This window comes from Gadus chalcogrammus, chromosome 8 (assembly GCF_026213295.1).
Source record: "Gadus chalcogrammus isolate NIFS_2021 chromosome 8, NIFS_Gcha_1.0, whole genome shotgun sequence".
NCBI classification, from domain to species: Eukaryota; Metazoa; Chordata; class Actinopteri; order Gadiformes; family Gadidae; genus Gadus; species Gadus chalcogrammus.
Window position 1 is genome coordinate 20,272,427 of NC_079419.1, and position 69,429 is coordinate 20,341,855.

General features: G+C 45.1%; 6 protein-coding genes across 9 annotated transcripts in view; 1 reads left to right on the forward strand and 5 right to left on the reverse strand.

Moving 5' to 3' along the window:
• pgap6 (post-glycosylphosphatidylinositol attachment to proteins 6) overlaps positions 1 to 2,102 on the reverse strand; it is a 9,715-nt gene extending 7,613 nt beyond the window's left edge. For both annotated transcript variants that reach the window (XM_056596924.1, XM_056596923.1), the window contains exons 1-4: positions 1,957 to 2,102; positions 1,438 to 1,627; positions 785 to 986; positions 250 to 377 (exon numbers count right to left, since the gene is read on the reverse strand). In XM_056596924.1, the coding sequence (XP_056452899.1) occupies positions 250 to 377; positions 785 to 986; positions 1,438 to 1,627; positions 1,957 to 2,020 (584 nt within the window). In that variant the 5' untranslated portion in view covers positions 2,021 to 2,102. The remainder of the gene's footprint in view (positions 1 to 249; positions 378 to 784; positions 987 to 1,437; positions 1,628 to 1,956) is intronic.
• A 3,527-nt stretch (positions 2,103 to 5,629) lies between these two features.
• LOC130387849 (uncharacterized) lies at positions 5,630 to 8,883 on the reverse strand. Of its 2 annotated transcripts, none has more exons than XM_056597144.1 (3): positions 8,252 to 8,883; positions 7,447 to 7,637; positions 5,630 to 7,180 (listed from the first exon to the last, which is right to left on the reverse strand). In XM_056597144.1, the coding sequence occupies exons 1-3, from the start codon at positions 8,447 to 8,449 to the stop codon at positions 6,613 to 6,615; spliced, it is 957 nt and encodes a 318-aa protein (XP_056453119.1). In that variant the 5' UTR covers positions 8,450 to 8,883; the 3' UTR covers positions 5,630 to 6,612. The 2 variants fall into 2 exon arrangements, with proteins under 2 accessions (XP_056453119.1, XP_056453118.1); XM_056597143.1 differs by having other exon boundaries at positions 5,630 to 7,186.
• Positions 8,884 to 21,459: 12,576 nt separating this feature from the next.
• Positions 21,460 to 33,673, reverse strand: LOC130388005 (phospholipid phosphatase 3-like). 2 transcript variants are annotated; one of them, XM_056597302.1, is made up of 6 exons: positions 33,248 to 33,673; positions 27,733 to 27,890; positions 23,720 to 24,000; positions 23,279 to 23,336; positions 22,971 to 23,147; positions 21,460 to 22,123 (listed from the first exon to the last, which is right to left on the reverse strand). In XM_056597302.1, exons 1-6 carry the CDS (start codon positions 33,381 to 33,383, stop codon positions 21,998 to 22,000), a joined length of 936 nt encoding a protein of 311 aa, XP_056453277.1. In that variant the 5' UTR covers positions 33,384 to 33,673; the 3' UTR covers positions 21,460 to 21,997. The 2 variants fall into 2 exon arrangements, with proteins under 2 accessions (XP_056453277.1, XP_056453278.1); XM_056597303.1 differs by lacking the exon at positions 27,733 to 27,890 and adding an exon at positions 28,185 to 28,339.
• Positions 33,674 to 34,002: 329 nt separating this feature from the next.
• Positions 34,003 to 45,575, reverse strand: si:ch211-188c16.1 (uncharacterized protein LOC562677 homolog). The gene is made up of 20 exons (XM_056597220.1): positions 45,392 to 45,575; positions 44,064 to 45,061; positions 43,475 to 43,632; positions 42,275 to 42,812; positions 42,002 to 42,126; positions 41,872 to 41,897; positions 41,698 to 41,738; positions 41,553 to 41,603; positions 40,623 to 40,752; positions 40,059 to 40,221; positions 39,685 to 39,808; positions 39,547 to 39,578; positions 38,735 to 38,798; positions 38,450 to 38,484; positions 38,081 to 38,144; positions 35,892 to 35,990; positions 35,374 to 35,387; positions 34,928 to 34,961; positions 34,444 to 34,551; positions 34,003 to 34,355 (listed from the first exon to the last, which is right to left on the reverse strand). Exons 1-19 carry the CDS (start codon positions 45,398 to 45,400, stop codon positions 34,482 to 34,484), a joined length of 2,775 nt encoding a protein of 924 aa, XP_056453195.1. The 5' UTR covers positions 45,401 to 45,575; the 3' UTR covers positions 34,003 to 34,355; positions 34,444 to 34,481.
• Positions 45,576 to 45,869: 294 nt separating this feature from the next.
• c8a (complement component 8, alpha polypeptide) lies at positions 45,870 to 52,169 on the forward strand. Its single transcript, XM_056597056.1, has 11 exons — positions 45,870 to 46,052; positions 46,156 to 46,267; positions 47,324 to 47,477; positions 47,958 to 48,105; positions 48,690 to 48,879; positions 48,970 to 49,152; positions 49,509 to 49,749; positions 50,396 to 50,527; positions 50,758 to 50,915; positions 51,048 to 51,273; positions 51,706 to 52,169. Exons 1-11 carry the CDS (start codon positions 45,973 to 45,975, stop codon positions 51,855 to 51,857), a joined length of 1,776 nt encoding a protein of 591 aa, XP_056453031.1. The 5' UTR covers positions 45,870 to 45,972; the 3' UTR covers positions 51,858 to 52,169.
• On the reverse strand, positions 52,164 to 59,408 carry c8b (complement component 8, beta polypeptide). Its single transcript, XM_056597057.1, has 12 exons — positions 59,293 to 59,408; positions 58,485 to 58,629; positions 58,019 to 58,166; positions 56,864 to 57,005; positions 56,496 to 56,628; positions 55,802 to 55,999; positions 55,282 to 55,522; positions 54,995 to 55,123; positions 54,370 to 54,533; positions 53,193 to 53,346; positions 52,615 to 52,686; positions 52,164 to 52,479 (listed from the first exon to the last, which is right to left on the reverse strand). The coding sequence occupies exons 1-12, from the start codon at positions 59,361 to 59,363 to the stop codon at positions 52,328 to 52,330; spliced, it is 1,749 nt and encodes a 582-aa protein (XP_056453032.1). The 5' UTR covers positions 59,364 to 59,408; the 3' UTR covers positions 52,164 to 52,327.
• Positions 59,409 to 69,429: the final 10,021 nt, after the last annotated feature.

A 69,429-nucleotide genomic window follows, 5' to 3' on the forward strand; every position in this document is an offset into this window, starting at 1 on the left:
CAATCAAGTCGTCCCCTAAATAAATAACCTAAGGGACTGCAGACTACCATCTCCTACTAAGTTCTTTGACAGATTTATTCATTCATAAAGATAAACACAGTCTTCATATCATCAGACCATCATATACAACTGAATAAGTGACTCTTTGTATCTTTGGCCCTGTAGCATGATTGACCCCTCAGTATGGTTTGGCCACAGCCCGCTATACATCACGACTACAAGAACAGAGCATACAGACAGCAGCCTCACTTTAGCCGAGCAGGTCGGTCCGGGGCGGCGGCCTGAGGAAGACCGGAGGTCGGCTGGAGGATGGGCGTGTCCACGGCCCTCCTGATTGACAGCTGGGGCTGGAAGTAGTAGGAGCAGGACGGAAAGCCCTAAGTGGGTGAGAGACGAGGGGGAGGGAGGGAGGAGAGACAGAGTCAGAAAGAGTCAGACAACATTTAGATGACAAGAAATATGTTAAACATTTTGTTTATGCTTACTAGGGTGGCAAAAAAACTTTTTGCATAAACCTTTGCACTGATCCACAAACCACGACAACCTTATCCTGGATCTGATCTATACACATATTTTTATCCTCGTTAGACCTCAAGACGTTGAAATAGTTTGTCTTAACAAAGCCTGTTCTTAATTAAGCATAAGAGCTAAACACAACAAAGAACATGAGGAGGTTGAAACTTTGCATGCACTATGTTGTATTCTGCTCTTATGCTCAATTAAGAACAGGCTAATGCTGAACTTGCGTAACCTACTTCACTTATTCTATTGGTTCACTACCCACCTTCTGTTCGATGCGCCCGTCGTCTCTGGGCAGGTGTGCGGCCACATACCAATCCCCAGGGCTGGGGTCCGAGAGGTTAAAGGTCGCCGTGGCCTGAGAGGTCACCGGCAGGTGCAGAGAGTGGGCGAGGCTCCACGCTGTGTCGTTGGGAAACATCTGGCCCACAGGGTTAACGACCGGGGGCGCGCCCCACCGGATATGACTGAGGAAGAGGAAGAGGAAGAGGAGGAGACTGCATGAGGGACACGCAGAACACACAGGAGAGCTGCGCTCTCTGTTTCTTCTGGTTTTACCGGCCTACTCTGTACAATACATCGTTTTATGAGTAGAATTAGTGATAATAAATAGCTAATATAGCTATAATAATAATTACTATCATTATAGTAATAATAATAATAGTTTAATAATATCTCAATACTCAAACTGAAGTCTTGAATATTGAACAATTAGGTCTTAAGCATTAATGCGTGTAGTATAGAATAAATACATCAACAAAAGGAAGCATTATGTTGCGAAGAGAGAGGAGTGAGGCTGAGGGGAAACATGCAGTTATTCTAAAAATATAGAGTAGTCAAAACAGGAAAGGGAAAAGGAAAGAGGGGGTAGCTGCCAGGGGAATAAATAGGGGGGTCCATGGTCATTAAAGTGCTCACATGGTCACATTGTGCTCTCCACAGAAGCCGGGGAATCTGTGGCCCTTGGTGACCGTGAAGCGCCACCGCGCGACGGCCGCGTCCTCCGGTATCACAAACCTCTGCAGCCGGGCGCTGCCGAACCAGCCGTACCGGGACAGCTTCTGGGCCGGCTTGGACGACAGCTCCTTGACGAAGACCACCTGTCCATCTGAACCCACAGGACAAACGCACTCACACTCAGCTTCTAGCATACTGGTTGGCGAAGCCAAATGGCTGATAGGTCCTGGAACATGTCCATCAAGGACCATTGGAACTGGACTAACAGCCGGGTTAAAACAGATTAATCAGACAATATAGCACTTATACATTTAACATACAGTATGTTTAACAGGGATAAAGATTCAGGAGGTACCTATAATTGGTACACATCCCCCACAGCAGGACATTAATATTGATCATCCGCGGATATCTACCTTCTAGCGAGGTCACTGATAGCAGCCGTCGGTCTAAAGGACATTAAACACATGAAATACTCACCGTCTTCGGAGGACACAGCGGTCAGTGCAACGAAGAGAAAACATAGAATAATATGAAATTCCATTTTCCCCGTGTCAACTTTCTGAGCCTTTACATGTTAGCTCTCACGTCCAACAACACGAGCCAATCGAAGCAGAGTTCGACCCGCCGCCACTTCCGGGTTGGAGGGTAAACACTGTGACGTCAGCGGTGGTTGGTGGATTGTTATTGATGTTATTTTAATAATAATAATAATAATACATTTAATTTAGAGGCGCCTTTCAAAACACCCAAGGTCACCTTACAGAGCATATAGTCATCATACATTTTTTTAAAAAAAAGACAATGTGGAAAAAAATAAAAAAATAAATAAATAAAAAATAAATAAATAAACATAAGCAATAAGAAATAATTAAAACAAAAACAAGACAAACAAAACAAAAAAAACAACAATCAAAACAGTGATCAGTTAGACGTTGTGTGCGAGTTTGAACAGGTGAGTTTGAGTTGTGACTTGAAGGTTGTAATGGTGTCTGACTGTTTATGTGTGGGGGGAGGGAGTTCCAGAGCCTGGGTGCTGAACAGCTGAATGACCGGGCACCCATTGAAGTGAGTCGTGATGTGGGGATACATAGTAGTCCAGCAGAGGTTGAGCGGAGGGAGCGGGAGGGAGTGTATTCTTGTTCAGTTCTGTACTTTACAGCAGTGGTAAAGACACAAATACAACATATACAAAGACATGAGACAAAAAAAGCTGACCCTAGACAAACAACAAAATAAAATACGACTGTTCGTTAATAAAAGTATATTCCATTTGAAAAAGAAAGCACTTTAGTGCTTATTGAAATTGCCGTCCAGTTTTAACACTTGTTAAGTGCATTTATTGCACTAGGAATATAGGAAATGTTATACCTATTGCACCTTACCCTTGGCAGCCTGTACCTTCAACCCGATGGTTCCTCCCAGAGGGGACGGTCAGAGCTGGCTGAAATGCACCGGGCCTTCCTCACAACCTGCCCAGATGGAGAGCTGCTGTGGGCCAATTATTTTGCTGGCAGTTTTCACTATTCTGGATAATATACAGTAGTAGCAAAGTGAAGGAAAGATGTTCCACTTAATGCAATACTGTGCCTCGGCTTTCAGGTGAGCTGCAAAGCAATGGCCGAATGTCATGTTCAGCATGCTTTAATCAGGATTCGAACTCTCAACCTAAGGATCACCTGCACAAGGCATTATCCCATTGAGCCACTGATCAATCTAAACTGCAGCATCATTCACATGGAAATTGTCTATTGTCAATTGTCTATTGATAAACATCCAGAAACCTCCAAGCACACATTTCTCAAGTGAATTAAGGGCTTTCTTAAAAGCATATACCTGAAAAATCTTTGAAATTCTGGGGAAATTAAACCCTTGTAGTCAAGAACACTAACGGAAAAAATATAAATATGACGAGAGAGTTAATTATGAAGGGAAAATGCTTAACAAAGAAGTACCCCTAATATGAATAAAACACATTACATTTATAATTACAGCAGGCCTAAGCGAAAGGGGAAAAAGAAAAACAATTGCACAAACATATTGCACACATTTGGAGCAAGAACAAGCACAGATGATGGCATAGACGTCAAAGCAGTTCAAGTAACAAAACAATACACAGGGGACAAGGGAAAAGAGGCCACAGAGGTCACATTGAAGGCACATACAAGACAGAACATGGCAGGTAACAGAGATGGAGCCGCGGCAACAATGACTGTCACATCAAGCAGACACATCATCTCTGACAGATATTATTGTGTGCAGAACAGTTGTCGGACACATATTTTAAGGTGTGATGCAAAAGTAGAGAATGTATGTATATCTCTGATAGTTGTAGGCAGTGAAATCCAATCTTGTATTGCTCTAACAGAAAATTATTGTTTACCAAATGTGCTTTTCCTAAATGGAATTAGAAGGTCACCCCGTGTGGTGCCTCTTGTGATCTGATTGCTGCTTTTGGGTTGGATTATGAATGAGTTTTTTATATTTGATTACATCTTCCCAGCTCAGCAGTTTATAGTTATTTGATATAATACAATGATGTGACCTGTTAGGCTTCTGGTCCAAAACTTTGAGTGTTTTCTTGTAAAGAGTTGCTATTGGCTTCAATGACAAACTGTTAGTTTGTCCCCAGCTTGTCGTACAGTATGTCAGATGTGACATAATCATGGCATCCATGTATAGTTTGGCAGCATTAAAAGTAAGTGCGTTTCTAATATATTTAAAATTGGCTAGGCTAAACTTGACCCTGTTGTACACTTTCTTAATTTGTGCTTTGAAAGAAAGATAAGAATCAATAATAATGCCCAGATACTTAAATTGTGGCACAATACTAATGTTTTGAGTTTGTTATATTCAACACAATGTTACATTTTGTTTTGGTGAAAATCATTCCTACAATTTTATTTCTATTAAGTTGGAGGCAGGAACGGTTTAGCCAATTGGTGATCAGGGGCCGTATTCACAAAGCATTTTATCTTACCGCTAGGAGTGCTCCTAACTCGCGCTAAAACATTTTACGTAGGAGTTTTTTCTTAAAAGTTATTCACAAAGCCGCTGAGACCTACTCTTACTAAGGATAAATCACAAAGAGTGAACTAAGAGTGACGCGCCGTTGCTATGGATTACGTCAATTCTCGTGCACGAGTTTAGAAGCGGTCAGTTCGGTGATTGGTTGTTCAGACGAGCCCACTGAATCACCGAAAAACAAGGAAATAGCCTAGGCTAGAAATTAATTCCTATTAAGTAGTTATAGTGCAGTTAGCAGAATACACGCATGATGACAATTTTGTGCAGACTACGATAATGACGTTGTAGCCTGCACATTCAAGAGAGAGAGAAAGCAAACAATAAAAATACGTAAAATCTAAAAGAAAATAAATGTTACGAACTACCCAAGTGTTGACTGATTTGTGCCAAGGTGTTTACCTAAAATGTGTTTTCAAAGTGATCCCTAAATGCCTGTCCACTCGGTTCCACACGGCCAAATTCCTTGTAATGTTGATCGCCATCATCATCATCATCATCATCATCATCATCATCATCATCATCATCGTCTGGCTGTGGAATGTTCCTCCGCTTGCAAAGGTTGTGTAGAATGGCACATACAGTGATTACTGTGCTTGCCCGTGAGGCGTATTTCGCCGTGGAGGACATGAAACCGACGTTTCATCTGCCCAATTCCTCTCTCCACAACATTTCGTGTATGTTTGTGTGCTCGCAAAGAGCCAATACGATGTGTTTTACGCATAGGACTAAGCGTAATCTGCGTAATCACTTACATGTTACACTTTAACTGTGCTCCCGGTTGTGGATTAAGGTAGGGTGTCTAGAGCCACGTCTTGCATGGATAGTCACTGTCACCCAGCAAGTGACACCCAACTGGTACATCTCAAAAAGCTGCCTCAGACCGCTCACCATTAAAATGCGCGAATCATGGGTAGCTGAAGATCCAGGCCACTTTGCAACAACATCCAGTAGGCTATGTTAAAAGTAAAAGTTGCATCAAAAACACCTGCGTGTTGATGGAATGCACTTTCTTCCAATTGACGAACACGTCCTCGTCTTTTGATGGCGCAATTATTTTAATTTTTTATAAGTTATATATATTTTTTTATAACTTATAATTTTTATAACATTTTATTTCGTGACTAATCGGATTATTCCTGTTAGTCGGGGATGTTATTGCATCGCGCATTAACTCCACAATAAGTTGAATACCCTAACATTTCGTCTCGCAGGCATTTTAAGATTCTTTGTGAATAGGTCTTACTGAGTTAGGAGTCCTCTTGAGGACTTTTAAGATCTCCTAGACTTAGGTGCTACTTTTAGTCCTAAAATACTTTGTGAATTGCTCTTAGTGAAAAAAGTTAGGAGTCCTAAATTTAAGAGTGACACGCCCATTATTTTTAGGAGTTACTCCTAAATTCGCCAGTTAGGACCTACTTTTAGCCCTAAGATCCTTTGTGAATACGGCCCCTGATCCATAGCTGTGGATATACACTTAACATTTTTATTTGTAGGATCCTTTAGAATAAGGTTGGCTTAGAGGACAACATAAAGTTGATTCGCTCTCCAGCAGAATAAATATCGTAGCGATGTGAATCTTATCATGAAGCGTACGCTATTTCAAATGAAACACAGATGTTACAGATGTTTATTGAATCACAATTTGTCCACAACATTAGCCCCATGAGTGTGGTTTTTAAACATATTATCCATCATTATATTAAAGTGAAACACAATATCATTAGACAAAGGCCGAGAGCAACACCGACACTATTGTGACCATATTGTTGTTTGCCAGATCAATCAACACCTCAATTGGTGATGCAACATTAGGTAATATAGGGATATATAAAACATACAAACTCATACTTTATAGTTGATGAATCCTTTGCAAAAAAATACTATCTTTATATCGATATAATTAATATCTTATACATCTATATTATTTGTACTTTTTGGAGAGTCTTTTGAGAATGAAAAACATTAATCGTATTCCAAATCTGTCAAACAGCATTTATCGCTCAGGCATTGTTATCTCAGGCACTTATTATCATTATAAAATGTAATAGTAAGATCCTAAATGTGTCCTCCAAAAATTAGCATTCAAAAATAATCTGAATTTCAAAAGGATCATAAAAATGTCACATCATCCTGTGACTCCACCCAGCGCCACTGAGCATCGTACCCAAACAGCGCCGCCTCCACACTGAGCTCCTCCTCGCCCCCCCGCCTCCCGGCGGCCCTCTGGACACGCCCCTCAGGGACATCGCCCCGCGTCTTCGTCTCTCCTTTGTGATTGGTTGGGGCCGAACCCCCACCACTCCCCCTCTTCGGCCTCTTGCTGTCCAGGGCCGTCCTGACGGCCTGCGTGCTGTTCTGGTAGTCCCGCGGCGCGGTCGGCAGCAAGCCCGATCCCTGTGAACACGTCCTGGGCGGCGTTCCCGTGTCCGACCCCCCGGGGACAGGGCTGGTGCTACATGATGGTGTTCGTTTGTTGCGGCCGATGCTCCACCTGAGGTCCCTGACACCCCGCTCGGGGCCCGCTGGGCCCGAGGTAGAGCCCGCCTCCTCTGACCAGAGGGCGGGCTTTGGGAGGCTCTGTCCCTTCTGGTTGGCAGCCTGGGGGGTTTCCTGGTGAGGCGACAGAGGGACTCCCGCGGGCTCCGTCCTGGGAGGAGAGCACTCCCCGTGTACAGGACTGCTCCTCAAGGAGAGACGACACAGAGACATTCACCACAGAGACTCGCAGTAAAAACCAGTCATGATAAGAAGGAAGTTCTGAAAGCAGAGTGGTTTGGCCGTCTGAGCAGTGCACAGAATAAAGCATTTGTACAGCCGTTGCCAAATTCTCACACACAGTTCTTGTGCAGCGGGGGATTGACATGCAGTGCTGCAGTTCTCTAGCGGTGTTGGTCATTGTTGTTCTGCAATGAATGAAGGGCTGAAAGTCTGAATGGGGCTGACCTGCTGGGGGTGAGGGAGGGCCAGCAGGCTCCCTCGGCGGTGCCCAGGCTGCTCTGGCTGCCCGTTAGACTGCTGGCTCCGCTGGCCAGAGCCCCCCCCGGCTCCTCCTCCAGCCAGCGCAGCGCCTCCAGGCCCTCGTGCACTGCCACCAGCTGCCACAGGATCTGCACGTCAGCCCGCCGGAGACCCCGCTGTACCACACACACACGCACACGCGCACACACACACACACACACACACACACACACACACACACACACACACACACACACACACACACACACACACACACACACACACACAGGCTATAACTAACTTTAATTAAACACCCAATAGCTAACCAATTACAAGCTTCAAGGAGAGGTTATTAGTGGCGATGAAATGCTTGGATTTTAAGCATTCTGAACCCTGCAAAGAAGTAACAAATAACGAATAACAATATGTAACAAAAAATATATAGACAGAGAATATGGAGATACAATACACGGGCGTGCATCGTGTGCAAGCATGCGTGTGTTGTCAATTGTCAGATATGGTGGAAGCAGGTGAAGAGGAGAGCAGGAGGAGAGGAGATGAGAGGCGCGGCTTAGAAAGTCATGGCAGTCTATAATTTATAAGCACTAGCAGGTGGACTGGTTCAATGTAGGCCTGCATGGTACAACTCGGTGGATAACACATGTTCCAAGATGTGGTCGCTGAGAAAAGGACCACCTCTCGTATGCACGAGATTATTTTCATTCAATGAAAATATACAATCTAACAATATAAAAGCTACAACCTTAAGTTGAACTGATTAAGTCCTTACCATCTCTCGTTTCAGGTGTTGAATCTTTTCAGAAAAGCTTTCGTTGTCCTTATCGATGTCATTTTGGTCCCCTTTCTCGTCGCAATCCATCGCATGATCTCTTATCGAAGCAACAAGACTTTCCGGTGTTTTTCGCCCAATCTTTTTCTCCAGTTCTTTCAGATCTGGTAACGAGTCGCTTGAAGTCCATGATGCCATTGAGCCACAAGTTCCACCGACTCTCCGGGGAAGAGTGGTTTCGTTCCTGTGCGTAAAAGCGCTGCGCCCTTTGATGCGCCACCGGGAGATGCTCGATACCCAACAAACTCGACAGACTTGAAAATCGCCGTTGCCAAAATCTCGATTTCAATCGGCTACAATACTCCCTTTGTGAAATGTGTATTCCTGAATTATCCACTATAAACCTATTGCCCAAATGAATGACACACCTTCCAAAGAATACCCCATGTGAGACAACGATGTAAATTTGGATCATGTGTCACCCCAGTTTCAGTTTGTAGAGCTTCTGTTACACAGGCTGTGAATAATGCTAGAACTACCGTCCATAGTCCTGGGACACAATAGCCGGAAAGCCGCTCCAAACAGGAGGTCACATGAACTCCCCAGTGCGTCCTTCACATTTCCAGGTGAGCTTGAAAACAGACCATCCTTTGTAGAGGAGGTTCATTGTTTAAAATGATCAGAAACAGTTTTGAGTTTGATGATTGATCGTCATTTTTGTATTATCAAATATATATTTAGAAGTAGAATGTGATATCCAAAATAATTATACCTCATGTGACAATGTTACAACAACAAACTATTACGTTTATGCATTAACCAATTGTTCCTTAATGTGTGAAATAATAATCACACATTAGGCCTTCCCCTCAGCCAGTGGTCTGCCTGAGACCACAGGGAGGCAGCCAACATGCTAACACGCAGGCAAAAGGTTCACATGGTTTGCCCTGTGAATCTGCCCCACATTCAATGAAACATATTCTCTAAAAAGTGTTACTGTTCCCGGTACCCAGCAGAGGCTTTGCTTTGTCTCCCCCTCTTGGGCAAGGCGATCCCTCGATTTCCCCGGTGTGTTATTTATTTATTTTTTCCACAATGTCTTGTTTTTTAAAAAATGTATGATGACTATATGCTCTGTAAGGTGACCTTGGGTGTTTTGAAAGGCGCCTCTAAATTAAATGTATTATTATTATTATTATTATTACCTGTTAGACATGCACACCTGCCATCCATCTCCGGTCATCATCTCTGCCATACTTAAAGCCCGGTTCTTCAGAGAACCAGTTTCTGCATAAGTGAATTTTGTATTTCTAAGTTCATTTCGTGCTCCAGGATTCCTCCTGTATATCATCTCGTGTTCTCCTTGCCGCAGGATCACCAACCCCTACGTGCCTGCCATCATCCCAGTGTGCTCATCAACCTGCCTACCTGTCAGAAGCGTGGCCTGCCTGTCATCCATCCTTCCCTGTCCACCTCCTGTTTATTCCCTTCTGCTCTCTTTTCGGTCCTCCCTACAATAAATGCGTCTCTACTGCATCATCTGACGTTGATGTTTTGGTTTTCATTAGGCTTTATCCACAGCATTGTATCCCATCGGAATAAATGCTGGCCTGGCCCATATGAATTTAAGAATATCCGAAAATCTATTTGCGGGTTTTTGCGCATTTAGCAGTCGAGCTTCAGACATTAGGGTTATACACACACATTTCAAACTGCGTGTTATATCTCCAACGGCCGCTAGATGATAGTAAATGTCTAAGGAAGTGCCATAGGGACGAGGTCACGTGGGTCCTAGAGTCCTGGGCTGCATCCGAATACTCGTACTTGCATACTATATAGTATGCATTTTGTAGTATGCGAAAAATCTAGCGCGTCCGAATACTCAGTATGCATTCTGTAGTACGGAAGTCGTCTCCGAATGCATACTACCCATGATACTACCGCCAAAGTGAACCACGGACCACACTACGCTATCCCACAATGCAACCGGAGTCTAGTAACAAACCAAGAAGAGATGGCTGACCCGACACCACCAACAGCGGCTTTTTATTTGTGTGTGTGTGTGTGTGTGTGTGTGTGTGTGTGTGGTGTGTGTGTGTGTGTGTGTGTGTGTGTGTGTGTGTGTGTGTGTGTGTGTGTGTGTGTGTGTGTGTGTGTGTGTGTGTGTGTGTGTGTTCAATAAAAAAGGAAAAATTTACTTCAATCTTCTTTTTCACGGAGTAACAAATAACTGTAAATGTATTATTATTATTCCAAAAAAATGGCTTACCAAATGTCCACATATATACAACATAACCTGCCGGTAAGTCGCTCTACGAGATGACCGACGACGACGCCTTCTAGCAGAGATATCCATTTCAAGAGCCATTTGCGTAGAAAGAGACATTTTTTTTTAATAGCAACGATAACAAGACGGAAAACAGGTAAATTTTGCCGCCATCTGGGGGGAGATACGTCATCTCCAAACATCCGGTGGAGTTTCGGCGGCGTTCGGAGGCGTTCTACGCATGTCTGTAGACCGTACTACACAGTCAAGTGTAGTATGGTCAAGTAGTAGACACTAGACAGAAATAGTATGTACTAGGTATTCGGATGCAGCCCATGGTCTAGAGATGACAATGATCCAGGTGGGGAACTTGTACTTGCTCACATCTGGGGTTATATTCAATACATAATAATATATATTCAACGCAATCGCCATGCACGAGAGGTTATAATGATGCGATAATGATGGAAGCAAACTTTTAAAAATACCTGGAGGGCCACTTAATTCTGAGCTTTATGGCCTCACATTTGGAAGTCATTGAAATGAATATGGTTCTTGCTGTTATGTTTTTTCAATCAGATTTGTGATAAAAATATATAGATTTCTGTTTATAAATTCCGGTGACCTCATCGTACGAACCACGTTATACAAAAAGTCATTTTTTTTTATGCAATGGGAAGCTGCAGGAATGGGGGAGGTATAAATATAAATACTTACTAGTCCCAAGGGAGTGTCGTAAAATACTACCTAACTAAACTACCTGTGCCACAGGGCCGTTGCTCATGACCCAACCCCCCTTCCCTCAACCCAAGGTTAGCGTTACCCCAGGTAGAGCTGGCTTGCGTTTCTTTTTTTTAAATTATTATTAGTTAGGGTCTCTTTCACTTCCTCTTTCATGCAGCGTAACCATTAAGTTAGATAAACATAAAAAAAGAGTCCAACATGATGAAGTCATCGAAAGTCCGTCATTGTGAGCCGATAAGGTTTTACTGCATCTGTCAGTGCAAGTTGGCACTGTGCTTTAATGTGAATCATAAAAATGATATGTGGGTTGCTTGGGGAGTTAACAAGATTATGTTCTGCCATGTTTGTGTGTGTGTGTGTGTGTGTGTGTATGTGTGTGTGTGTGTGTGTGTGTGTGTGTGTGTGTGTGTGTGTGTGTGTGTGTGTGTGTGTGTGTGTGTGTGTGTGTGTGTGTGTGTGTGTGTGTGTGTGTGTGTGTGTGTGTGTTTGTGTGTGCATGTGTGTGGAGGGCTTAACTTAGGTCCACATTCGTCCACAAATCAGATATGAAACCATATTCAACACTAAGACAAACACCATTCATCTTGTAGTCATGGTTACTCATGAACATTTTACTGGAAAAGAGGCACTTGCCGAGTTTCCCAGTAATGGACCCCCTGAGCCTGGTGTGTATGTGTGTGTGTGTTTGTGTGTGTGTGTTTATGTGTTTGAGTGTGTGTCTGTGTGTGTGTGTGTATGTGTTTGTTTGTGTGTGTGTGTGTGCGTGATTTTGTGTGTGTGTCTGATTGTGTGACGTTTATGTGTGTGTGGCTGTGTGTGTGTGCATACAGTATGTATATGTGTGTGTGTGTGTGGCTGTGTGTGTGTGCATGTACGTGTGGGTGTGTGTATAAGTGTGTGTTTATTTGTGTTATTGTATTTCAGTGTGTGTACATGTTTTAACATGCGTTATTGCATTGCGTTGTTTTTGTGTGTTCATTTGTCTGTGTGTGTGTGTTTGTGTGTACGTGTGTGTGTGTGTGTGTGTGTGTGTGTGTGTGTGTGTGTGTGTGTGTGTGTGTTGTGTGTGTGTGTGTGTGTGTGTGTGTGTGTGTGTGTTATTGGGTCAGTGGTGGAATGAGGCCACTGGGGCAGGAAGCCCCTCCGGTCCACATGATTGGTGGGGGCACCTGACTGCTGCACAAAGCCAATTAGTGCGGATTGTGTAGCATTATACTACGGGCTGATACTTTATAGCGCATAACGTAAACGTTATAGCTCAATTATACTGCCGTGGAACACTTTGCCAAAGCTGGCCAGGTTTTGTTACGCAAAAAAGACTCCAATACGTCCAAGTCCGAGGACTGGAAGGTTGAACACTCAGTGTGAACACAGAGTGTGATGGAAGTTGGCTTTGGTTTGATATACCAAACAGGGGTCTGACAAGCGGGCTGTTTCTTGACTCCTCTTCTCAGACCACGTTCCATTAAAGATCCCTAAAGAGTTCCCTCTCCCACTGCGTTGGACTCATGTTGTTGAGTCGGATCCCGCAGCACGGTGCATCTGTTTCCCTTTAGAATGGCGCGGGGGGGGGGGGGGGGCGTAGAGATCCAGTGAGTGCACTGACTAATGGCTCTCGTATGTACTGGGAACGGAACCATTTACAACCGCCTAATTGCGCTGTTTTCCTTCATTCCGCGTGATGCAGAGCAGACAACGGGAAAAAAGACACTTCTAGGAACTGAGAAATGTTTACAGCTCGGAACAAATGCCTTGAACACGTCCACCAATATCAGCTCTGGCCTAGAGGCTGATAGTCTACCCACTTCAACATCAGATTGATGAGACAGATAAGGCCTACTGCTATCTATTTAACAGACACAGATAAAGGTCATGAAGGAGCAGGGGTTAGGCCAGGGCAGCTCTCTGTCTATAGTAGACTGGGCGATTGAACCAAGTTAATTTGGGATGGGGGTAAACAACAGATCTTGCCACATATTCCATCGCAACATCGCAACGCATCATGGGTCATATACTAGGTACTATATACGATACACTGGCCAGGCCCTCTGCACAGCCCGCTAAACGTTGTGCACAGAGCAACCGACACCACACATAACGGGCCCCCCAAGGTCCCTGTGCTTCAAACCAACACATTCCCCCCGTCCATCAGTGTGTTGCTGTTTAAACAGATGGCAGTAAGAGGGTCCTGTGACCGGGTTTGATCGAAGCCCTGATAGGAAACCCCAGAAGAGTGTCAGGGGCCGTGGGGGCCAGCAGGGGCCAGCAGATTTCCAAGCACATTAACATTCTCGAATAAACAGCCCCAGGGAATGTTTCCGTGGTGATGGAACTTAAACAGGATTTTCCTCAGCAGAGCTCAGGGGACGGGCCAGGATTCATGCTGGTGTGTTTGTGGCCCCCGGGGGATTTGGAGCTGGGGAGCCAGCCACTGCTACTCTCTGGAGCATACCAACACATCGTATAGGCTGTGTCCTTTTACTTAACGCTCATTTCTAGGAGGGAGGAATGATTCCGTTTTTATTTTGGCAGCCACTCGTATCCAGAGAAACAAAGAGTTTATTTAAGATTCATGTTATAAAAAAAAAATATGAAATGTGTCTCAATTCATTCAAATAAATTTGAACATACAAATTGCAAATTAAGATTTGCTGAGTTCTGTTTGTTCTGTATTTCAATAGGAAAATATTTTTATGTTAAAAATGAAAATGTCTGTAGTGTTTTATGCTTCATTATATGCACTATTTAACTATTTGACCTTCGATAACCACAAGTGTTTTCTTTTCTGTACAAATGTTTGGTCAGTGCGGGTCGAGGAGCAGGAACAGATGATCTCATCTATGTACTGGTTCAGTTCGTTAGAGTCTAGTACAATTAGGATGCAGACAAGCGTGGAGCAAAACAGAGTCTAGCATTACATCATTAAGACCAGGTTTCCAAGGACAACAGATGGAATTACAGATGAATAAATAAAATAATACTGATTTGCTTAATGTAATGTAAGAGCAACAAAAGAAACGTGTTGAATGCACTTCATGTCTTATACCGCTCTGTTAGTTCTTCATGTAGAGGAAGTGGGCCATGTGAAATAAATAACTAACCCTGCTCTGATTCCCCTGTTTTGAGGATAAGCACGTACATGCACAATTTATTTCTGGAGACATCCAAATGGAGATGACCTTGTTGAGCTGATCTGAACCTGCAAGCCGATCTCTAATGAGAGAGGAAACTAAAACAAAAAGGGGCTGTTATTGCCAAAACATATGCAAAACAACCTTCCCTCCATCTTCCATCGAATAACACCAGCACCAACCCCTTCCTCCTCCATAAGCACCTCCAACACAACCTGACCCTCCTATCTAACTCCCACGGTACGCTGTTGTTCACGTAAACAGTGGATCTGTCCATCCTCCATGTTGGATCTGGATTCTGGCTCTGGTTGCAGATTATGCAGAACCTCTGTGCTCTTTCAGATAGGAGCCCAGTGCAACACTGACTCCCCAGCTCCTCCGAGGAACGTAGAGACAAACATTCCTGACTTCAGTGTAAGAGGACGCAAGTGCCTAACTGATGACAAGTTTAGGACTGGATGAAATACGGACGCCTTGGGGGGAAATGAGTATTTTTTTTTTCTTCATTCTCCCTGAGTCTGAGTTCCTGTAAATTCTCTGTTTTCTCTTAACAGGCCCTTGGGGGCCGCGGCGGGGGTCACAGCAGCATGCCTGAGGAATGACATTAAGAAAGGAAAGCCCGGAGGTCAGAGGTCACCTGGCAGGCGCCCAGACAAAACAAAGGATTCAGGAAGAGTGCGAGGTAAAGCTGAAGCTTCAGACTAAATCAGGCAAGGTGCTCCCGCTGTCTCCTGTTCTCTTCCCATCTTACTTTCCATCTCTCACCTCCCCTCCCTCTCTCTGGGCCGGGGCCCCATAACACGAGCGGCCCCTGGACTACACACACACTCACACACACACACACACACACACACACACACACACACACACACACACACACACACACACACCCACACACACACACACACACACACACACACACCACACACACACACACACACACACACACACACCACACACACACACCACACACACACACACACACACACACACACACACACACACCACCAGCACCATTTCCCCGGCAGTGACAGTACTTGGCACCCATCGGTACCCACCCCTCTCACCCTCCTCTTCATCCCACACATCAGCCCCACCCACCCCCACCCCCACCCCCATCCCCACCACAGCCATACCCACCACCGCCACCCCCACCCTCGAAACCCCACCACCACCACCACCCCCACCAAGACCCCCAACACCACGACAGCCATCCCTACCATCACCACCACCCCCACGACCGTGACCAACAGCACCACCACAGCCATCAACCATCTCCACCACCACCCCACTCCCACTACCCCGACCAACAGCACCACCACAGCCATCAACCATCTCCACCACCAGCACCATACAAGAAGATATAAGACGATCCTCACCAGCACCACCTCTCCCTCCTCCACCACTATCATCAGCACCGTCCCCACCTCCACCTCCACCTCCACAACAATCACCACCTGCACCGCGTCCACCCCTCCACAAAGACCATCCCTCCAGCCGCGCTGACAGAACACATCAGGCTCAGCCGCTGGGCCGACGTGTCCGACCAGGGCAGGAGAAAACCTTTGATGGAGCCAGAGCTTGAGCCCCGTCAGGCCCGTCAGCGATGTAAACCCCCCTCCGGCCTCCTTACCATGGGGTGCCGTCGTACACACATATGGATGTGGTTTGTACTGGAATTCCCTCAGCAGAGAAAGCGAGGGGCTGGGTTGGTTGGTGGGGTGGGAGGTGGGGGCAGCATCACATTCCCCCTATGGAGGTGGAATTGCTCGGGCTTGGGGGGCTTTGGAAGGTGGTGGTGGGGTGGTGTTGCGGAGAGGGCCTGATTTGGAGGTTTTTCTTTCTTGTTTTTAGGGCTGCAGGCGAGGAGGGCCGTGCCGGGGTGAGGGGAAGCCGGTGTGAAATGAGCCGTGTTTTTGTGTGTTTCCAGAAAAGTGAGTCCAGCTTTCCCATGGCCTGCTTCATAAATCCACGTTCATGACCTCCGCAGACGGGCGAGGATTCCCTGCTGACCCGTGGAGGGGGGGAAAGGGTTCAGGTGCAGACGAGAACTATAATATTACAGGTTATATTATAGCCTATAATATAATATAACATGATGTTATATTATAGCCTATAATATAATACAACCTGTTGTTATCACAACACACCGCGGTGGCTAGCTGCCCACCATGCTTCCAGTCTGTGTTGTTAGCCTCCAGTGGGCGTAGGGCTAAGAGAGGGGCACCGTGAGGAGCGGCCCGACCCTGAGGAGACCTCTCCGGCCCAGAATAAACACTGTGTCCTAGCATTACAATCAGGCTAATCATATGTTGTTACCAATATACGCGTGTTTCTATGAAGGTGGAAGTGTGTGTGCTGGTATGTGCTATGTGTTTGTGCAGAAATGTGTGTGTGTGTGTGTGGTGTGTGTGTGTGTGTGTGTGCGTGTGTGTGTGGGTATGTGCTTCAAAAGCTGGAAGACCCATCCAGACAGGCAGAGACCAACACACACACACACACACACACACACACACACACACACACACACACACACACACACACACACACACACAACACACCACACACACACACACACACACACACACACACACACACACACACACATACACTTGCAAGAATGATGGCAGAGCACGTCCCCCAACCCCCCTGCCCCGGCTCCCCCCTGTGTGTTTACATTCTCCACTGACTCTGAGAGAGAAGCCAGATGGAATTACTTGCAATCATCCCGCCCCCCCACCCCCCCCACCCCCCCGCCAAGAAATCCCAGAATCCTCCTTGATTGAGGAGGCTCAGGGTGAGGGTTTAAGCTACTCAAGATGGCATAAACTACTTTATGGCATCGCTGGACTTAGCACGCAATTCAAGTACATGTACACTCCCCCACTCCCTTCGGTCAGATAGTAGTATAAGGTTTTACGTTATTTGTGTTTTGAGAGACTTTGTTATGTTCTGGATTAAACATGCCTTTTTTGGCTTTTCCCCTCAAAGTTGTGTCCTGTTTGGGAGGAGGTGGTTCGCTCACCGTGCCGGGTTGCCACAGCATGTAAACACACACGCATGTAAACACACACGCATGTAAACACACATGCATGTAAACACACATGCATGCAAACACATATTCTTACTATACACTATAACGTTAGCTAGCTATTTGCATGAAGGTATTTTTATATGTGTGTGATGGCCCCTGAAGCCTCACCTCTCGGGGACATTGTGGACGTTAGGGCCCGGGGCCCAGAGAGAGCCACAAACCCAGCATTGAAACCAGAACCGCCTCCGGGGTCTCGTCGTCATGGAGCTCCTGGAATGAATAAAACACATCCAGAGTCTGGGTTTTAATGAGGTCACTTATCAGCCAGGCTGTTGCCTCCTACCTCAGCCTCCCTCCCTCCCCCTCCCTCTCTCCTCGACCTCTCCATTCGTCAGCCCATGGCAGGGTGACCTTAACAACAACGACCACGTAATGCCAACTGGCGTCAACACCATTGAAGCGGGGGGGGGGGCGGGGGGAGTGGTGAGAGGAGACTAAGGGTGCTGGCACAGAAAATGTTCTGTTTTAGATTTTATATTTGAGATAAAACGATAAGCAGAGTCTTTGTTTTGTCTTGGTGTCTGACTCCCCGTCGTGCCCTCCCTGTTCTTATTCACGTCGTCTCCATCGCCCCCTGTTCCTTTCCTCATCGTTCAGTCTCAAGTGGCGCTATTGTGGCTCACAATGGGAGAATTCCTCCTTCTATAGGCCTCAGAATAGACCTTGTTAATAACAGCCCCGTCTTCAATGGTATTCTATTGTTTCAAAATAAAGTTATATATACCCCCAGAGGGTTAGGGCAATTGTATTTGTTGACAACGTGTGATGAGAAAATGTATTGTTTATTTACCTGTCCCTCTACCATGTATGTGTTTGTGCATGTGTGTGTGTGTGTGTGTGTGTGTGTGTTTGTGTGTGTGTGTGTGTGTGTGTGTGTGTGTGTGTGTGTGTGTGTGTGTGTGTCTGGGGGGGGGGGGCACATTTCTATTGGGAAAAAAATAAATAAATTGACCACATGAAAGAGACTGGGCTGTTAGCAGGTCAAGCACCAGTGATCGAGAAAGTGTGTTTCTTATCGCAGCTAGACAAAATAGAGAGATTGTGCGTTTCAGCTCAAAGCAAAATAAATACATAATTCAGTTGGATCCCCAAGTTATCACGGAAGGTCTGCTTGTTAGCCCTAATGGCGGTCATCCACATCCGGAGATAGCTGAAAAATGGTTTGTGTGTGTGTGCCACTGGAACGAGGAACACGTATGTTCATCAAAACCTGTGTTTGTCCACCAAGAATAGGACTTCAAACACCAGGGTTTCATTCATCCAAAGAAAAGTCTGATCCGGGAATCCATGGGTTATTTGAGATATAATTGGTTTAGGAGAGGTTAATGGTGGGAAAGAGAAAGTAAACGGGAGGGAGAGTGATAGAGATAGAAAGAGAGTGAAAGAAAGAGACAGAGTTATAGATAGAAAGGGAAAGGGAAATCAGAAATGACTATACCGAAAAGATACCTAGGTGAGCAGGGATAGAAAACAACCCTGCAGAAGACCTACTCTCTCAAACGAGGAAGGTTGTCGCCAATTAGCCGCAGAATTAGACGCAGCCTCGTGTCATGTGACCTTCAATTAAAAACAGACAATCTACTCTAAACCGCAACGGCCCGCTCACAGAAGGCTCAGAGGGCGCCAGGGGCCCGCTCACAGCCGGCTCAGAGGGCGCCAGGGGCCCGCCCTGAAACCCGGCCCTGGCTTCAGATGAATGATTTTAACGTCATGCAACCACGCTCTTACCAAAGGCGGACAGAATTTAAACCCAGCCTCATCCAGCCTTGGACCAACTCTCTCAAGAGAAAGACGCCGTGTAGTTGTATCGTAGCAACCCTGGACGATAACCGCGGGCACGGGATCGTAACAAAGGGTGGACGGTGTGAGAGTGGAAAAGAGGTGTACTCTTGAATATGGACGTATGTTCTAAGGCCATGTGTATGTTTTTGTCGGCCGGAGTGGAGCCCACTGGTCCCGACTCCATGTTATTCCAGCAGGCCGCCAGGCGGAAGGGTTAAAGACCTTGGAATGTGCACCATTTCCCTCCAGGAAGTGTAGAACTGAACTCCACTATGGACCCACGCCCCACGTCTCCACCATCAACGGGGGTGCGAGGAACAAGTTGCACAAGCCAACACACACCACCACAACACCACACACACACACCACACACAACACACACACACACACACACACACACACACACACACACACAGCTCCAGAATTATGGCGGAAATTCCTCTCCGTCATGTATGACCAGAGTCAAAGTCAGCACACACTTAAAAAATAGGTTTGAAAGCAAAGGCAGATGCACAGCTTGGTTGATCTTCTGTATTTTTTTATTAGACATGACGATGTTCGATGAAACATTTGGCCTTGGCAAACAAAAACTCATACGAGACATTAGAAAAATATCAGAACTTTAATTATTTTTAACAAATGCACCGGAGCAATCTGCTTTGGGAATGCTTTTTTGTATTTTCCTTAAATGCTAACGTATGTGTAGCCCACTTCATTACATCAGTCAATGAACGCCTCGGAAAGCAGCATGGTGGACATCATACACAGGTCTCAATGCTTTTCAGGAATTAGTAGGCATTGGTTTAACAAATGTAAAGGAAACACAAGCATTCAGTATTGAGTACATTTAGCCTAAATACTTTCATATGGTAATGTAACAAAGATTTCTAGGGCAGAAAAGAAAGAGATATGCTCCTTATTAACGTTAACAAAGTAAGAGCATCATTTGTGCCAATAAATTCAACTGAACTCAGGTCAGTTTGAAGTGGTCTTTAATCTGAACCTCTGTGAAGAGACTCACCGGTCTAACTACATATTGCTGAACTTTGAAGAACAGCAATGTCTTGCAAAAAACACATTACACAAAAAACATGTAATTAACAATAACAATGATGCAGTGCCTTAATGACAGCAATATTGACTCATTAAAAAATATGATTATGTAATACAAATTTCCTTTGTCACAATCGGCTTATACTTTCTTTCGGCACCTCGTGGTTTCACAAAAAATTACAAAACAACTATTGTTTGTGCAGGTCCCGGTTCATTGTGCAGGTCCTGGTGTACTTGGTGGAGTAGTATTATCATGCAGGTTCTCATGAACTGAGTATGCCAAGTTTAAAAATGAGTTCCACAGTGTTTGTGAGTTTTTTTTGTCCATTTTTTCCCCCCTGTCCAGTCTCAGCTGTGTTGAAGTATTCTCTACTCAACTGATACCTGTCTTAAGACATTGTTCTACTGGGTTTTTGACTGGCTAAACTAAACTGTTGAACCCATTGGCTTTGCTGAGGTACAGAAGTACTCATTGAACACAATGAGTGCTGTGTGGCACTCGAGCTAATGCAGAACAATGTTTTAAGAGGCTTTCAGTGGAGCAAAACAAAAACAGCAATTCAGTATTTCCAAAAAGAAGCATTATCATGAACACATATGCACATGCAGCCGTAGACTGATAGACAGACAGACACAGACAGACACAGACTAAGAGACAGAGACAGAGAAAAACTTCCAGACAAATACACAGGTAAAAACATACGCGCCCTCATTCAGAATCATCACTCTTGTGAGCAGTGAGCTCTGGTGCACAGACAGTCATTTCATTAACAGGCTCAGTTGGGGCCCTTCCATGCCAGCAGAAAAAGCCCCCGTCTTCCCATCCATCACACAACAGTTCACTGTACATTCCAGTTACCGTCGGCCCGCTAACAATTATAATGATTGACATCATTATTATTATCTAATATTAAAAAATAACGCACTTACAAAGCTTTTCCAGAATGGCTTCACTTTAGTTTGTTAAAGTGGTGACAATTAATAATGACTTTGGATAAAATTGTGCTATGTATCAAACTTATAGGTAACTCTTCTTTGATTAAACACACATACATATACACACACACACAAGCACACACACACACACACAACACAAACACACACACACACATATCTAGCTATATATATATATTATATATATATATATAGGTATATATATATAACTAATACCATTCAAACATCCTTCCTGTAATAAGGAATTTGTTCCGTTGTCAATAGTTTGTGTCCCAGCCGGTTTGCGGTGAGTGAACAGACAGAGTTTTCCACTCTGGGACACAGCAAAGCACGGTAGCAGTTAACATCTCACGGCGTCCGTCGCGCCACCACTCCTCTCAATTCCCCACCTCTGTTTCACAGTTTCTTTGTTTAGTTCGTGGAGAGTCGTTGGCAAGTGGGGTAGGAAGCGAGGAAGAGCCCTGGATGCTTGCTTTCGTCTCGCTATTGAAGCTGTCCAGGCATCTTTCTTACTTAGCAATAAGCTAGCTAGCCTTTAGCATTTAGTTTCACATTTAGATAGTGTTGCGTTTTGGCTAAATACATAAGGCAGAAGCTCCACTAACTCGTCTTCTTCTCGGATGTGAGACGTTGATGATGAATCCTGATTGTTCCGATTTGGTTCAGTGGATGCAGTAGTGATTGTTGTTGAGAGTCAGAGGTCCGGTTAGGGTCCCCCGACCCTATGCCATGATGAGGTGATTACTGCGCTCCCTGATGTCCGCTGGAGGGAGATCTTTCTTTATGGGCGCCGGGCAGATGGTAGAACGCCTGCCCTTGGGCTTGAACAGGTCTGACACATAGAAGGCCTGGGAGGGAGGGAGGGAGGGGGGGGGGGAGAGGGAGAGGGAGAGGGAGAGGGAGAGAGATTACAATCTACAAAATAGTGGAGTTTCCCCTGCAAGACATATTGATAAGATTTATATATTATTTGATCTAATAAAAAAAACTAAGAAATAAGTTTAGCTGTCCCTTTTTGAGGATTTATTTTTGCATTACTTATGCTATATTATAGAGAGAGATACGCATGGGAGATCGAGGGGAGGACATGCAGCAAATGCAGGGTTCGAACCTGGGTCGCTGTGTTCAGGACTGAGCCTATGTGTAACCGGCTCAGTCCTGAACTGTGTATGCTGTAACCCGGTGCGCCACCAGGGCTCCCCGCACTCATTTACTTTTTGAAAGATTTTGTAAAATCATCTATGTACGTCTAAGTAGCCCAGTGAACATTCAAAGCTTAACTTCCTTCTTGTTTTTGTCAGGCCTCCGTTGGTACTTGAAGAGGCGCTATAGACAACCAATGTCTTATTGTTGGTATTATTATGGTTAAGAAAGGGATCACATTCAAACTAGATGTCATCTGATCCCAGACCACTTAATGTACACACTTAATGTATGTTGTACATCCTGGTATTCAAATAAAATAAAAATAAAAATACTCAGTTGTGTAGCATCTTATCCTAGCCATCTTTGTTTTACACAGGGAATGTGTTAACCTAGCGATTGTTAGTGCTTGTCCCCTGGTTCTATGAAAATCCTTACTGTACCGACAGCGATATAGTTGAAATGGTCTTTCTGACAAAATGATGCCCCTTGTTGCAAGACCGCTTTGGATACGAGCGTCTGCGGAACGCCCTGAATGTAAATGTAACTCACGATGCAGTAGGCCACCAGGGCGCCCTGCACGAAGCCCGCCAGGACGTCTCCGGGGTGGTGCTTGTGGTCGGACACCCGGGACAGGCCGGTGTAGAAGGACAGCATGACCAGGGTGAACTGGGTCAGGGGGCGCAGGGTGCGGGCACCGTGCCAGGTGAACCGGGCCTGCAGGTAGAACTGACGGGACGAGGGGGAGAGGCAGCGAGGTCAGAGTCCCGTGGGCCATGTGCGAGTGTGTGTGTGTGTGTGTGCATTTGATAATTATTTATGTGCAAGTTAACATGTTAGCATAGTAACACTTTACTTACCACCAGGTACAGCATGGTGTACATGGAGAAGGAGGCGTGTCCCGAGAAGAAGGACTTCCTGAGGAAAAACATATGGGGGCGGAGCATGAGCCAACACATCAGCGCCTCGACCAATCACAGACAAACACATCAATGCCTCGACCAATCACAGACAAACACATCAACGCCTCGACCAATCACAGACACGGTGAATCTAAAACAACAAACACATCAACGCCTCGACCAATCGCAGACATGGTGAATCTAAAGAAACAATCACTCTTTAAAGTGGATGCATTTGATTCATTTTAATTTGAACAACTCTCAGGACTGCTCTAAGCATTTTATAGCTTGTACTTTTGGGGTCAGGAAGCTGGTCTGAATAAAAGAGTGACTAAAGATGACATTTATTTCACTGAACAGTAAAAGCAGCGAGTATTTTGAGGGGGATATGTTGTTCACCTGGCCTCCTGCACGCGGCTCTCAGGGCCTTGGCACTGGTAGTCAGTGATGTACCCCAGCGAGCAGTTGATGGTGGAGAAGTCGGGGTTACACACGGCCAGGAAGTGAGGTCGCAGGCGGCCCACGGACACCTTGGCTATGTCCGTGAAGGACTGGCTGATGGCGCAGCCAAACACGAACACGCCCACCTGCCGGTAGAGCGCGGCGATGTAGGGGTTCCCCACGAAGGACTTGGAGCCCTCGTTCAGGAAGCGCACCCGGTAGCTCTCCCCCACGATGATCTGGGCGGGGCGGAGGTACAAACACCTGCTGGTTAGAACATGGGCGGGGTGTGGGAGAACTCCACCAACAGGAGAGGACAACACTTTTGGTTGATTATTATTAAAATCGGGTTAGAAAATGTTTGAAGGTCTGAAACCAACTGCAGCCCCCATTTAACGAGCGTCTAAACTCTAAAGAATAAAGATCAACCCGCGATGGATCAGATCAGGGGTGATTCGTTCTCCATGTTTGACTACATTTGGACTGTGAAGGTGACATTTTTTTAATTGCCTTACAGAAAGTGACGGAGGAAGAGAAAACATAGTTAGACACGTCAATAAGGTGAGGGCCATCTCTATGGGCCAGTGTGGGCATGAGTTCTAGTCCTAAGTTCACTATCTAGCCTTCTCTTTAAAGCACGACGGAACGAAGCAAGTCAAACGGTGGTCCACTCAAAGAGTTTCTGGAGTGGATAAATAAACTGATGTCTGAGACCGAATGTTGGAGGATTTGGGGGAGGGTTGGGAGTGTGGTGGGGGCTTCAGGGGGGGGTTATAGTCATAACTCACCACAGCTGTTCAAGCTCAAAATCCCCCCCCCCTTCACTCTCTAGATCCCAAAACCTCTGACGAATGGGAAGTAGGGGAAAGGGGAATGGTTGGGTGTGTGTGTGTGTGTGTGTGTGTGTGTGTGTGTGTGTGTGTGTGTGTGTGTGTGTGTGTGTGTGTGTGTGTGTGTGTGTGTGTGTGTGTGTGTGTGTGTGGGGGAGAGGGAGACGGAGGAGGAGGAGGGAGGGATGGAGAGAGGGAGGACGGAGTGAGGGGAGAAGGGAAACAGAGGGAAGGGGATGAAGGAAGAGTGAATGAATTTGCACTGAAAGTCTGGGAAACATTAAGTCTGGGAAAACATTTGAAGTGTAAATGTTTACCACCATGTCCCCGCGATGTAAACTGTGTTCACAGCGATCTCCATCGCTGCGCTCTTTGACCTGATGTCTCATGCTCTCACCAATACGCAAACATTAGGTTGGGCACTACTTTGGAAAATAAATAAAAAAGTTATCTTATAATATTATTAGACTTTATTTTAATGAAATAACATTTCTTGGCACTCTCATTGTGGTTGGGAAGCACTGGATTTTGAAATGAATATGCAAGAAGCATGGGAGTGAGTGTGGGAGAGAAAGAGATCTGAGGAAATAGGAGACAGGAAAGCGTAAAAACAGAGCTTGGATTTCGAAGGGAGGGTCGAGGGTTGAGAAAAGAGGAGTAGAAGGAGAGAGGAGAGAAGAGAACAGAGGGGGAGAAGGGGAGAGGAGAGGAGAGGAGAGAGGAGTAGAAGGAGAGAGGAGAGAAGAGAACAGAGGGGGAGAAGGAGAGAGGAGAGGAGAGGAGAGAGGAGTAGAAGGAGGGAGGAGAGAAGAGAACAGAGGGGGAGAAGGGGAGAGGAGAGGAGAGGAAAGAGGAGTAGAAGGAGAGAGGAGAGAAGAGAACAGAGGGGGAGAACGGGAGAGGAGAGGAGAGAGGAGTAGAAGGAGAGAGGAGAGAAGATAACAGAGGAGGAGAAGGGGAGAGGAGAGGAGAGAAGAGAGGAGTAGAAGGAGAGAGGAGAGGAGAGAACAGAGGGGGAGAAGGGGAGAGGAGAGGAGAGAAGAGGAGAAGGAGAGGAGAGAACAAAGGAGGAAGGAGAGGATAACAGAGGGAGGGAGGAAGAGGAGAAAGGAGGGAGGAAGAGAACGGAGGGAGGAAGAGGAGAACGGAGGGAGGGAGGGAGGAAGAGGAGAACGAAGAGGGAGGGAGGGAGGAAGAGGAGAACGAAGGGAGGAAGAGGAGAACCGAGGGATGAAGAGGAGAATGGAGGGAGGAAGAGGAGAAGGGAGGGAAGAAGAGGAGAAGGGAGGGAGGGAGGAAGAGGAGAAAGAAGGGAGGGAGGAAGAGGATAACGGAGGGAGGGAGGAAGAGGAGAAAGAAGGGAGGGAGGAAGAACAGAACAGGGATATGAGGAGGGGGGGACGAGAGGAGAGCTTCTGGTTCTAATCATGAGAAAGTGCTGAGCTCAGCGTGGTGTGTGATTCTGGTGGCCAGACCCCTGCTCGCTCAGAGCCCGGTGGTGCCTCGTTTATTTTCCGACGGGCAGCTATTTCACTCAAAGAGAAGAAAAGGGGGTTTCTGATTTCACCGGGGAGCCGGGGTGTTTTCATGTTTGTATCTCGGCCTCATCGGACATTCCTGTAAGGGGCGCAGAAAATGGGTCTGAGAAGTTCTGAGCGGCACATTTCCTCAGCGGGGGGGCCAGTCCTCGGAGATTTAACGAGCTGATAGAACGTGTTGTTACCACCATCCAGACCTTTAGAGCCAGCCCTCTTCTCTCTCCCCCGCCCTTCCTCTCTTTCTCCCTCCCTCCCTCTGTAATGCCCACCCACCCCTCCTTCATCTCTCCCTCTCTTGCTCGTTTTTCCGTGAAGAAATAAAACACATGTGGACCTTCCCGGGTCCAGAACGTTGACTACGTGAATGAAAGGGGAGGGTAAAAAATGGCGTCTCACGGGTCGTCTTGTTATTACGCTGTTAAAAAAATCCCCCTGGAAAGAGAGATTCCAGACGAGGAAGAGGTCGTCTCGCGGTTCTTGCCTCAAAATGTTAACATGCTAACCTAAGGAAAACACTCCCAAAAAGGCGTTTCCTTACTTCGAAGAAGGAGACCTATGGTATAACGCATCAATTAGAAAGGTGGAGGCACGCCGCGCCAAGGCTCCTCGGGCTTGGGGACGTTGGAAAAGGAAAGGACCCAAATGACTCAGTGTTTCAGACGGTAAACACTGAGCCCCTGGCAAGAGGCATGGCTGGGGGGGGGGGAGAAAGAGAGAGAGAGAGAGAGGGAGGGAGGGAGAGAGAGAGAGAGAGATGCATTGTGGGGGCTTGTTTTAGCGCGTCAAGACCCTTCTGCTACCTTTGGCAAGTTTTTCCTACTTTTGTTCCCTTACCACAGTTTTGGCCCGCAAATTACAACGTTTGACCAAACAACTGTTGCGTCAACCATAATAACACAGCCCTGCGGAGCTGCTTCGCACCAGCGGAACCCCCAATGGCCCTGAGCCTCGCCTGTCTGGGAGGAGGAACCGATGGTCAGCTGTCAGCATTTCTTACTTCTAGGATTCTAGATGGCCACCTTATGAATCTGTGACCAACCGTTAGTTAGAATGGCAGTTTGGATGTTTGTGAGTAAAACATAACCCCCATAAATGATGCATCAGAGCCTGTTGTACCCCCTTGCTCAAAGTCAGAATCACCTCCATTAATAAAAAAGTCATAGAGTTATACTAAGGAGTGAAACTAGACCGTGAGTTATATCAGAGATGGTAAGAGATAGGTAGTGTGATACCGGAGAGTGATACCAGTGACTCAGAGAATGGAGTAAACTATGATATTGTAAATATCCTAGTGACTTCAGAGAGTGACATCATGTGATAGTTTATGAGTGATGACATTGGAGTGTGACATTAAAGATTGATATAGGAGTGTTCCAGAGAGTGACACAGGAGAGTGACATAAAAGGGTGGCATTAGAGTGAAATACTGGAGAGATTGACAGGAGAGGCTGCCATAATAAGTGTTTGGAGAGTGACAATAGAGAGTAAGACCGGAGAGTGACATGAGAGCATGTGATGAGACAATGACACTGGAGAGTGATTCCAGAGAGTGACATGAGATGCGTCAGAGCGTGAGGTCAGAGCGGGGGGGTGAGGTGACTTACAGACAGGATGGTGATTAGAATGCCGGTGGCGCTAAGCACGCCGTCGCTGATGGTGTCTTTGCTCTTGGCAGGGTACTTGATGGACGCGTCGCTGCAGTAAAAGCCGCGGCGGTACGGCTGCACAGCGCTGGTCTCGATGACCAGGAAAGGAAGGCCAGCTTGTGTAGCGAAGCAGTGAGGTTTGAGAAGAGGAAGGGGTGAGGGGGTGAGGGAGTGAGGGGTCAGCGACAGGGAGATGGAGAGACAGAAAGGTGCTCGGTTAGAAACAGGTCATGAAGAGAAGGTCCGAGGTCCCAGCGAAGGGAGGATGAGGAGACGACTGGTGTTGGAGGACCTTCTAAATCCCTCAAGAGCTGTCAATTCAATAAAAGTGTGAAATAAATAACATTTTGAGAAGGTCCTTCCAACATGTCGCTCCCGTCCTCCCTGCTGCACCTCTAACCAGGACTTACTGAGACAACAGGCACCGCGAAGCCCACGCCAATGAGGACCAGAGTGGGCACTGTGCTGTTCTTATACGGCAGGTCGATGGTGGTGTCTCCGCAGAAAAAGCCCCTCTGGTAGGCCGGGAGGGGGGCTTTGTGTAAGAACGCCGCCACTAGGACCACTGTGTTGTTGACGTCCAGACAGAACCACAGAGCCAAGGTCAGAGGTGAATGGACCCATGTGGCACACATTGTACACAAGCATATATGACAAAAGTCACACAGAGATAAGAACATCTAAAGAGAAAACTAGCTTTCATGGAAAAAGCAAAACACAGGTATAAAGGTATGCTATCATGAAGGAAATGAGTTAACCAACAAATTACATTACAAATAGATGTTTAAAGGATGTTTTAGAGACATCCAAGTTGTCTTTAAAGTCTTCTTTGTATAGATAGAAAGCGTAAGATCGCTAAACAAAAGGACAGGGAGAAGGATCCATTGTTGTTTGTGACCGGAGAGAACAAAAGTGGTTCAGAGAGCAGAAACAGATGTTCAGACAGACATCTAAACTCCACAAACAGCAGGCACACAACTTTAACACTATTCTGTCACTTCCTCTCTTTCAAGTCTTCCAACTGCTCTTAAAAGGCTTTTAAGACACCAGCCGAGCAGTTTGACACCCATTTGAGACAAAGATATCTTCTTTGTCACTAAAACAAACAAACATTACTAAGTTGTTTGTTGTTTTAGGTGAAAAAGATATCATCTTAAGAGTTGGCATCCCCACCCCAGCCAATTTGAGTCGACCTTCTGAATGGCCGAATTTTGAAATCCCATTAAAACCTTGTTTCAGTGATGGCAGCCTTTGAAGTCAATGCGAATAACTCTACGATTACAAAGAAAAACAAACAGGCTTCTCCCTAACTACTAAGGGTCTCTCTGTACCACTTCCTGCTCTCTCTTCCTCCCTCTCTCCCAGCGGTAAACCAACGGTTGGGCGCGCAGAGGTCATGTCTAGGTGCTCCAGCGAGAGCAGGGTGATTTCTTAAAGTTAATGTCAGCACACGCCTCGGATACCGAGCCCCCTCACACACACGCACACATACACACACACTCGCATGCAAACTCACAAAGAGAGAAAAGAGAAATTCCGAGAGGGAGAGAGGGAGTGTGTGCGAGAGAGAGCGGTCTTTGAAGGTCCAGCTGTGGAGGACTCTCGGGTTACACTGCTCATAGTGGGAAAATAGGAAATCTTGCACCTCCACAGACACTGAAATCCATTCACATCATTGTTATTATGAATAATAATATCACCGTCTGTTTTCTCTCCCATTCCTCAAACTAACATCTAGAGCAGAAACCAGCCATAACAAGAGATGCATGAGATGGCTTTTAGATGAGAGGAGATGGAGAAAGAAGAGAAGGAGAGGAGAGAAAGGAGAGAAGGTCAAGGAGTGGAGACAAGAGATGAGAGAAGAGAGGACATAAGAAAATAGGAGGGATAAAAGAAGAGAGGAGAGGAGAGATGAGAGAAGAAGAGATGAGAGAAGAGATGAGAGGAGAAGAAGAGAGCGGAGACAGAGAGAGAGGAGGATGGGAGAGGTATGCGTCAGGACTACAGAGCAGGGTAAATATTCGTCCAAGCCATGTGTAATCCTCACTGTGGGAAGCGGTCGTTCCCCTCTAAGCTCTGATCACAAACATACACGTCGTACAAACACAGCACAGCCGAGGTGGAGAGTCAAACTCACCCACAGCACTGTCAAGGTACAACCTTTATCCTGTTGGAACCGACAGTGTCAAAGCAGAGTCCACTGAAAAAAACTAACATGTTAACCTTTGAAAGCCCTGAACCCCTCCCCCCCCCCCCCCCCCCCCCCGAGTCTGCCCTTTGAACACTTTCACACACACTCTGGAATAATTAAATAAGGAGGGGGTTATTATAATACTGTGAGAGACGGAGCTGAATCAGAGAGAGAGAGAGAGAGAGAGAGAGAGAGAGAGAGAGAGAGAGAGAGAGAGAGAGAGAGAGAGAGAGAGAGAGAGAGAGGGAAAAAGGAGAGAGCGAGAGAATATGGGAAAGAGAGAAGGAAGTTAGTTTGAGAGGACAGATGAGAGAAAGATGAGGAGAAGGACAGAAGACTATGGGAGGTTGAGAGGGAGGAGAATTACAAAAAGAGGGGCAGTCGTCCAAAAGCTTAGGAGAGAAACAGTTACAGTCAGCAGATCCCTACAACAGCTGGAGAAAAGAAAGAGAGAAACAACGTGCTGAAACATTAAACAGCAGAACCGCAGCAGAACACCACTTCTTCTTCAATAAACGCCCGATCTTCCTCCACCCACTCTCTCCGACTTGCCATTACCCTTAAACCACCCACCTCCGTCCCCCCATCCAAAACATCAGCCCTCATCTGAGGCCGTAGCATCATGGGAAACTCCAACTCCCCCTCCAATTTAATCCCTTCCCGCTTCTGTGTGTGTGTGTGTGTGTGTGTGTGTGTGTGTGTGTGTGTGTGTGTGTGTGTGTGTGTGTGTGTGTGTGTGTGTGTGTGTGTGTGTGTGTGTGTGTGTGTGTGTGTGTGTAGGGGGGGGGGCTTTCTGTCAACAACAACCACCCCGCCCCCCCAACAATCAGTCTGTCTCCTCAGCTCAAATCCTCCCTTCTCTGATACGGATGATTGATACGGATGATGACTTCAGATGTTATTCTTTCCGTCTCTTTATTATTAATGTCCTCAGCCCTTACATGTTCCCTTCATAGCCCTACTTGTGTGGTGTGTCACAAAACACATCCTCAACATACCCAGTGTCATTGAATGCAACAGCTTTTTACAGCTCAACATTGTGCGGAGTCGAGGGGCAGTGCATAAGCCTGAATTAAACTCCCCCCGCCCCCCCCCACACACACACACCTTGGGAGGGCATTCTGTCAAAACACCAAGAGGGGGCTATTAAAACAAACAAACACATTTTCCACATGCTGGCACCGCTCTCTCCGGGCCAAAACCCTCCCTGGCACATTAGGGACCAATACGTGTTTGCGGCGCTGCAGACATAGATGCAGTTGTTCTCAGGAGGCCTTTACTGTCATGTGGCTCAGCCACATGAACTCCCATAGCATAGAGCTAGAGCCTCCAGCTCCCACTCCCATAGCATAGAACTAGAGCCTCCAGATCCAACTCCCATAGCATAGAGCTAGAGCCTCCAGATCCCATAGCATAGAGCTAGAGCCTCCAGCTCCCATAGCATAGCATAGAGCTGGTTATTCAAATGCTTCTGAGTATTTATGCTATTTTATGTTAGCTTGGGACCAGAATTAGGAGCATTAAATAGCATCGTGATTAAAGCTCTATCTGATGACTGGCACGCAGGCAGGCAGCACATGAAACCTCTGAGACGATTAACGCCAAGAACAAAAAGAACAGCAACCCATGAAAAGCCAAAGCCACCTGCTAGGACTTAGTGTTAAACCGATCCTTGCACTTTTATCCTGCACTCCAACGACAAGCACAGTCAGCGAGTTGAGATGGAAGTGTGTGTGGACACACACAGTCCATAGTGAGAAGAGGCTGGCCTCAGTTCAATAGCTTGCGGTGGATGGGAGTGTGTAGTGATGAATCACTGTACAGAGAGAGAGAGCTGATAGGAATAAAAGAGTAGAGAGAGAGAATGTGACACAGAGAGAATGTTAAAGACATGAGGAAAGTGTGAACGACATTTAGAGAAATGAGAGAGTGACCGTAAGATAAATAAGAGAAAGAGAGTTGGATGGACAAAGGCAGAGTTGGATTAAAGAGCGAAAGAGTGACGATAACAATGGAGAGTACTGAGAGAAAGAAAGATCATGAAAAATAGATAATGACACAATTTGAATGGTGTGTGGAAGAGGAGTTGAGGGAACAATGACCACAGCGAGCGTGGAACAGAGGTATGAAAGAGTCACACACACACACACACACACACACAAACACACGAGGGAGCATTACACATAGACCCTGTGGTTTTCCTCCTCGTTTTCTTTAGCCCAAGTACACGCTGAGACCAACAGACATGCGTGCCCCTGGTTGGGTCAGCATGGGACAGTCAGGTACAGACACACTGCCAGTGGGGGGACGGGACCATCTTCTCCCCTCCCCACTGGCAGTGTGTCTGAAACCCTCTCCAGACCAGTCTTGGAATCAACATTTGTCTGGGTAGAGGACAGGGGTCGAGTCCCCTCTCTTAGTTTATTACCCTGAATAAACCCTGGAGACCCTTGGCTCTCTGGGAGCATGGTTTTCTATATTCTAGTCCCAATGTGATGCTTTTCACTGAAGCCACCGATTGGGTCTAGCGGCAGCAGGGCATCTCCTCAAGGAACGTGTTAGGCTGTCAGACCTTGGGGATCGAACCCAGAACCTTTTAGTTCGGAGTTGATCACCCCCTGCACTGTCCTGAATTTAAATATTATTTGTAATCAAAGATTGATTACAAAAGTCTTCCTTAAACCAACACAGTGGGTCTCCAATCAACGTCTGGCAGAGATTTAAAAGTAGTTTTATGTTGTTACAATATCCTTTAAGTTACTCACATTGTTGAACAAAATTCAAGCAGACTCCAACTGTATATTAGAAACATAAGATCCCTCACAGAGCACTTTAACAACCCTGCTTTAATTAGGGACTGGACACACACACACGAAGCCAGATGTCAGGTCAAGACAGAGGAATGCGAGACATCCTGGTAAACGAAGTGACTCCAATAGGAGGCAACAGATGGGCAGCTGGAGGTGCCGACAGTAATGTTTATCCCACTCACTTTAAACTTTCCTATTAAAGGTCATTTTCATGCAGGATATTGGCAGTCCTATGCATTATTTAAGGCTATGGTTATTCTCAAGTTCGTTTCCACGTATTTCTTTATATTCCACTGTTTTTTGTTGCCTAAACCATAGACAATCCAAGGTAGCATGCATTAAAATAGAAACATTTAATGGTTAGACTATAGACCTATAACAAATTATACATTACAAAAAAGCTACATGTTCAAAAGTTAATGCAGACTTAGTTTTACTATAATTAATACACTGCATGCAATGCGATCCATACCTAGAAACAAGCAGAACAGATCCACTCCGACCAGAAGCTTTCTCCTGCTGTTGTCCTTGCCGCTGTTGTTCAGTGAAAGCCCTCCGTTCCTGGATTCTGGTGCCATGCTCTTTTCATATATCAAGCAGCGTTGCATTTACACAATTAGTAACGTTTATATAAAAAAAGTTAAAAAACCAAACAAAACTAGCTTGTAGTGGGAACTGTAATAGTGCAGCGATCATACACTAGTCCTCTTACACGAGGAGTAAACTAGACTTGCCTCTCTACAAAGTTATATTTCTGGAAAGAAATGCTCATTTATTATTTTCTTCTCCCTTCTTCTATACTTGAAGTCTTCCCGTGAACTTCTTAGGGATGCGTGTGAAGCCGGTTTAGTAGCCTACCTTACTTTAACATACCGCCTCCCGCACAAACCCATAGCTGATGTCCGCCTCCACTCAATTACAGCGATACTTGGACCCTCCCCTTCCAGTATGAAGCATCCTACCCACCCACCCGAGTCTAAAGACTTCTCATCGAAACTAACAAAGCAATCAAAACGTGAACCTACAAATATAAAGTACTTGAATTGGTCTCAACTGTGTCTTTGATTTGCATTACTTAGTTAGTATATATAAATATATATGAACTCTAATTTTTTTTCTTGTTTATCTATATTTGTGCCCCTATGTAAAGCGCTTTGAGTGTGAGAAATGCACTATATAAATTGAATCTATTGTTATTATTATATCACAAAAGACATGACAGTCTTAAACATTTATTATACATGAAACAGAATAAAATAAATTCTGTAAACTCAAGTAGTACATAAAAAAAACCATACAAACACCCGATATCAACAATAACCGTGTCAATCAATTCAAAGCAACTAGGAGTGAATAATTGAGTGCCTTTTTTATTGCACACATTACTCTTCAGCAGAGGCAAAACAATTCATTTAAGTGCATTTTCAAACCATTCAACAGAAACAAAAACATGATTACCATACATAGAATATAATAACCAGAAAAAAATAAAAATGGTGTAAACTTCCATTATAGGTGAGGGTGAAAACCTATCAGCACAAACACATTGAGGGAGGTGAGCTTCATGCCCTTCTGTGGGGCTGTGGAGGAACGAGACAGAAAACACATTTCATGAATGGTTGTAATGAGGCTGTTCAGTCCGGTAATACAGCTGTAGTCCTGACTCACATTGACAGTTGAAGCGGTGGTGGAGGGGGTGGTTGGGGTCAAAAATTGTCTGCATACAGGGGGGGTGGGGGTAGCAACTCCAGGTGGGTGAAATCCATTTCCTGTTCACTGCCGACCGAAAACATGAAAATACATGGTGATGTATTCAGGGAGGACAGCAACTGTCATCTTAAATTCACCGTCGAGATTATTTAAGGATGATCAGAAATGGGCCAAAGCTCAGAATGTTTTGTTTTTTTACTAAATATTCAATCCAATTTCCTTTGATAAGGTTGGGTTCCTTTTGTACCCAATCCTGACTTCATATTGTGACCTGGCTTCCCAATAACTTCTTCATAAGCTGGACGGGAAAAACATTAGTTACTCATCCAATTCAAACAGACTTCCAGATAATTCAGGGAGTCTGGCGACATTTGGGAAGGGGAAGGAGTCATGATAATGCCCCCTTGCCAGAAGGTTTGTGCGTACGCGTGTCAACACTCACAGATAGGGGGGCTCCTCAACCGCAGACAGGAAGCCTGAGAATACACAACGGATAAATAGACTGCATTTGATACAGCGCTTTTCTAACCAGCGGCCAATCAAAGCGCTTTAAAATATTGCCTAACATTCACCCATTCATGCACACATTCACCACACCGACGGCGGCGTCAACCATGCAGGGCGACAGCCGTCTCGTCAGGAGACGTGAGGGTGAGGCGTCTTGCTCCAAGACCCCTCGCACCTCGTGAGCCACAGGTCGCCCCCAAAAGCACCTTCGGTTAACACAGCAGTTGCTGCTGCGGTCGAGCCGTTAACACGCAATAAGTCAACTACATGTTCATCCCACTCGACACCCAACAGACAGCAACATTACGGTCGAAGTGTGGGGTAAGTGAATCAAAATAAATGACGAGTGATATGGGGAGAGGCCAGTCAGAGCAGACTTACTTGGTTGATCCACACTTGACACGGTCAAAGCAAGAAGCGGGGGAAAGAAAGGGATAAATTAACACACACACACACACACACACACACACACACACACACACACACACACACACACACACACACACACACACACACACACACACACACACACACACACACAGTTAAATAATGCATGGAACAAGATAGTCTAGTGCAGTGCTTCTCAAATTGGGGTATGTGGATCCCTATAGGTACTTTGAAGGATAAATGGTAAACTAGGAACATTTAAAAAAAAAAAGCTTCATATTTGACATTTTAATATTAGTGATAAACAATTGTAAAGGGGTTATACAAGTAAAATAGTTTGAGGGCCACTTGTCTAGAGGAAACTGTGTCCCGACCTTAAAATAAGTGGTTCAAGGTTTGATGCCAATGGTCTCAACACTGCCGGTAGGCTGTTCACTTTGGATAGAAGACGAATAGATGACCATTAATAGTAGTGAATAGGAGGTCAGGATAGGAAGAAGCTCTTGCTGTACTTGGTAGGAGTGTCTCCACCATTCTCTTTGACGATTCCATAGTCTTCCTTGTTTTGCTGGAAGAAGGTGGCCAGTTTCTGGAGAGCTTCGTGTCGGGTCCTGAGGGATGGAATTAAGAGATAAAACAATGTCAACAACCTGCAGTCACTGATCAGCTTTCAACTTCAATTAGTTTACAACACACACACACACTATAGGTGATGACTATGCATTTCCATTATTAACTGTATATTCCAAAAACTGTATTTTGCAATGTTAAAGGATAACTTATAGAGCAGTGGTTGTCAAACTTTTTCTACTAGGGTACCAAGATTTTTTTTTTCCAGCCGATTACTCCCTACACAGAACCTTTTCAGGAGAAAGAAATTAAAAATAATTGAACATTAATAATGTCTGTCTATTTGGCAGTGTAAACATAAATATATATTTTTAAAAGGGTACAGATACTAAATTTTGTAAGGAACATGGGCCTGTGCGATGCAACCGTTAATTTCTCCCCTCAAACAACCCAAATGGAGGGTCAGAGCATGCAGAGGTGGATAACATTAAACTATACATCCATCCATCCATCCATCCATCCATCCATCCATCCATCCATACACTTTCAGAAACTGACAACATTTGGTGTTTCTGGAAGCACTTTTCTCCTGGATTCTCATTTGTCCTTGTTTTTAGATTAACATTTCAAGCCCTTGTGCATTTTCTTTTGTCTAGCTTTCATAATATAAACTTTTAGTTTTTAATTTTCTGAGTACCCCCTGCAGTACTCCAATGTACCCCTAGGGGTACGCATACCCCCATTTGAGGACCACAGGTAGAAAACGGTTGAACCGGGTTCAAGAGTTGGATGGAGGAGTGCAGGCAGGCAGAAAGTGTAGCTTATCAAAGTGTCATCTTAAAGATTTAAGTGAGTTGAAATTGTAAAGAAAAAAAGGGACACATCCTCTAACAACTCAGCCCTTCAGAGTGCCTGATTTCAGAGAGCTCTCCTTGAGCGAGAGTTGGATAAAAACTACCTATTTTATGTTGTTCGTCGCGGCACTTAAAAATAGCACTTAGCATTGTATAACCTTATCCTAGCTATATTTGTCGTGTGGGTTAACTTAGCAATTGTTAGTGCTTGGCACATGTTTCTATCAATATCCTTACTGTACCGACAACGATATATTTCAGTTTCTCTTTCTTCTGACAAATATACTGATTGTCAGTCACTTTGGATAAAAGCGTCTGCTAAATGCTCTGAATGTAAATGTAAACAATAACAGACAGGAACAAGTGATGGGTAGAGAAAAAAGGTTGAATCTCCCCGTAGTGATCTCCTCCATAACAGACACTAATAATGACAATCAGAGCCCGTCACTTGCAAAAACAAGCACTTTTAGAAGACCTACATTGACACGGTGCTAATGCCCCAAGGGTAAAATTGCATTAAACAGGCTGAAGCGCTCCTCCTCAATACTAGATCAATGTAAAGACCCGTTGTTTGCATTAGTCACTTGGACCTGAAATGATGGGAAAATAGGATCCAGGTTGAAAAATCCAGTAGGTCTCCTTTACTTCCGCAACCTCCTTAGTTTCATATCGACCAACCAACGACAGAGGTATCAGCTTGGACTAGAAACCTTGTATGATAGACATCCATTTTTTTAACGGTTAAAAATAACAGTGAAATATAAACATGATGATTCATCTCAACCATTTCTTAGTGATAAAAACCCAAACCTTTTGCAAGAGATGGGTTTATTTTACATCACAATCTATTTGTTGTCCGTTACTAGCCACATTAGAACATCCTCTGGGACCTAGTGGTGTATAAGCATACCCAGAGGGAGTAAATAGAAAACCTAGTCCATAGGACAGAAGTTAAAGCATCAACGCATCAACTTAAGGGTCACCCTGAGCAGACACATGTACTTTCATTCTTGAATTCAAAGCTATGCCGTCGTATTAGTAAAAATGACATTAGACCATCAGTAAATTAATCCTCACTATATTTCGTCGCACACATTTTGTTATATTTTGTCTCCTGTGAAGCTTTCTGTTAAAAGTTTCCTTTAACGGCAATTTGCCCTGGACTTATTTTTAGCAACCGACTGTAAACATGGAACATTCTCACACAAATTGTTTCCTTTATATAGTATTAGAGTGAGTGAGTGAGCGACTGACTGCTAAGGAGACTGGAGACGTACTGTGTGTGCAGGTCTTCAAGGTTGGCATCGCTGAGTGTGTGTAGGGCACTAGGGTGGCTGCACACTGCCAGAGGAAACAAGGAAAAACGTACACATCAGACATTGAAGCCGTCTTAAGGTCAGAGTTTTTGAAGAGAACATCACAGAGAAGATATGCTAATCTGAGGACTACGTCTGGAGTGAAATGAGATCCTAGCATGGGCCCATGGACCCAACAGATGTCACAGTACTTTCGAGGGCTTTGTTAAGGGGTATTGTAGTAAGGACTGATAAACAGTCCTGACGGACCACTGCTAGCAGGTGGTCCTCTCCTGCTGCACCATTAAAACACACGGTTGAATTCCTGAACGGGAGATACAATATACTTACTCATCTCTGGCAGAGTGGTCTGCTGATGGAAGCTACTGTAAAGTATTAAGGGGGAAATTATTTATTTATTCCTGCAATAATACATAAAACAAGAGGGGCAAAAATATCAAATATAAAAGAACAAACAAAGATAAAAAAAACAACTAGAAACATCAGAAAATGGATCAATCATCAATTTGCATTTCTTTCTCATTAATGTAAAACACTAATTCTAAATAACGTCTCCATTAGGATCCCACATTTTAGCATTGCAAATGTTAACCGAATATATAAATGCTCTCTTACTGGCTCTCATTGGAGTGGGAAAGTGTCTCATCTTCACACGCCCATTCCTCGCTATCATCTGTGACTGAGGAACATAAATCAATACATCTAGGCAAAACACATGTAGACGATCAGAGATCTGGCAACGTCAGACCCCCGCCGCGCCATGCACACAACATTCCCCGGGGCCCAGACCTGATGACGCACCAGCACTCCAATCCGTTGTTTACAACGCACTTCCTGCCAACAGTGCGTCTGCATACCGACGCGCAGCATAGCGTTGAGCCTCATCACTCAAATCATTTACTTTCCAAGAAATTACATTAGTCACTATTTCTCTGGGTAAGTTAGTGTACTAGGTGGGGACAAAGAGCCTGCCAGTAGTTAAAGATCCCATATTTTAGGGTTAATAATTGCATTTAGGGTCACTACTAGAACAGGGTAACATGCCTGAGCATCCTAGAAGTAGCCGTTATTGTGCAAAACCAATTTCAGGATCTTTCAAAAACGTTCCGAATCATGTCGCTTTCAGCACGCACCCCCCCCCCCCCCTCCTCCCCCGAGTAGTCCAGCCTGCTGTGATTGGTCAGCACGCCCAGTCTGTTGCGATGCTCGAACACTTTGCGTGTGTGTCTGTAAATTCACTCCCCAGAGAAGTTGTCAACATTGCGGGTAGATTAGCAGACATAAAACATGCAAACATATGTTACAACAGTCTAAAGCAAAGGGAAAAGTAGGATATCCCCCCCTTTAAGAACGGACATAAAGCAAAGACTCAGCACATTGGTTGGTATTGCAGTGGTCCTTTTCAGAAGAAACTGGAGATCACTCACAGCTGCTGGTGAGAAGCGGGTAATTAGAAGACCTGAGGAAGCAACAAAAAAAACTAATCGATGGGTGGACTCAGTGGTGCGTCGCATCCGTGTTTCGCTGGAGAGGAGTCCTCCTATCGCCATGGCAACACCTGGTACCTGCTCCCGATGCTGATGGTGTCCGCCTCCATGTTGCCTTCTCTCCGGGCCGCCTGGGCCGTCTTGCCCAGCTCCAGCATCTCCTGGATGTTCAGCTCCACGTTCATCACAGAGATGTAGCCATCTGCCCGGAGAACCACCGCATTAGGAGGGCCCCACATACCCCTCAACAGATGAAAAGATAATGTGAACTGCTCCAATATTTGAAGGGGTGGTAGAAGTTATGGCCGGATGCTGAACCTAAGTCAGCATGTATTAACTCACTGATGGTCAAGTTTGAGTCTTGAGTAACTTTCTATTTAAGCAATTTCATAAAAAGTGTTTTTTCTCAAAGTCAGTAGTTTGCCTTAATAAAAAAAACATTTCAGACTCACACTTTAGGTTGGCGTCGCGGGCGAGCCAGCGTCCTTTGGGACAGCTGTTGGTGCGGATGATGCTGACCATGTCTCCACTGGTGACCGTCAGGTCGTTCTTTTTATGGACCTTGCTGGCCACCATCACTTTGGCGTGGTACAGAGGCTCCTCCACACCCGTCACCTGGGGCCAGTGTGATCATCAACAAGCCCGGCCTCTTGTAGTGGCACTGGTATAAACAGCTCTTCTGGACCGAAGCACCACTAGGTGCAACCTGACTTTGAGCTCCCATCTGCCCACATTCAGATGCCAATAATACCCATAGGGGGTAAACAAGTAGCCAGATGACCTGCTGGTTTTAGTTTATCCTTTCGGCATCGTTTCATTGTTTTTGATGATTGAAAATGTTATCGATTAAGCCTATGTATACTGTGTTTTATAAAATCCCTCTGTGGCCTCTGCGGTTCCATATTAACCTTGAAGTTAACATTGAAAAGCTAAAATGTAACAGAAGTCGAAAAGACTTGAACTCCCAAGCGGAAAGAAAGCTGGTAAACCAAGGGGTTGAATGAAAGAAACATTACCTTGAACTTCTTTTTCATTTCGGTCTCCCTCTTCTCCTTCTCCTTCTGCTCCTTCTTCTCCTTCTCCTGCCGCTGCCTCTCCCTCTTCTTCTGCTCCTTGTGCTCGTTGTGGTCGGGGCTCTGGCGATCTCTGCTCAGAACAAACATGGCAGCCTCAATATACAAAACAAAAACCAAGTTACTTTAGATTTATTTTAATTTGGCTGGCGACCATTAAGCCACTTTAGGGACGCAGTTATCCAAAGCGAGGTACATTGAATTTAGATACACGTCATTAAGCTAGGCAGTTTGCTAAAGGATGCCTCGGCTGTGGAAATTGAGGATCAAACCGAAATATGGTGCATACGATGTGCATCGATATAAAAAGGTTATTTAGCAATAACCTTTTTCAAGTTAAGAGTCAGTTTGTCGTAAAACTGTTCAAGAGAATACTTAGCAAGAAAGACTACAAATAAGTGACATGACTATCTCTCCACAAGCTAACCAGAGCAGCTGAGGCCAACGTGATGCCTGCGTCTTTCAGACATGGATGTAGTCACAACCAACCGGTGTGGCTCATTCTTCTTTGCTTCCTGTCTGATAAGGCACAGGTACCCTGCTTACAGCCATGTTGGGGTTGGTGAAACCCATTCTGCGAGACGTAGTGCACTGAGCAGTTTCACACAAAACAACATTTTATTTTACTGTTTTAGGAGAAACCCCTAACTTTCGCACTTTCAAAATATATATATTTTTAACTGAAAAACATCTGTAATTTATGTCACACTTCAACAGGATAAAAAAATATTTGCATCTCGCCGTTGACCATCGTACTTTTTCCTCAAGATCTCTTCCTGGTTGATTAAGGGAGTTTTTTTCTTGCCCTCTGGGAGGCTAGCATCAGGGGAGTAATACATATATGGCCTGTTAAGCCCCGATTGAATTCAATACCTGTGGAAATGAGGATGGACTGAATGGCTGTGCTCTCCTGAACGGCTGCCCCTGTAGACGCCAGATCACAGACACACGCATGAATGAATCCACTCCCTGCTGGGACACCTACCGAGCAGCCAGGGATCAGTGGAGCTATACATACCATGGATTGCGAGGCCATATGTTAAGGCGGGATTCCTCTTTCTGGGGGAGAAGGAGACGTTATTTTGGATTTTGATGTTTAGTGGACGACTTGGAGGAACCTAGAGGAGTCATTGTAGCCATAAATGAAAAATCGTGTTTGAGGGAGATGAGATGTTCGAATGCATAACATTACCACTTGATTGCTGTCAGCATATGGATCTGTAAGAAATGACCTATGATTATACGATTTCATAATTGCTGATAAACAAAACTTCATTGAAATGCAACCTTAACAATAGCTTTAGAAGTCAGTGGTTTCTTACTCTTGGGTCCGCCTTTATGTTCCTTTAGTGTCCTTGAGTTCTGGCCGCTGAGGTATCCGTTGATGGTCTCCACGTCTTCATACAGGTTTTCACAGGTGCCATGATAACCGTCCAGCTGGGGGGAGCTAGGCACAGCAGTCAAGTTCTCAAAATCTTCTGACATTTGTGGATAAACATGCTTTTCACTTTGGAGTTGAATTTCAACTGAGCTGTGCTCACGCGCTCACACACACACACACACGGCACACACACACACGCGCATACACCTCTAACCTGGGCTGTGATTCGATCCAGTTAGCCAGAGCTGCATGTCGGGCTCGGACTGCCTCCTCTGGGGAGGAGCCCGCCTCAGAAGCCCCGGGATGTGCCTCCCCCGCAGCAGAGGAGCCGTGCTCCGGCACTGGAGGCGGTTCAGGGGTCCCCATACGGCCCTGACCGCACCAGCTCTCTGGGGCCACAGGCCCCAGGAGAGTGCAGAGGTCTGGGGCTTCAGGGAGGCTGGATGGCTCCTGCGCCACAGAGTCCTCCTGGCTATCCAGGTTGAGAGCCTGGAGGTCAAAGGTCAAAGGGTCTGCAGGCTCACACTCCAGCAGGGCTTCGAAATACAGCTCAGGGTCTACCGGGGGCGGGAGGTCAAAGTCGACGAATTCGAGGGCCTCCACCTCTAGGGAGGCGATGTCGATGGGGTGGTGGGCGTCTGTCGCTCCGCTGACCGAGTGGTCAAAGTCGGGGAAGTCCGGCGCATCCAGCAGGGTGGCGTTGGCTGTCGATTGGTCGTGTACGAGGTCTTCGACAGGGGGCGGGCTCAGATCTGGTGATGGAGGGACAGAAACCACACATCCTCAGTCCCCACCAACCCAAGATGTTCAGCTCAACCCCACCCAACGCAAACCTCGACACAAATCTTAAACCAATTCAAACGTCATATAACCTATGCACTAATTAAGTGCAAAAAGGGCTAACCGTACGTTGACACCAAAAGCTATAAAAGATGCAAAATCGCCAAATAGCTCAAAACGCAACGCTGTCCAATATATTTACAGCTCATATCGCTCCTGTGTTTTCTCGCGTATGTTTACTGGGACCACCCACGCCGACGAGACATCTACATTCCGATTGGCTGGCGGCCATTTACAGCCGAAACACTACTAGCTCATTTGCATAGAGTTGAGCTGTTTTCAACTCTCATTTACAGCTTTACAGCTTAAAGCTATCGCTCAAGCGTTTTAACGCTCGCTTTATCCTCTCGTGTCTAATAGAAAGTGAGGGGCGTTTAATCGCTCAAAACGCTTTACAGCTTTTGGTGTGAACGCACAGTAAGACTTTTGATGAGTTCAGACAGACTGCTGACATGGGTGACACTGGCACCACCCAACACCTCGGACTAGACCACCTCACCCGGGCTCAGCAGTAAACACAAGACACAAACGACACAACCAAAGTACCTAAAGAGTCTAAGGGAAATATCCTTACCCCGGGCTGGGAAGTAGAAGCCCAGGTCTACGCATGGCGGCCTGGGAGGCTTAGCAGGCACCGGCCCCAGCACGGCCGCGTCCAGGAGAGACCTCCTGGGGGGAGCAGGCGGCTGGGGCGGTCCGTCCGCTCTCCCACGAGGTAATCCATATCCGTCCCTGCACAGCTACAGCTCTTGGTCAACCCCTCTCTATCTGGCCCATGATCAAAGTTAGTGACTGACTGACTGACTGTGAGTGACTGACTGACTGTGAGTGACTGTGAGTGACTGACTGACTGTGAGTGACTGACTGACTGAGTGACTGACTGACTGTGAGTGACTTTGAGTGACTGACTGACTGACTGAGTGACTTTGAGTGACTGACTGACTGAGTGACTGACTGACTGACTGACTGTGAGTGACTGACTGACTGTGAGGGACTGAGAGTGACTGACTGACTGAGAGTGACTGACTGATTGCGAGTGACTGAATGACTGTCCAAGCTTATTTTTAACATTTGCATAATGACCCATGGAAGATGAATGCCTACATAATACTTATTGCCTGTATCCAAATAAGTCAAAAACAACCTTAACCTCTTAGTCCTACTCACTGTGCGAGGTGGTGCCCACTTTGAAGAAAGGTCGGGCAGAGACGCACGCCAAGTCTGGCAGACACACCGGGGATGGAACTGGGAAATTTGCCTCGCTGGTCGCTACGGCCTTCGACAACATAGACGCCGTCTTACCCAAGGTGGCGCGGGCAGTGGTGGTGGCGGGGGTGACCTCGTCAGTGGAGAGCAGACTACTGGCCTTGCAGGACAGCAGCATGTGTTTGCGAGAGAACTTCCTCTTGGCCCTCTCTAAGGTGCTCATGATGCGGCTGTCCGAGTCGCCGCTGGTGTCCCGGGAGGGGGGAGTTACGTCCGGGCTGGGTAGCTGACCGTCTGCCCCTCTGGGACACGGGGCCTCATCCTGTCCCTGGAGGGAGGGCAGCTCACCGGGGACGCTAGCAGGTCTGCTGTTGGTCAGTGAGGCAGCTTGGGCACACTCTTCACCTGCTGTGGGGCCCTTTGATGATTTAGAAGCTTTGAAGGGGAGAAGCAAGCCTTTTCTCTTCGTCCTGGTGGAGGGCAGGGTCTCAAGTGGTGGTTCCATCAGCTGCTTAGGTTCCTTAGTGGATGCCACTGGGTGTAGCTGATGTTCCTTCATAGGGGGTGGGGGTGGGGGAAGGACCAAGGGCAAGTGCCCCTCCAGGACAGAATGCCTCGCTGCTGTTGGTGGTGGCATGTTATCGTCCCCATTCCTGGTTCGTGTCCGAAGGGACGTTTGGGGAGGGAAAGAAATGGGACGCATGCCTGAAGCCCTCAATTCGCTTCTGAAGATTACCCTGGGAACCGCCTGCGTTCCGTTTTCTGCCGCGCTATGGAGCTCGGTCAGGACGGAGCGGCAGTGGCCGCCGGGCGGGGGGACGGAGGAGCATTGGCCGCTGGGCGGGTGGACGTTTCGCGGCTTCTCGGCGATCGTGGGTCGGCTGTTCCTGGCCTGAGCCAGGGCAGCCTCCTCCTGGAACTTGGCCCTCAGAGCTTTGAAATTGGTCGGTCCATCCTTGAATAAATAATGCGTTATCGGTTATCGACTATCCATGTTGTTAGCATATCCGCATAGGCTCAATGTGGTAGTTCTCTTGGAGTCTTCGTTAATTAAAAAAACATTGAGCCTTGAACAAGTATTAACAAGTAACATGTATTAAACAGCAATTAGGCCTCCATGAGGAAGAATGGAGACAGCCTACTGTAAAGTATATATAAAGAGCTAGAATTAAACCATCTTATGTCAAATTCTGCTTATCGTTATAGCTATCTGTAAATAAATAGCATTTAAACAAATTCGGAAGTAAAACGAAAAGCAATCGTTTCATTCACTTTTTAACGTTACCTGTTCCATTGTTATTCTTTATATCAATCAGAAATGACCTATTGCAAATAAATAGCAGCCTCGAGCTCGCCTTGGATCTACTACCAATAAAGAAGCAAGACACCAGAGTACATTTCTTGGTTCACTTTCTCAAAGTGGGCGACGCAAACAATTCGAACGAGCCGCCGTGGAACTCACGTGGTCGAATGTGCGTGAATGGACACGTGAGCGCACTCACCTCAGTCATTCTTTTCTTTTTTTTTTCTTTTTTTTTCTTTGCCGAACTTTTTGCTTGAACACCACATTTAATTTGTTGAATCATTATATATCAACTTTGTGTGTGTGTGTGTGTGTGTGTGTGTGTGTGTGTGTGTGTGTGTGTGTGTGTGTGTGTGTGTGTGTGTGTGTGTGTGTGTGTGTGTGTTGGTGTGAGTGAGTAGGCCTACAGACGAATCCCAATATTGACTTTCACAAAAATCAATCAATCAATGATTCACCCAGCCAGACATTGATATAAGACCACTCTAAATGATCACCAGCTGCATGGTTCCTCACCAAAGAAACATTCTGATGTGATAATCAACTCCACCAAATAACTGAACATGGATCTATATATCAAATTATTACTCCTCGGTGTATGCAGCCTATTTATTTCCTTCATCTCGTGTGCACCGGGCAATGGGTATGCTATGACTTTATTTTCCTAACATTGCTAGCGTAGGACATGCTTGTATAGCTGTTCATTTGAATGTGTGCTCCATTTTTCTTTGTTTATTTCCCTGTAGATCACAAGAGTTCAGAAGATTGGTCCGATCGGTGGACAGGCCGTCACCCATCGACTGTAGTCTGGGGCGGTGGAGCCCCTGGAGCCCCTGTAACGCCTGCACGGGGGAGACGGTAACGGGGCTGCCATCGATTCACTGTTTTATTCTGGCTGTTGACCCCCTTCTCCTAGAGGAAGATATCTCATTTTGGATTGCTTATCCATATTCCAAACAGAACTAAATTGAGCTCAAAGATGATAAAAATCGACTATCTACAATGCGTTTTTAGGCAACAGATAGGCAAAACCATACAGTTTACAAACCAACGCAATGTTAAACAACGATCACTGTTGACAAAGTCAGGATACCATGACAACCTGGTGATCTATTTGATGACAAACAGGAGCTGAACTAAGGTGATCAATGACCCCATCAGCGCTCCTGCTCTGAGCTGATTAATAGGACCGTTGCCACATAGATCCAATTGATTTTTTAATTGAACCTTTGTGACCTTTTTTTGTGCAAGTATACACAATCCCATTCCTGAGCTACTTGTACTCCCATGGTGATCCCAAAGAAATTATCATCTGCATCAGAGCTGCATATTGAACCACACACTCACATCAAGGTACCGCTCTGTCTCTGCTAGGTACATCTGTATCTTGTACAGTATGTTTCTATCAGTTTCATCTTCTCCAAACCAGAGTGGGGAGGACAATTCCCAACATTGACTTGAATGGTGGCTGGTTTAAACATCCTCGCCTGGCGGAGTCAGATTGGACTTTGGGGCTGGGCAGGGCTGACACCCGCTGCACATTCAGTAATCAGTGTGCACAGGTTAAACCAACCATCTCCATGCACCCTCAGGGAGAGATCTCCTGCTCGGCAACATGGAGCCCCTGCACTGTGTATCATTGTCAACAAACCATTACAATAAACCCGTCTTCCAACCGCACCGCCCTGTGTCCTAGTGTTCGGAGGAGCCCAGGAAAGCAACTGAGGGGGAGTGTAGCATGCACATGGTTACCCGCCAATTTACCCGTGCTCAATAATTCACGAGTTGCACATCTCTCACCACTAGCCTGCAATCTAACCGCATCCTGGTGCAGTTGTTTCATGGTTCCCGTTTTACGGCTGCTGTTGTTGTTGTTGTTGTAGTTGTTTTACCCCGTTGTATTTTCTGTCCTAGTGGCGGTTCCGCGTCCTGGACAAAGCGTCTCAATTCGGCGGCGCCCCGTGCCACGCTGCCGGCCAGCTGTGGGACAGGCGGGCGTGTCCCCCGCAGACCCTGCCCTGCATGGTGGCCGACGTCTGTGGAGAGAGCTTCACCTGTGACGAGACAGGCAGGAACACACACACACACACACACGCTCGCTCTCGCTGGGAAGGATGGAAGAGATTGAAGTATGAGTGGGATTAGCTGCTTTCAGTTATATTTGATTCCATTCAAGGCTAAAAATACGACGTCACCATAGCAACATGTTTGTCAGGACCAGTGCTGCCGGGGGAAGCAGTAATCAAAAGGATAGGATCCAAAGGCCGACAAGTTCTCTGAAAATGTAACAAACTGATTTTAAGAAAGATACTCAAATGGCAGTTCCATGAACTGGCAGGGAAACATCCAAAAGGAAGAAGGGGCATAAGAAATATAACAAACCTACAAGGAAACCAAGGGCGTGAACTGTTTTATGATGGGAATGAGGTGCAGGTGGGAAGATTGACAGGGGTGTGTGTGTGTGTGTGTGTGTGTGTGTGTGTGTGTGTGTGTGTGTGTGTGTCCATCTGCCCGTGTGTGTGTGTGGGCATGGTGTTGGTGGTTCTAGATCGCTGCATCTCTCAGGACCTCCTGTGTAACGGCGAGAACGACTGCGGGGATGGGTCAGACGAGGACACCTGTGAGGTGGTCACCCTCCGGCAGGGCAAGTGCCCCACGCTGTGGGACATCCCCGGGGCGGAGCGGGCCACACGGGGGTACATCCCATAGTGGAGCCGGGTCAGAGGAGGGTACAGCCCTTAAGAGTAGTAGTAGCTGAATGAAGCTGGCTCAGAAAGACTCCCCCTTGAGGGAGACTTGGTCAGACACAGTCACAAATAGACCGGATTAAGCGTCTGGAGGTGGAGTAAGAAATTGTATCGGCAGGATTCCTTTCCATAATGTTGTCAGACACTTGTAACAATGATCAGTCAGTTGCTAAAACAAGCACTTTGAGAGGACTTTGATTGACAGGGTGCTATTGCCCCTTAAGCCCCTCTAGAGCTATTTGCTTAATACTTGATCAATTACAAAAATAGTTGTCCATGTTAGTCACTTTGATCCGAAATTAACAGAAAATGGCGTCAAGGTTGAAAATTTGAAGAAATCCTTTAATGACTTGACACTGAATTCAATGCAAGTTGCTTTTATGAGTAAGTAGATAAACGGACAGAGTGATTGAGAGACCAGCTACGTCATACATGAAACAGGGAGTGTTGGTAATTATACCGGTACCGTATAAACTTTTCACTACAACATTGAAAGTTTGAAACTGAATGTTAATTGTGTGTGTTTGCTACAGATACAATATATTGACAGGGGAATTCATGCTTCCTGTCCTCGACCATCAATACTTTGGAGGCCGGTGCGAATACGTCTATAACGGCGAATGGAGGAAATTCACCTACGACGCAATGTGTGAGAACCTCAGTTACAACGATGAATTAAAGAACTTCAGAAAACCATACAACTACCACACCTATCGCTTTATGGTAGGCCTCCTACGAACCCCACTTTGCTTGTTTGCTTATTGTTTGTGTTAATAATCGGATTGATTCTGACATTTAAAACTTTGTTTGCAGGCCAAGGCGAGGGCGGAGGGTTCTTCCGAATACTATAGCAATGCCGTGAGCCTATTGAACGCCAGGAAAACGCACAAATCCTCGAACTTCGGCTTCACGGTCGGAGTCTGCTATGTGAAGGCCGGGCTGCAAATGAGCGACGAGTCTGAGTTCCTGAGCAACGTAACCAAACACAAGAGCGAGGTACGAGTATGAGTTTCACTGTCATTGACGTGTGTGATTATGTGATGTCTGGGGATTTTTTTAAATAATCTACTGACTATCTGTATCAGATGATGAATATGGCATGAATTTATAGTGTCTCATCAACAATACATTTTATAAAAGGCAAACAAATATAAAGCAAGAGGGAAATAACATCATATTATCTTCAGTTCTTAACTTTTTTTTTTTACTTTGCTAAATATTACTATGTACGTCCAACATATGAAGTATTATTATTATAGACCGGCAGCAAGACTTCGATCCATTATTTTATTTTTTCTGAATTTACAAACACATAACTAGGATTGCTATCTTTACATTTCTTCAACTTTCAGAATCTGGGCTTTGTTAGGATTTGGTCTCAGGTGCAAACGGCCCAGTTCAAGATGCGCAGTAGTGGGCTGATGCTGGATGAAGACATGCACCGGTCCCTCAAGGACCTCCCAGAGGAGTACGACGTCCCCACGTACTTCCGGTTCCTCAACTACTATGGCACCCACTACGTCACCGAGGGCACCTTGGGAGGCACCATGGAGTACATCGTGGTGGTCAACAAAACGGCCATCGGCCACTCTAGTACGCTGGCTTTCTTTTTGATTGAATTGTTGTTTGAGGATTGCAACACCTTGGCCAATCACTATTTCACAAAAAATTAACAAACCAAAATTTGAATAGATGGATGCCATAGTAAGAGGATAGGGAATTCACTCTAGGATGCGGACAGGTTAGGCTGTGGTAATGGGGGTTCGATGGGAGCATCCCATTAACTGTTGGTTGAATTTTAGAATTAGGTTTATTAATAAGTAGGTGTAACGCATACAAGGTCATTTTCCTGATATTTGGTGCCAAGAAATATAAACATATAAAGAAGAAACAATATGTCAAATAATATGGAATGTATATATAATATATAGAGGATGTCTGATTTTAGAATCAAATTAACTGCACAGTTGTGCATGTCGGTCCAACCCCTTAGTTATCCTGATGAACAATTCACACTAGCTATACAACCCTGAATCTGTGTGAAATAGACCCTTCAACTATCTCATCCATATACATAGAACACATTTAAAAAAACCAAGATGAATGATCAAAATAGTTTTTGACTATGAGAATTGATATGAAGAGCTAGCTTCAGTTAGCTTTATACGTTTGATGTCAGGGACCCACATCAAGTGGTTGGCTGGATACGCAAGTCATTTCTATTATGTTCCTTTTAAAGGCATAGAAGGTAAAAAATTGGCCAGCCGCTTTGGCGGTTCCTTTGGCGTCGATATCCCGGTGGCTGCTGGAGTGTCGGTTGGTGTGAAGATTGGCGGAGAGGTCGGCAGTGCATCAGCAAACTCGGACCAAGGTAAGATCTTTTTAGTTTGACATTGATTCTGTAGTCGTGTGCAAAAGTTAATCTCATATATTAGTGGGTTGTGCTTCATTGTAAATGATGTAATCAGATTAAATATTATTAATTTAAAGTTCTTTATTTGTGTATTAATACATTTTTTTATTTTTTTTTTATTTCAAGGAAAATGCATGCAGGAGGCTTTTAGATATATAGATGCATATATTCTTCCATATTTGCCTTAGATAAGGGTGCAGCCTCGAGTGAGATCAACGACATCATTGCACGGGTAAAAGGCGGTGTCCCTGAAACAAAGGCCGACCTGCTGAAGACCAACGACCCGGAGAGCTTCAGGAAATGGGGGGCAAGTCTCCAGTACAGTCCGGCACTCATCGAGTATGAGGTGTGTGCGTGTGTCTGTGTGTGTGTGTGTGTGTGATCTAAATCAAAACCAATTTGTTGGTGAAGGCATATATTTGCCTTGACCTTCAGTTGCTCTCCACTCTCTGACCCCTTCCCCCCACACCTCCCCCAGACCATGCCCATCTACGAGCTGGTCCGCCTCAGCACGGCTGCCCACTACTTGGGCAAGAAGGTGGTGCACCTGCGGCGGGCCTGGGACGAGTACCAGCTCCATTTCAGCGCCTGCCGCTGTGCCCCCTGTCGACACAACGGGGTCCCCGCCCTGCAGGGAACCTCCTGCAGCTGCATCTGCCGGGAGGGCTACCGGGGGGCCGCCTGTGAGGTGACGGAGAGGGCCGGTGAGAGGCTGGGGGTCTTCTGTCTGGGGTCTTGGTCCGAGAGGGCCGGTGAGGGGCTGGGGGTCTTCTGTCTGGGGTCTTGGTCCGAGAGGGCCGGTGAGGGGCTGGGGGTCTTCTGTCTGGGGTCTTGGTCCGAGAGGGCCGGTGAGAGGCTGGGGGTCTTCTGTCTGGGGTCTTGGTCCGAGAGGGCCGGTGAGAGGCTGGGGGTCTTCTCTCTGGGGGTCTCGGTCTGGTCTTGTCCACTAGCAGGTTTTTTCTCGAGTGACACAAAACACAGCCTCCACCTCCATAGTTTGGTAGATGAGTAAATGCCTCCTTCGACTTATGATAACGTCGTGTTAGTGATTGTATTGGCATGTTTTCCCTCTTTAAATGGGGGCTGTTTGAACACCATGTCCGAAGCTGATTAGCATCGGTTCATCTCATCCGCAGACAGGAGAACAGACGGCCAATGGTCCTGCTGGGGGGTCTGGTCTGGGTGCCAGGCGGGGAGAAAGACCCGAACAAGGAGCTGTGATAATCCAGCCCCAGATGGGGGCGGAGCCAATTGCTTGGGCTCCGCCTCTCAGAGCCAGCGGTGTTGACATGTTGACTCTGTTGAATGTTTGTCTTTAAGGTGCAATGGAATACAGGTGATGGGGCCATATTAAACTGGTGCCAACTGCATTTCTGTGTTTGACCTTTGTTCTTTTTACTTTCCATGAATGAATCAGAATGTGAAGTTTTGGGTACAGACGGTAGCTCTGATCTATGCATTAATTACATGGAAGGACTCCAGGAAGGAGTTTAATGACTGCATCTCAGAGATACGGAGGCAATTTGAAGGGAGCATCCGCCAAGTATAGCCTTGAAATAAGTCCAATAAATAAGAAATAAAATCAAATAATTTTCATTTTGCACCATTTATTGCACCAATGTGTTTATTTATACTACACTGTAAATGACCCATGAGTATCCCGACAGTGGTTCAACAAAATGAATATGAATCCCATGCCAACAATGGGTATTTCTCTGCCCTTCTGACTTTTCTTATGAGGTGTCCACTGCAAGGGGTTCAGCACCCGGTGGACTCCTGCGGGAGTCCCCAGCAGTCCGCGCCCCCGTTCCTCGCCGCGGGGTTGTTGCACAGGCGACTGCGGCTCTTAGTTCCTCCAGCACACACGGACCACGGCCCCCAGCAGCTCCAGCTGCCGTCGATGCCGATGGCTATGGGGTTCAAGAGGTCTCATGAGTTATGTCACATCCACTTCTGTGTTGAACATACATACGAATATTAAGATGACCAAATGTCAAAAAGCTAGTTGTTGGTGTTTTTAGGTTTGCCTCTTTAAGTTACTTTACCTTTCTGCCTCTGAGTGATCTCACAGCCTCGACCCGAGTAGCCGTTAGGGCAAATACACTCGCACCTGGTGCCTGTTGAAGACCACAAGACACACCCGGAGGTCGCTCTATCATCAGCACCACATGATCGCTCTCTTCTCTCAGTTATATCTTCATACATTGCAAGATAGAAAATCACTCAGAATGACATCAGTACAGGGTCCTGAAGCTTAAGAAAAATAATCCCTCAGAATGACATCAGTAAATGGTTCTGAACCTAAGATAGAATTTCATCAGATGGTCTTGAACCTAAGACAGAATGACATCAGTACATGGTCCTGAACCTAAGACAGAATGACATCAGTACATGGTCCTGAACCTAAGACAGAATGACATCAGTACATGGTCCTGAACCTAAGACAGAATGATATCAGTACATGGTCCTGAACCTAAGACAGAATGAAATCAGTACATGGTCCTGAACCTAAGACAGAATGACATCAGTATATGGTCCTGAACCTATGACAGAATGACATCAGTACATGGTCCTGAACCTAAGACAGACTTCTCTCTGGCAGAGGGCCTAGGTGATGGCTGACCTTTGAGGATGGCTATCCCGTTGTTATAGCAGGGGGAGCACCTGCAGGCGCTGTTCTCGTCCAGGTACTCCATCAGGGCTCTGCGGAGGTTCGTCTTCAGGCGATCAGAGCCCACAAAGTCCCTGGAGGTCACCAGCTCATACAGAGGTCGCGTCTGGGTAAGGGACATATGTTTCATATATTATGATCATCTATTTCAATAGGACGTCAATCTCATTTTTTGGTACAATTTTTTTTTCAAATTGAAGGAAAGTTTTTGTTTTTTGACTTGGACCGTTTAGTTTAACCGAGTTGTCGAGGGAAGTTGAATATAGCAAGGGTTCCCTAAACAAACAAAAAAAGGGGAGATGCCCTTTCACGTGGTGCTGTGGAGGGGATTGTCTAAGAAGACAGCCGAGGGGCAGAGGGACTTGCGTGAGGACAGTGATGGACAGATGGAGAGGCCGCTTGGAGTTCCCTTTTGGTTTCAGACTCCTTTTGTGAGTACGGAAAGAACATTTTCTGAATTCCATATTGAGCTCCAATAAACGCGGTATCAACCGGTTTTGACTCTTATAAACCCGGGGTACGTGTTTTTGGACAATAAATCCACAAATATATTTAAAGGAATATAGGGATCCTATGGTCTTTTGGTTTCGGGTAAATGTATATTGGGTTGGCTGTGATAGTTATTGAGTGCATGGGAGAGTTTTTTTACGACAGTATAGCAATTAAAGCTGCCTGAGGCCTCTCATTTACCCTAGCGAGAGTAATTACCAAACATGTCATTCGATAGTAGATCTCATCAAGGCTCCTCCCATGCGAATAGGGTAAAGCTAAGGACCCTATTCGAGTTTAAGGCCATTGTCTGAGAGGGATGCACGATGAATAATGAGTTTTTAAAAGGGAGACAGCTAAACACACTTTACCAGAGTGGTGTTTTTCTCTTTGCTGTGCACCCTTGCTCATGCAAGTATGACGTTTTGATCACATTGGACAGCACCCTTCGCACTTGCTCTTAATATTATTTTGGGAATGTCCTGGTGTGAAACTGAGTTTACTTACCGTTTAAAGATACCTGAAGGACCATAAATCAAAGCCTTTGTGTGAGTGAGTGTGTGAGTGAGTGAGTGAGTGAGTGAGTGAGTGAGTGAGTGAAAGAGAGAGAGGCAGAGCAAGCCCCCCCCCACCGCCCCACCGTTCTGCGGAGGAATTCAGGGTTGTAGTAGACGCCATCGCCCCACAACCTCATCAGATCCGGGGTAGGGACGTTCTTGGACGCAAGCGCAGAGATGGATTCACTGCTCCCGCCCCTCACCACGGCGAAAAAGTCCTCCACTTTACTTTCCGACCCTGTGTCCTCTAGAAGGAGAAGGAGTGGTTGATAAGCAGCATACCTTAAAAGGAGTCAATTATTTTTTATTTTCTTGTGTGTGCAAGAAGTGTCTAAAATACAAGTATGCTTCCCACTTTAGTGTAGTGGTTTAAGGTGTTTCAGACTTTAGAGGGGAGTCTAAAAACCACACATTTGAACCTAGTACCAAAAGGTACAGGGTTCAATTCCTAAATTTGGCTGTGTACCAGTAGGCATCCTTGAGCAAGATGCCTCACCTAAACATCCAAAGTCACTCTAGTCTGGAGTCATTGAATCTGGAAGTCAATCTGCATAAAAGTATCTCTAAATCACTAAATTGTACACAACACAATCTCAAACTAACGAAACAAAAATCCTACCCTCTAACGATGAACAGAACATATCATTGTTTTCACAGCCAAATCATGGTGAAACCATTTGATTCAAAGGTTTCAGAACTGTAACTCACGTCCAATTTCTTTCAGCAGGCCGTCACATCCTCCACTTTGCATACTTGCAGATATATAGACGCCTTGTATGTTTGCTCCAACATTAAACCCCGACTGCACACAGTCCTTGTAATCTTCCAAACTGTAATCTATCAAAAAAAGAGAATATGTTGAGATCTGCTGGGGCACCCTTGGGATGTAGCTGCAGCTATAGCTGTATCATTTGGGGGGGGGGTTAGGTCAAACTGTCCTCTGGCTTTAAATGCATTACCCTAAATGGTATTAGCAGTAATGACGGTTGAAATACCTGATTTTGCCAGCTCCTCTTTGTTCAGCACAAGGACGTACTCATACTCCCCTCCCAGACCCGCTTCTGAGATGTAGTGGGTGCCATAGTCCATGAAGATCTGCCGCAACTCGCCGTAGACATAAGTCTGAGGCAGGGAGCGCAGCCGCGTCAGGAACTCATGGTGCAGGACCAGGTCTTCTGACCTCAATATGTACTGGGCCAGCTCCAGTTCAGCCTTGACCCGCACAAAGCTGTTGGTCTAGAAGTCAAGCATGCAGTGAATTACCCAGTAAAAGATTGGTTTTGTATTCATAAAAGTACAACACAAAAGATGATCAAATTCAAAATGTCATTTTATCCATCTCTCAAGGGTCAATTTACTGCAGGTCGTTTGGTAAACGACTAGAATTTCTAGTATTATTCGGAATGGTCTTAGGCGCTACATTTACCCTCACACCGACAATATAACATATTTATATGCGTTTCCGAGACACAGTCATAGTAAGACGTTAAGAGTGAGAAACATAAATAAGGTCACCTTTCCCGACATACGACGAATTTTCTTCACTGACTTGGAGTACTTCTCATTGGAATAGTTGAAGCCAAACTCCGCCACCCCTGGTAGGCTGAAGCCAAACGAGACAGTGGTTTTGCTTCTTCGCTCTCTGCTGGAGTACTCAGAGAAATCGGAGTACGATTCAAAATTCTTGGATGAGTAATCGTACGAGCCCTTTGGCTGCAGGAAGGGGGAGAGTGCACGAGAAAGAAGTAAGATTCACATTCATCTGCAACTGCCCAGAAATCCCACATTCTCCAAACTATGTGTTCATTGCCATTGATCACATAGCACAGTGTGTCCGTTGGCTGAATGTGTCTGAGGCCTGAATTCTCGTGCATCCAGCCCAAGCAAGATAGTGATAAAGAAGCAAGGTGGAATTGGGAATGATGGGAGGGCTGCCTCTGCATTATTCAAAACGTTGATATTCTGACCACAATCTTCAGGGTTTGTAGCCGACCATGTCTGTTCTATATAACTATTAGTTGGTGTGATATCTAAATGTATGATGAATTAGTCGAATAATCTCTAAAAGAAGACCTTTGAGGATTCACACTGATGTAATCACAAGCCGATTGAGCCTCATGTGGAGCGTTCTACAATTGAAACAGCTGGTACAATGACAAAGTGTGGATTGACGAAATATTGGAATGCATCCATAAAATATATAGGCTACCTGCAGGGTATACTGCTGCAAGTTGTACGGTTTCCTGTACCGCTTATTCTGGATGTAGTGAGGTAGGCAGCTGCCTTCGTAGTACCTGTTGTCCAGCACCACCCCCTCTAGCTGGCTGTTCAGGATGTTGATGCTGAGAGAGAGAGAGAGAGAGAGAGAGGGAGAGAGAGAGAGAGAGAGAGAGGTTATGTATCCATTACATATAATGGTTACATACTGTAAATACATTTTATTCCTAATATAGGGATGTAAAGGGCTAGAGAATACATGTTAAATTGTCAAGACATTAACCAACAAAGGTGGATGATGATGATAATACTGTAATAACAATAAGAGTAAACACCGGCATGACCTGGAATATGACCCACCCCTTGGCAAGGTCCTCTATGCCCCAGTACTCGTCTGCCTCCTGATTACAGGGCTTATTCACACTGCCACAGCCCTTCTCATCGGACCAGTCCCCGCAGTCGTCGTCCCCGTTACACTGGAGAGACTCCTGGATGCAGCGTCCTAGGATGGGGGCAGGGGGACACCCAATGGATGGCACTCAACGGCTGCATGTTGTAACGGAATAGGCATTTTTATAAGTTGCCAGGAAGCAAGAAGTCGAGAGAAAGCATTCTTTATTGACAACAATGTTTTGAAGAGTTGATTTGAAGCGTATAAAATAGTATTTGCACCCTAGGGAAACTAGCGACCAAGCGCTTTCTGTGGACACCATGGGGTCTTCATTTGGAAGAAATATGTACGCTAAGCTATGGCGAGACTAAAACAGTCATTGATACCGTTGGAATTGTGCCATTAATTACAATTTGATTTTTCTTTTTGCAATTTTAAGTATAAGACTGAAAATACCAAAATAAAAGGACTGCATACCCAACAGGTAACTGACGTCATTGCGTAATAAAAGCTTACATTAAGACAATTCTTTTCATACCGGGATGTAATAACACAAGGTCTTTCACTGCTTATAAAAAGACCTGAAGGAGTCACTGGATAAAACCAGTAGGCTACCAACTGGATCTGGTAAGATACATGGAAGGGATGTGAGAAGTGTCTTTGCTGTTTTACGAAAAACTGCAACTTTTTTGCCTTACTCAATTATGTTGACAATCATATATCTTCTTCACGGCACATTCAAACGGGTTCTAAATAGTTTTTGGTCTCTCGGCGTTGACAAGCGTCCATGACTAGAGTAGGTATTTCTTTAGAGATCAGGTCTCATGGGTTGCGGAAGAGGAGAGACTCAGGGTCATAATAAGTAGTGCACTAGTCGTGGAACACGTTGAACTCGTTATGTGTTCATCTTCATAGTGTGTGTCACTGGTTCATGGCTTGATTATGACTTGTTAATGACATGTCAAGGACATGTTATTGACTTTTCAATGGCTTGTTCATGTTTTTGTCAATGACTTGTTAATGGCATGTCAATAACTTGTCAATAACTTGTAAATGACTCGTCAACGACTTGTCAATGCATGTGTTATCTTTGGTTCTGATAGGTCGGCCTACAGTGGAGCTACCTGTGGAGGCGCACAGGAAGCCCGTGCAGGGAGGGATGTTGCTACAGGTGTAGCGCGAAGAGACGCTGCAAGCCTCCTCCTCCCTGCCGTGGAAGTTGCACGGCTCTCCTCCGAACTGGGAGGGCTGCTGGAGTCTGGCGAAGCGGTACTGAAGGAAGGGAGAGGCACGGATAAATGAAGAGAGAGACGTTGAGGTGATGATCCCGGAGTCATGGGATGATTGTTTTTGAAGTACACACTCCTGTCCAGGGGAACTACAACAAAGCGATTCTCTCTCATTGTCAAGGCCGAGGTCAGGAATAGCAGCATCCTTATAAACTAGATTAGACATGTCAGCAGCACATCAGAAGAAACATGGGTGGAATTAGCTTTAGTGTCCGGCATATGGCTTGATAGTAAGTAGATACGGTATATCACATTTATTATGATTTGGGAAATGTATTGTGAAAGTCGGTCTCTGTCTTACCCTCTTCTTCTGACAAGTATCACAGCGTGTCCATGTGCTCCACTCTGAGAGCACACAGTCCACGGGTTGAACTATGACCCCGGGACCTGCTGCGCGTGCCTCACGAACACTCAGTCCTTCACTGCTGGCTGTCGCTATGGCAACACTACAGTAGATATAACACAAGGATGAAACCACGACCCAAAAGTAACTGATTTCGATCAATGTCTTGATTAATTTCATAACATATTGGGCTATGTGCTTGTTTAACTGAGAAATACTGCTCAGATCTTTAAATAGTTAAATAAATAGCAGAATATTGAGAGGGTTCAATTAAAAAAACTGCATCACAAATTAAACGAATTACCTTCCCCCCAATAAACAAGACACTTATAAACATTTAAACACATGAAACAATAGTAAATTTGGTTCTCAAGATAGTATACCTGTTTGTGTTTCATCAAGTTTATATTTGTACATTTGCATTTGTTTTTTATTGGATTTATTGCTTTATAAACTTACTAAATCTGTCTTTGCTGTATGCCACTTAACTTTAATGATGTCATATAATGACCCAGGTACTCCTCAGATGTTGCCTTATAGGGCCACTGACTCATAATGCACCAGGTGGTATTTAATCTAAAACACCAAATGTATTTCAGGAGGAAATCTAACATTCAACTTGTGCTGTGCCCTAGCTGTATTCACTCCAATCAGGTTGCATCCACATTTTATATATTTTCAGAAATACATATAATATTTTTGCGCAATACAATATTAGGCCTGCAGCTGTCCGGTTCTGTAACAAAACAAGAGCGCAGTGGAATACCTTGTGAGCAGCTTTACGGTGAAGGACACCAGGAGAAGACAGCATTGTCTGTTGAGTTCAGCGCTCCCCATTATGTACCAGAGCGGTGGCTGGTGGGTTGTGACTGTTAGTTGTGAGTACTAGCTGCTTTGCACCATGTGTACGTGTGCAAACACATTGACCAATACAGGTCAGATCGTTCATAATGTGGACTTACTTTAGCCTCTAGGCCCCAGGATGCAGGTTGGAATATGTGTGTGAAAATGTTTATGTCTGTCTAACCAAAATGTTGATTATTACGTTTAGTGGCTATAGAATGATTGACTCCCAGACAAAGGGAAATAGGTTTGATCCCCACTGTCAGACCTATGAGTCCTTCTTGAGCTGGATGTCCTGCTCCTCAATGAGGTAGGCTTATCTGAATTAATTGCAAGTAGCTTTGGAAAGTCAGCTAAATTGCTAGATTTATTTAGTTTTTTTTTGGGCCAAACTTAAAGAATCAGGTTTATTCATAAAAAGCTACTTATTACACACACACACACACACACACACACGCACACGCACACGCACACGCACACACACACACACACACACACACACACACACACACACACACACACACACACACACACACACACACACACACACACACACAAAGTTAATTGTTTTCAAAGCTTTATCTCCCTATCAAGTGTGGGGAAAACGGACAAAACCAAAACAAAAATATGATCATTGATTACCCGTCCAGCTTTAGAAAACAAGTTGAATAAACACAAATTTCATAGTTTAGTTGGTCCAGCCTACATCAATGAACCTTGAACCTAAATTCCTGGCACTGATTTTGAATTTACCGAAACACCCAACACCAGTTTATGAAAAGTAGGCAAACAGTTCCCATCAGATGCTGGCACAACTGATTGGGAAATACATAACATGTCATGTAAAAAGAGACAAAGCTGGGACTGACATTATATTTTATTTGTAACCGAATAGTGGGATGCGCACAGTGATCAGGGAGGAGACAGACCTATAAAAGTCATTTTTCTAAATATTTTTTCGGTACAATTCTTGATCCCATAAATACAATTTACAAAATACCTGGGACATTTTATTTTTTTGCAATTGTATTTCACAAGCAGGGTTACAGTTAGCATCTTTATTGTAAGTGTAGGAGTTCATGGTGATATTTTTACATTTTTGTTTCAAATTTTTGTTGCCCATCTTTTGGCCGTTTTTTATTTGGAATGTCCAAATCTAATTTCAGATCCTAAGAAATATTCAAAGAATTTACGACCATTTTCAGTGTTATTCTAATCTGATTTGATTGTTCAGATTAGAATAACACAGACAAGATATAATCAAAGACATTGCATCTGTATTAAACCACATTGAAGAATTGCCTGGTTTATTTTAATTATGAAAATGTTTTAAAGGTATGTCAATTAATGTTTCAAAATGTAATACCTACAAAATGTCAGAAAGCAAATTTGTAACAAGAGCAAATGAAAGATATGCAGACAATTCTGACTATGAACCTTCAATAAAAAGAGAACCATAATATTGTAAAAGAACTGCCCTAACATTTATTTTTTCTTTCAATAGACCTTTATAGAATTGATGTTAGAAGATCCCCTTCATATTTTCCTCCAAACTACAAAGCGCTAAACAGGTGTAAGACAGGTGCAGCAGGCGTGACGAATGGCGATGGGACACAGATTCACAGTTCATGTCACCGACAGACCAGAATTCGGAATATATATTTATTTTTTAGAAAATGATGATGATAAAAAAAAGTGCAAAAGAATTTCAGCCACCGTAGAAAGATTTATCCGGAGCCCGGGGGGGGGGGGGGGTTTGGGGGGTTGTGGATGTATTACGAGAGGCAATTGTTTGGCCCCGTGAGGCAGCGGGTGGGTGTGGGGGTGGGCGGTTAGACGGGGAAGATCTTATTTACAAAATATATGCAATTTGGCAAAAAGAAAAAAAATCATTTCACTAACGCCTCAAAGCCATTTTGATATCCACTGGAGTCTCACCAGTCAGAAACTCGGGGAATCACAGCCTAAAAATTGACAAATAAAAAACGTTTATTTTCTTTTGTTTGGTTGTTTAAACATTAAAGAAAGCTGCAGGAAACAGCTCACAGTGGAGTCCGCTGAAGTCCAGTCTCCCCTCATGCTTGGCTCTCCACAGATCATTTGGTAGGCTACGTCCGTCTGGCTCAGTCCTCGCTGCTGGCCCCTGACGCGGTGAAGGTCAACGCACACAAAGCTCCTCCCCCTTTTACACTGTTCATCATTTTTTTTCTTCCAAAAATAATTTGTATATCATCATCCACATCCGTGTGGCATATAGTTATTTCTTGACGGTATATGGGCCGATATATTAACCTCGAGGTATGTACGTATATATACCAACCTCAAGCGCTTTCCTGTCTGAGTTAAAAGGTGAAAGGTCACTTACTGGTTGAGAGGCTATGTGATTGCAGAGCACAGCCTTCAGAGTTTTGTTTTGTGTTTTCCCTTGAAGTCGATGCTCTCCGTTGGAAAGCAGACCTTGAAGAATTATATCCAGGTTTTGAACGGTAAAGATTAAAAAGGAACTTGTTTCTGTGTTATCCAGCTGGAAGAGATGGGTTGTCTATTATTACTTCAGCAGAAAGCAGACTTCTTCTCTTCCAGGTCTTGTTGTGCCCTCAGGAGGTTTTCCGCCCCCTGTACAAGACAGAAACATTCATCAAAGCCCATTTCTAAATTGGCACAGTGATAACTGTATCTCACCAGTAGAGGGCAATAGTGTAGTAGAGTAAAGGGGGCCTAGGCATTCTGACATGTTCTATTGCAACACACGCGTGCTGTTGAACTGCCACATCAGCTCTGTTTCCCACAGAAAAAACATGCAGATTTATTCATGTGTTCATGTTGCCGACCAGGATTTTTTCACAGCCCGAGGAACAGAGAGGAGAAGAAGAGAGAAGCAGTACCGTACCTGGTGGCCCCCTGTACTTTAGCTGTCCTCTTGTAGACAGTGGAGGTCCTTGGGAGACACCAGCTCAGCTTCACTGGCCTCTAGAGACAGAGTCCTTGCATCACTACCACCCTGAGAGAGAGAGAGAGAGAGAGAGAGAGAGAGAGAGAGAGAGAGAGAGAGAGAGAGAGAGAGAGAGAGGCAGTGACACAAACAGAGAGAGGCAGCAAGGTTATTATTTTCTCTTTCTTTAATTAAAATTTCAAACCACACCTGCTAATGTTCAAATAGTTCCTTATTTGAATTTTAGCACGACAATTATGAAATTATCTTTCAAATAGTGCAAAATTTACAAAACATGTCTGAAAGATGGACAGCAGATCTTTTATCAATTACAATGTGAATGTGTATGTGTGTAGGTGTTTGTGTGTGTGTGTGTGTGTGTGTGTGTGTGTGTGTGTGTTTGTGTTTGTGTGTGTGTGTGTGTGCGTGTCTGTGTGTGCGTGTGTGTGTGTGTCTGTGTGTGTGTGTGTGTGTGTGTGTGCGTGCGTGTGTGTGTGTGTGTGTGTGGGCAGCACCTACCGACTGCTGGTCTGTGTGGGGGCTTTGGGCTGCCTCTGGCTCCGGGAGGCTGTAGCTGGCTGGGGGGTCAGCGGACTGGGAGGACGGGGGGCCGTCAGGGGAGGAGCCCTGGAGCGGGGGGGCCGGGGTTGATGCTGCAGGGGGAGGGACTGGTTAGCCCCCAGTGTTAGCTAAAGACACTTTTATACTCACGCATTACCATGTGCGTGTCTGACAGTGGACAACATTTCTCAGAAATCCCACCGTAATCCATGTTAATCTATGAATTAAAGATCCCATTTCATAAATGTAAATGGACTGCATTTATAAAGCGCTTTTACTAGCCGTTGGCCACCCAATGCGCTTTACAATTTTGCCTCACATTCACCATTCACACACACATTCACACACCGACGGCGGAGTCAATCATGCACGGCGACAGCCAGCTTGTCGGGAGCTAACAGTTATGGTTAGGTGCCTTGCTCAAGGACACCTAGACCCTCAGATAGGAGGAGCCGGGGATCGAACCAACAACCTTCAGGTTACCAGCCAACCCGCTCTACCTCCTGAGCTACTCCCGCCCACATGGTTTTTTAGTTAGTTAATAATTGCATTTGGGGGTCTTACAAGAAAAGGGATTACATGCCTGTATGTTAAGAAAAACCTCTTATTATTCTCACACTGTTGATTTCTGCAAAACTGATTTCAGGATCTTTCAAAAACGTCCTGTTTTGAATCATGTCGCTTTCAGCCCCCCCCTCACGAGTAGTCCAGTCTGCTCTGGTTGGTCAGCACGCCCACTTTGTTGCGATTGGTCGAACGCTTTGCGTGTGTGTCGGCAAATTCACCCCCCCGAGAAGTTGTGAACATTGCGGGTAGCTGGGAGGCGGGACTTCTGCACTTCAGCACCGCTCAAGCCACAGTCTGACGTCACACTGTTACAGAAGTAAAGTTTGAGTGCAAACGATGGCTCTAACAGTCTTAAAGATGCTGCCTTCTGTGGCTGGGGTAGATATTACAGCTTGTATGTTTGATCCTGCTCCCTTGTGGCTGTGTGGGGGTAATGCAGCTTGTGTGTTCGATCCTGCTTCCTAGTGGCTATGTGGGGGCAGTTTATGTGCTTAAAATACGTAACAATATGTCATATAAGATTTAAAGCAAAGGGAAAAGTTTAAAAAGGATGACATTACCCCTTTAAATGTATTTATTGATTATTTCTAGTGCACAACACCTCCCAGCAGCATGGACAGGCCATCGGACGTCGAGTGTAGCCCCAGTGGGCCCCATTTAAGGGCGGGGGCTGTCATAATTGAGAGGTGACTACCCGCTCCACCGCTTTCAATTGGCATGCATTTGAGTGTTCAATCTGCATCAGTAGCAAAGAAGCCAACTGCATTTTACATTGCGCGATTCGATTGGCGTCAATGCGGAAAGGGTGAAAACTTTAATAATCAAGCGAAAAGACTTCAACCAGCCCCCCTGGACTGGACGCACTCAACTTTCTTAGATCTGAAGTCAGTCATGATTGGTCAAAATTGTTGTCAAACCTCACGTAGTAGCCTACAATAAGCAAACCTATCAAATTTCTTGACGCAGACAGGCAGTTACACACACGTAGGCTACGCACACACGCAGTCAGAAAGACACTGGAATGACACAGGAATTATGATCGCCCGTGGAATTAACAATGACAACGTTTTTGGTTGTGTGTACCTCTTCACTAAATAGTATCTGGGGAAATTGTAGGCTAAAAGTGTGCAAATGCTCAACATAGGAAATTATAATACAGGGCTAATTTTATTCAATCAGACTTAAAACATGCATAATAATAGTGGCCTATAGAGTTTTGTTGCCTATAGAGTTTTGTTGACCGCCTCGTCCTTGCTGGTTTGGAGGTGGTCACCCTAGCGTGTATGTTTGTGTGCATGTGTGTGTGCGTGTGTGTATGCGTGTGTGTGTGCGTGTGTGTGTGTGTGTTTGTGTGTGTCAAATCAGCTGCCGGTAAGGGAAGCTCCTGGTATGAAAAAGTGCCCAACTCCGCCCCTGTTGGTGTCCAACTTAAAGCGTTATTTTATCTTGCCATAAAGGATAGTTTGCAGGTGTTACAGCTTTCAGTTATTATTATCATGTAATGTTACTGAAACATTGCTTTGCCGAAATTGATGATTAATCATTGGTAGGTAACCAGAGAAATAACACTAGTGAAATTAACTTCCCTGCCCCTGAGAGTATGTGTGGCAGAAAGTGTGTGTTTGTGTCGATTTAGGTATCCATCTCTCTCTCTATCCCCCTATCTCGCTCCCCCTCTCCCTCTCTCTCTCTCTCTCTCTCGCTCCCTCTCCCTCTCCTCTCTCTCTCTCTCTCTCTCTCTCTCTCTCTCTCTCCCTCTCCCTCTCCCTCTCTCTCTCTCTCTCTCTCTCTCTCTCTCTCTTCTCTCTCTCTCTCTCTCTCTCTCTCTCTCCTCTCTCTCTCTCTCTCTCTCTCTCTCTCTCTCTCTCTCTCTCTCTCTCTCTCTCTCATTCTCTCTCTGTTTATCAGACTTTAAGGTGTCTTTGAGGAGCTCTTTATTTTACATGGATGTATGGTCTTGCTGTAGGCCTCATTGTCAGTATATTTCATTAAACATTGAAAAGACATCTCTAGCAGTGTTTCTTTGACAACTACTTTCACTTCAAGATGGAAAATGTGGCACTGCAGCATTCTCTCCCAAGATGAAATTCTCTGTAAGTAGTGAAGGAGCGTATACATTGTTGAACATGGTTACTTTCCATGTAGGCAGCTGCTCTTTATTTACATTATTGAAACAACACAATGTGCGCATATATCCTCTGGTATATCGTACTCCTCCGCATAAGGTATAAATAATCATGGTGAGCCGCCATGGCCAAAAATGCCAGGTCGATTTTTTGGTCCCAGTCCAGCTCTGCCTCCCAGAATGTGGTTTGTGTCTGTCAATCAGTCCATAGGTCCAACCAATCAGTCCATAGGTCCAACCAAATATTTATTCTCAGGTCAAAGAATTTCCTGTACATGTCACCGTGAATTTTTTTCATTGATCTGTTATACCTTCTGAAATACTATTTATCAAATGAAACAGACTCATTGACTTTTTGCCAGATTTCATGCAGTTCTTAGGTTCATATAGAATTGTGTTTCTTTTTCTTCTTTATATATCTTCATCTCACGCAAATGTGCGTTTGACCCAAATTTTTGCTTGATCGCGTCTGCACATTCACTAATTCACTTCAGAAAGGTTCTAAAAATGTAGGAAGCATTCGGAGACCGTAACGCTTGCATCGTATCAACTGGCTTGGAAAATTGCACGGGCTAAAAAGCCATGCAATGAAGGGGAGTTTGTTAAAAAATGCCTCAGTGAAGTTGTTGAAATTTTGACTCCTGATAAGGACAAACTAAAACTAATGTGTCAGACGTCCAACTGTCCCTCCATACTGTTGAACACAGAATATCGGACATTAACACGGCTACTGAATCGCAGTTGCACTCTGATCTTCGAGCATGCAAATATTTGAGTGTCGCATTGGATGAGTCTTGTGACATACAAGACAAGCCTCAGTTGGCAATATTGGCACGATCTGTGTCAAACGATTGTTTGATCAAAGAGCAACTCCTGGATATTGGTCCATTAATAGACGGAACCCGTGGCATAGATGGGAAAGAAACAATGATGGCTGCCTTTGCGAAAGCAAATTACAATAAATCTGTCTGGGCAGAGGTCTGAACAGTGGTGTGTGTGTGTGTGTGTGTGTGTATCTATATGTGAATGTGTGTATGTGTGTGTGTGTGTGTATTTGTGTGCGTGTGTACATGTGTGCGTGTGTGTGATGTGTCTCTTTGCAGTAACACAGAAAAAATGTGCCTCTTAGTCTCTGACTGGTCGGCCACCCCTGTTATAGCTATATGGTAGCTGTACACTGAACATTGCGCTTTTACAAGCTTGCCTGCATTCTTTTTGCTGGCGGGACATTTTTTATAGATTTCTTTGTGAAAAAACAACCTCATCCAGGGGAGTCAGTGGCGTCTCAACCTGTCTTAATGGAAAGTGAAATGCAGAAAGAAGAAAGTGGGGATGACCGCAGTTCATCTAAGGAGTGGGAGGGCGAAGTAGAGGATCAAGAAATAGAGCAAGACGAGAAGGTGGAGGATGAAGCTGCTCCTAGTGGGGATACTGTTGGCGATGTTAGCAGCCTAGGGAAGGCCCACTTTGAAAAAGTACCCTTCACAACAGTTTGGCAATCTGCAAAGCAGTTTTATTCATGACTGCTTTGACCTCTACTCCTGGCTGGAATGTTCGAACACGAAAGATATAAGGTTCAGCTTTGCATGCCAAAATATAATATTTACTGCTATTCAGCCTACTTGTTTTGCTTGGACTTCCAAGCAATGATTCTGTTGATTTTTGTTTTAAATTCATTAGCTGCATTACTTGAGGTATTGCACGTTGAGAGTAAGATTTGTCCAACTCCTAGTTCAGCCTTGAGTCTGTTGTTTAATACTTAACTGTATATCTTTTGCCATTGGCCATTGTCTATGTAATGCGAATAGCAGTGGACGTTGTGGGTTGGTGTTGTGTTTTTCAGTTGGAAAACACGCATTTGATGCTGATTGTGGGATGGCTGTGTGATTCATGTTTTACGCAGTGGGTCGGATGCTCTGTTGGTTTGTTTGCTTATGCTCTGTGTAGCAATTGCTGTTTCTTGTGAATCAACAGAGCCTTTTGAACGACACACTTCAGCCCCATGGTAACACCAGAAAGGTAAATCTCTGGTGCCGCCATGGTTATGGGCAGGGAAGTTTTCAAGGGGTGATAATATGCTTTTTTGCTTTCTTTGCTTTGGTGTTATATATCATTTTTATCCATGTTTAAGGTCCGCTTAATTAAAACGATCGAAATCTGAGCCAGTGGAATCATGCCCACTGAAAAAAAAACCTCATCCACCGCCTAAAACGCCTAGTTTGCAGTACAATCTGGCAATCTGACGTCAGACTGTCATGGAAGTTAAGAAGTCATGCCTCCCGGCTGCTCAGCCATGCCCTCAAACAAAGCTGTTTACAGCGGTGGCCGATGGAGGTCGGTTAGCCGCCATGTCGAGAGGATCCTATTCTCTGTGCGAAAAAAAATCCCCTTTGCATGGACTTCATGATTAATGAGCAGTTGCAGTTAATTTTTCGCACCATTCCTCCGAAGACCATCCCTAGCCTTGCATTGTGTTCATGTGTTCATGCTTAATTTTGCTGAGGAAAGCTTCCAGAACCAGGCACAGTAACGTTATGATGCAGGATTTTGGCCTCGGTCAGTCTTTACAGACGGGGCAGTTCCCACTTTGTTGGCACAACCTGGACTTGAAACAATTTGTTTTGTTTAAAACAAAGAAGCTAGCAAGTACCGAGGGTTCATGAGTTGGTTGTAGTTGAGCAGTACAACCATGGCAAAAGATACCTAGCATTATTTATTTGTAATGTTTTGTTCGTAAGATGTGTGCCTCGGCTAACTTTCTAGCTCACATTATTTTGTTGGGTTAAATTTATGATTATGCAAGCTGTAATATTACTGCGGCATTAGGCCTTATACATCGTGACGCCACATATTCAATACGAGAGAATCAGAACAATGACCGAAAAAACATTTTGACCAACACAATAACCCTCCGGTGCCTCTATGAACTGGAGCATTGACTTTTGAACTTCTATTATTGTAAGTTTTACTAGGCGATCATGCATTACAATTAAAATGCGGACCTACGACATATGCAGGACAAGCTGTATTCAAGGTTGTGTTCCAGGAACAGTGTTGGGAGTAACGCGTTACAAAAGTAATGCAAATACTGTAATGCATTACTTTTTGCTGTAACGCGGTAATGTAAGGCATTACAAAAAAATGTTTTGTAATATATTACTCTGTACAAATCTCAGTAATGCATTTTAAACCCAAAATTAACTTGTGTTTTGTTTTTACACAAATTCGCCAACACCGCGAGATTCGTAGGAGAAAAAAAAATCAGTGCAAATGTTTGCTTCCTCTTACTGCTAGAGGAGAAGATCCCAGCAGCAGCAGAGTCCAGGGGGGCTGGTTGAAGTCTTTTCGCTTGGTTCTCCGTCTCAACAGTAGGGCTAGAATGGAGCGAGAAGACTACAACCAGCCCGCTTTTCCGTTTCCGTTCAACAAGCAATAAGTCTTCCAAACGAAATCAATGGATTTACAAAATGCCAATTAAAACACATTTTGCTGCGTTACTTGATTTGGAACATCAACGAACACCAACAGTGAGTTGCACATTTCTGAAAACGAATGTTTAGGTTGTTTTTAAGGACATTTTTGTGAATGGCGATAGCCAGCCATTGTGAATTAGGCAGGGGCGATCGAAATGACCCAAATACCCAAAGACAGGACAAATAGTCAAAATGTCGGTGTCAACCACCCTATTTCGTCCTAGACAAACCAGAAAGGGGGCTCAATGTTTTCTTTTACAATCTACAGTAGTAGGCTCTAGCTCTATTGATTTCAATATGAATACCTAAATTTACAGTATTTCTATTATAAAATGTATTGCACCATGAGCCATAACTGCGACCATTATATTGTACTTGTGTCTTAAGCCTAGCTCAGTCATT

What these genes read in the sequence shown, in the direction of transcription:
- c8a (XM_056597056.1), top strand. Translation starts at nt 45,973, where the DNA reads ATGGATCTATATATCAAATTATTACTCCTCGGTGTATGCAGCCTATTT. An exon ending in TCGTGTGCACCGGGCAATGG is followed by an intron (nt 46,053 to 46,155) that starts GTATGCTATGAC and finishes ATTTCCCTGTAG; the next exon opens with ATCACAAGAGTTCAGAAGAT. An exon ending in ACCACACCTATCGCTTTATG is followed by an intron (nt 48,880 to 48,969) that starts GTAGGCCTCCTA and finishes CTTTGTTTGCAG; the next exon opens with GCCAAGGCGAGGGCGGAGGG.
- si:ch211-188c16.1 (XM_056597220.1), bottom strand. An exon ending in GGCACCACCTCGCACAGTGA is followed by an intron (nt 43,633 to 44,063) that starts GTAGGACTAAGA and finishes GTAGCTGTGCAG; the next exon opens with GGACGGATATGGATTACCTC. An exon ending in CTTGAAGACCTGCACACACA is followed by an intron (nt 35,991 to 38,080) that starts GTACGTCTCCAG and finishes TCCATCCCTCAG; the next exon opens with GACCCGACACGAAGCTCTCC.
- LOC130388005 (XM_056597302.1), bottom strand. Translation starts at nt 33,383, where the DNA reads ATGCAACGCTGCTTGATATATGAAAAGAGCATGGCACCAGAATCCAGG. An exon ending in TTCTAATCACCATCCTGTCT is followed by an intron (nt 24,001 to 27,732) that starts GTAAGTCACCTC and finishes CGCCCCGCCCAG; the next exon opens with ATCATCGTGGGGGAGAGCTA. An exon ending in ACACCATGCTGTACCTGGTG is followed by an intron (nt 23,148 to 23,278) that starts GTAAGTAAAGTG and finishes TCGTCCCGTCAG; the next exon opens with TTCTACCTGCAGGCCCGGTT.
- c8b (XM_056597057.1), bottom strand. Translation starts at nt 59,363, where the DNA reads ATGGGGAGCGCTGAACTCAACAGACAATGCTGTCTTCTCCTGGTGTCC. An exon ending in AGAGGAGCTGGCAAAATCAG is followed by an intron (nt 55,124 to 55,281) that starts GTATTTCAACCG and finishes TTTTTTTGATAG; the next exon opens with ATTACAGTTTGGAAGATTAC. An exon ending in CTGAATTCCTCCGCAGAACG is followed by an intron (nt 53,347 to 54,369) that starts GTGGGGCGGTGG and finishes TCCCTTACCCAG; the next exon opens with ACGCGACCTCTGTATGAGCT.
- LOC130387849 (XM_056597143.1), bottom strand. Translation starts at nt 8,449, where the DNA reads ATGGCATCATGGACTTCAAGCGACTCGTTACCAGATCTGAAAGAACTG. An exon ending in AACACCTGAAACGAGAGATG is followed by an intron (nt 7,638 to 8,251) that starts GTAAGGACTTAA and finishes TGTGTGGTACAG; the next exon opens with CGGGGTCTCCGGCGGGCTGA. An exon ending in CCCTCCCTCACCCCCAGCAG is followed by an intron (nt 7,187 to 7,446) that starts GTCAGCCCCATT and finishes TCTCTCCTTGAG; the next exon opens with GAGCAGTCCTGTACACGGGG.